This window comes from Henckelia pumila, chromosome 3 (assembly GCF_033568475.1).
Source record: "Henckelia pumila isolate YLH828 chromosome 3, ASM3356847v2, whole genome shotgun sequence".
Classification (NCBI taxonomy): domain Eukaryota; kingdom Viridiplantae; phylum Streptophyta; class Magnoliopsida; order Lamiales; family Gesneriaceae; genus Henckelia; species Henckelia pumila.
This window is the reverse complement of record NC_133122.1, coordinates 55,983,506-56,055,594: the sequence shown is the minus strand read 5'-3', so window position 1 is coordinate 56,055,594 and position 72,089 is coordinate 55,983,506. Positions and strand designations below refer to the sequence as shown.

The 72,089-nt window shown below is 36.2% G+C and overlaps 2 protein-coding genes, 1 non-coding gene and 1 pseudogene across 5 annotated transcripts; 1 reads left to right on the top strand and 3 right to left on the bottom strand.

Annotated features, from left to right (window-relative positions):
- The first annotated feature begins 34,045 nt into the window (after positions 1–34,045).
- Positions 34,046–37,448, top strand: LOC140887331 (polyadenylate-binding protein RBP47B'-like). 3 transcript variants are annotated; one of them, XR_012151792.1, is made up of 9 exons: positions 34,046–34,277; positions 34,893–35,379; positions 35,659–35,732; positions 35,799–35,929; positions 36,146–36,242; positions 36,370–36,528; positions 36,623–36,719; positions 36,917–37,017; positions 37,121–37,157. XR_012151792.1 is itself a non-coding variant. In XM_073294513.1 (8 exons), exons 1-8 carry the CDS (start codon positions 34,149–34,151, stop codon positions 37,203–37,205), a joined length of 1,263 nt encoding a protein of 420 aa, XP_073150614.1. In that variant the 5' UTR covers positions 34,046–34,148; the 3' UTR covers positions 37,206–37,448. The 3 variants fall into 3 exon arrangements, 2 of the variants coding, with proteins under 2 accessions (XP_073150614.1, XP_073150615.1); XM_073294513.1 differs by lacking the exon at positions 36,623–36,719 and having other exon boundaries at positions 37,121–37,448; XM_073294514.1 differs by lacking the exon at positions 37,121–37,157 and having other exon boundaries at positions 36,637–36,719; positions 36,917–37,015.
- A 44-nt stretch (positions 37,449–37,492) lies between these two features.
- LOC140887330 (origin of replication complex subunit 1-like) lies at positions 37,493–42,330 on the bottom strand (annotated as a pseudogene).
- Positions 40,879–40,956, bottom strand: LOC140893671 (small nucleolar RNA snoR28). The gene has a single exon (XR_012153263.1). It is a non-coding gene; the product is annotated as a small nucleolar RNA snoR28 (small nucleolar RNA).
- A 10,683-nt stretch (positions 42,331–53,013) lies between the features above and the next one.
- Positions 53,014–56,734, bottom strand: LOC140888752 (uncharacterized). Its single transcript, XM_073296451.1, has 4 exons — positions 55,970–56,734; positions 54,820–55,854; positions 54,078–54,739; positions 53,014–53,539 (listed from the first exon to the last, which is right to left on the bottom strand). Exons 1-4 carry the CDS (start codon positions 56,732–56,734, stop codon positions 53,014–53,016), a joined length of 2,988 nt encoding a protein of 995 aa, XP_073152552.1.
- Positions 56,735–72,089: the final 15,355 nt, after the last annotated feature.

Here is a 72,089-nt window from a genome sequence, read left to right as displayed (position 1 = left end):
AATATATTTCCAAATCAGTAGCATTAAAAAACATATAAAAAGTTATTCTTCGACGACCAAATCACATAGAAAAAGCATGAAACAGAGTAGGCAATCCAGATGCACATAGATGCAAAACGACACAAATAACACGTAGCTCCCATTGATCAGAATTAACATAGCCAGCCAGATGGTTTGCTTAATATACATATCATTGATAAAATAAAATTAGAAATTCATGTACGAAATACCAAAACCCATGTTTGATTTTGTGTACTGGGACAAAAATAGTATAAATATGTCTAATACTCTAATTGTCTATAAAGAGAAAACAGAGATAAGGTAATATTACAAAAATGAAACCTGAATGATAATAATACAAGATAAAATTGTTACCAAAAAATCTGCTTATATTAACTAAATAGTATAATAGGCGTCTTGACTAATAGGCATCGTCTAGCTTCTTATCCACCCTAACTTGACTAATAGTTGGTAACAATCAATAACATAGAACTACAAAAATGGTGTTAAATCTTTTAAATCTTACTACTTAAATAGAAAGGTGATGCATCCATTCGAGCTTTATTTTCGCCATTTCCATTCGAAACGACCTCTGCCTTCAACCTTTTACCATCTCCTTCATTCTGCACACCCACGCAATGAAAATAATGGGCTAATTTCATTTCAACAATTGAAGCAAGTATATCACATTACCCTGGAAGTTGCAGCTACATACATAATTAAAAATTATATATTACAATATACATCACAAATATAAATTAATATTTAATTTGTGAACTCAGAAATATTAATTATATATCGACCAAAACGTTGATTTGAACAAAAGTTTGGATTCAAGCACATTTTCCAAACTACCGAGTTGAAAATGGAGAAGCTCTGCATTTATTTCAATAATCAATTCATTATTTTTTTATGCTCAATATAACGGCCAAGTAAATTGATTTGCTCTGGTAATGATAACTTGAACTCAGAAAAGCTTAAATTTCACTACCAAACATATAAATAAAATAATGGTACCAAATTGTCTCCCTCGCTGTTACTGGTGGACTGTAAACACCCACTGAAAATCCTAAAGAACTTGTCGCAAATCCTTTTAAGTTTATTTTTTCAATCGTGACAGGCAACTACAACAGCTACAAGAAGTCAATATTTTCTCGGTATTCACCTGTAGTGTCGTTCGATGAGAGCGTAGCAGCAGATGCGAGGTGGGCTTCCCGACGGCTCGAGTGAGAATAGCAGTTGCGAGGTGGGTTTGTGTTTGATCTTGTCCTTCACCGCCTTCTTCCTCCTGCCACCTTCCCCGTCGTCCTCAGAAGACTGCCATACGTTATATTTTAAAGATGAAATCAGTACGGAGCTACAGGAGAAAAAATACTGAAAGAGAGAAGAAGGAGAGAAAGGGATCGGATGGAGCTACAGGAGCTGCCGAAGCTGCCGGATCGGCGGTGTTGGGGAGTGTCGATGTTGGGGAGCGTCGGAGTTGAAAGGAGAGAAAGGGATCGGATAGAGAAGAAATCGAGAAGGGGGAGAAGTAATCGAGAAGCTAGGGGTCTGATTTGGGGATTTGGGTAATATTATTTTTTTATGTTTTATTTTAAATAAAAATAATATATTTTCTACAACACTTTTTAAAAAGTGTTGTGCTATATGGAGAAAAAAACGCTAATAGAAAACACTTTTAAAAGCGTTGTCTTTGACCCCAAAAAAACGCTGAATGACAACGCTTTTTAAAAAAAGCGTTGTCTTTGATTAATTAAAAACATATAACCACAACACTTTTCACTAAAAACGTTGTCTTTTAAAAAAATAACATTTTTCACTAAAAGCGTTGTCTTTTAAGTGTTGTGATTGTGCATTTTTCTTGTAGTGGATATTGGGTTGTTAAATATTTATTTAATAAAATTTGATTATGAATTTTAAATTCCTCAATTTTGATTGTGAATATAAATTTTGAATTTTTAAATCATTTGATTAAGCTATCACTTTTAAATGAATGATAATTTTTCTTGTAGTGGATATTGGGTTGTTAAATATTTATTTAATAAAATTTGATTATGGATTTTAAATTCCTCAATTTTGATTGTGAATATAAATTTTGAATTTTTTAAATCATTTGATTAAGCTATCACTTTTAAATGAATGATAGAATATTTTATCATATGATATTATCTTACATGTGGGAACATGAATTTAATGTAAATTGATATTTGTGATAGATCGAATGTTACTATTGAAGATAAAAGATCTACTTGATGCATACAGGTATTTGAAAAGGTACGTTCGATTTTTCAATTTAAATTATTTTATTATAATATCTTATTTATAGTATTTTACTCAAGGAAAGACAATTATGAAAGTCGTCTGATTAATGTGGTACATTCTTTTAAGTGAATGTGACAGTGTCAATGAACACAGTTGATACATTGTAGTTTAATTCTTCAAGGAAGAATATGTCATCTCGTATGAAGTGAGATATGAATTATAAATTCGGCACAAAATATTGAGATATACGTCATAATCAAGTATTGTACTAAATGTACATCAGTATCTCGTATCACTATTGTACCTGAAGTACGTAAAGAGATTTTATTCATATCTATCAAGAAAGATATAAAAGTTTGTGGAGATCATTGATGTCTACCCAAATTATATGTTTCATCGTATGTTGATATGAATGTATGAAATATCTTGAAGATCGTTTGATTGACGATGAAAAAAATGATATGATTTGCTTGATATTATAAAATAGTGATATAAAATATTGACGTATATGGATTTTTGAATCTAATAGATATTGATTTGGTTTAAATAGTATATTACAAATCAATATTTCTTGAAGAGCTAAAGAGCTTCAGAAGTATCATTGATACAAATACTTTCGGAGTTTGGCATAATGGATTGAATTGAGCATTCAAATTATATAAATAGTTGAAAAACTATTGATAGTGCACAAAGATGTTAATGAATAAGCCAAAAAATCCTGGATCGATAAATATGGATGTTTTTGAATCAAAGATCCAGAAGATTTTATGAATTGTTATTGTCTTATCAAATTTGATATCACTATCATTAGCTCAAATTGGTAGAGAATCCCCATATTATCTGGAATGAATAAATAACATGGGCCCACGAAACACAACATGATGTTTGTGAAAATATGTTTTGAGAAAAATTTCCAGAATATGTAATCAATACAAGCTTGATCAAAAGAGGATATGCTTATCAATTTTATGATTATAAATATGTTGGTTTAGTTGATTTATTTTGCCTCCAATCAACTACTAAACCATGAGAATAAATGCGTCATAGTTGGGGATATCTGAAATATATTATTTCAAATGATTAAGTATTGAAAGTTAATGTTTGTGCAAGAAATGCACTACATAAATCTCTTGAAGAGATTGTAAATATGTTGGAAATAAATTGGATCTTATGATCAATTATTTTGAGCAATGAGATTTTATGACGCGAAATTCTCATTTGTTATTCTTGTAAAACAATGTTTCCAACATTGAGGGGGAGAAATTAGAAGCTACAAGAATATTTTTGAGATCGATCCCAATGAAATATAAAGTGAACATGATGTTCAAAATTTAAATCTCAAAATACATTATTTGATCTTGTGTATAAGATCATTTATACTATTTAGCTTCATTTATGTTCAAGTTGAACAAAGTATATAAATTGTCTTTAGTGACGAAGACCCCCTTTAAAGAAAATGAATGAATATCTCAACGTGAAAAGAATAACAGAGGCTGGTCATTCTAAAAGAATCGATATCCTGCAGTACCATCTCTTATACTATTTGCAAGTAAATGAAAAAGAACGCTAGAAGCGTGAATGATCAATTATTTCAATGAATTCATGTTGAATTATGTTATTCCTGAAGAATAACAAGTATATTAAAAGATAAGATTTCACAAATTATTTGGGATCGAAATGATATAATCATTCGTGTGTTTTGCTATTATGCAAAATGATGATTGTTTTGAACTACAATTTGTTGAAATTTTCAATAACAATTATATGTGGCAATATGATCAAATTTTAGCAAAGTTTCTCAAAATATTTCAAGAGGATTATGAGAAAATATTTGCACTTATCATTAATGCACTGATTTGACGGTGATATATTTAAAAACATCCTTGAAGGATTTGATGTTCAAAATACTGTTTTTTCAAATTTGAAAAAGAATAAAAGATATTTGGTTTTGAAATACCATATCTATGGTAAAATCAGCATCTGAATCAATTTTTGGCAAATAAGTGCACAAGATTGGAATAAGACGAGTTAATAATTTCAAGTGATCCTTGCAAGAGGGGGAACAATCAAAGTTGTACTCTGTTTTCCTTGTTTATGATTTTTTCCACGTGGTTTTTCATAACAAGGTTTTTAATGAGGCAATTAACAAATATCAAGAGATGTCGTACTCTTTTTTCTTCATTAGGATTTTGTCCCATTGGGTTTTTTCTGATAAGGTTTTAACGAGGCGCATCCATTTTCGGGAAGATATCCAAAGAAATTACTGTCAAGATTTTAACGAGGCAGCACTTGAGTCCCGAAGAAGTTCTCAGACATACATCTTGCCAAATGGAGATTTTGAAGAATCAGTTGTTTGTGCAAATAATCATCTAAGGGGGAGTGTTATAAATATATTATTATTGTAGATGATTATCTTATTAAAGATATGTGATCAAGATAAATATGTAAAAATAATATTTGTACAGATTTGTATCTTGTAATATTTTCCTATAAATAGCGGTGATTGAGTTCAATGAATTTGCACATGAGTATTGACTCATATGATTCTCTCTTCTCTCATGAATTTTCTCTACTCATCTTTCTATTTTTATTATGATTTATAACACACATATATATATATATAATTAATTAATTAAGGGGGTAAGTTTGTCCCATTTCTCCTTCCTCGATTAATGGTCATGTTCAAATCTATCTTGTTGGATGAAATTAAGGGAAAAAAAAATTTTTGGTTTAGTAACTGTAACCCTTTTGGGTTTTGGTCCATTAACTTTTTCGATGTGGGTTTTGGTACGCTAACTTTGCATTTTCAGTGTTTTTTGGTCCAACTGCATACGTGTCATCTTTTGATTGGTCCACATCATCATGTTGGACCAATTAGAAGTTGACACGTATGCAGTTAGACCAAAAAACACTGAAAATGCAAAGTTAGTGTACCAAAACCCACATCGAAAAAGTTAATAGACCAAAACCAAAACTTAGACAAGTTAATGGACCAAAAAAATTATTTTTCCTGAAATTAAATGTCAAATTTTTATAATTGTTAACGGATAGTTTATATTCGTAGTCAATTACTTTGCACTTTTTTTTTCTTTCAATTTTAGTCACTTATCGTTACATTGTTGATGTTGTGTGTGAGAAAATAAAATGTCACCAAAAATTGCAGACGTGAATAACGAGATATTTGTATTGATGCCAATTATTGCAGTATGTTTGTTGTCATTCAAAACCTCGTAACTTTTTTTTTTTTTTAAAAATAAAACTTGTAATTTTATTTCATACTTGAAGATCCGAAATTACAAGTTTAATCATCCAACTAGGAAAATCTCCAACCATCCAAGAAAAAAATGTAGGAGAGAAAACAACAAATTTAGATAAAGAGTGAGCCACTTAATTAGCCGACCTTCTAACATGAAAAATTGATGTGATTCCAATCTCGGCCATAAGCAAATTAATTTTTGTAGCACAGAGACCCACATAACTAAGATTATCTTTAGGCATCGTGACTGCTTGCACTGCCAAAAGAAAATCTGAAGCTACCATCACATTTGATAAATCCATTTCGCGCACCACTTCCAGTCCTGCTTTGATCGATAAAAGTTCTCCCATAACCACAGAACTTGGTTTCATTATAATATTCTTATCAAACGTCACCACTGGTTGTCCCTCTTGATGTCGTACAATTCCACCAATACCACATCTATTATTATCCTCATCAAAACTCACATCAAGATCTAGTCGGAGCTTCCCTGAGGGTGGCAAAGACCACAACCGAGGAGAAGATATGCTAAAAACCTCGTAACTTTATTTTGATACGAAGTATTTATTTTGGTGTGTCATTTTATTCCGGTTTGAGAAAAATAAAAATGAATCGGATTTCATATAACTCATATGCACACAGTAAGTGTATATTTGTTTAATTATAATAATAATAAAAACATGTGTTCCGCATGTAAGATTACTTATTTTATGACTAAATTATTTTATAATTAAATTAAATATGATACTGATAATGAAATATATAGTGACATGTGTTTTATAGATACTATAAAATATATCATGTATTTCTAATATTCGTCTACAATTTATATAATTCAAGAACAAGTTATATTGACTTGAGAGTCTATATATAACTTAGAAACATGAACATTTCATAAGCTAAAAAATCAGATACTTTAGAAAAATATTTAGCACCTTGGGTACAAAAGAATATATAGATGGAGTATATAATTATAATAATTAATATTTGGATATAATAAAATATGAAATTAGTATTCATAATTAATTAAAAATCACATAATAACTAAAATTTCTAAGCCACTAATGTGTTTGTCAATTTTTTTCTTTGTCTTTTATTCGGATTTTTCAAACTCTTATTTAATATATATAATATTTTTTTAATAAGTTATTGAATTAATAGGGAAAATTGCTTTTTTGGTCATGTAAGTTTGTCACTTTGCGATTTTGGTCCTCTATGTTTTCAGATTTCAGTTTTAGTCCGTTATCTTTATTTTTTTGGCAATTTTAGTCATTTTTCCGACGTGGCACTGATGTGGCAGCATTGCAGTACTGATGTGGAGCTGACGTGTATAGTGTCACGTAAGCATTTTCGAAGAAAAATGACTGAAATTGCCAAAAATCAAAACATTCAGGACTAAAACTGAAATATTAAAACATAAAAGACCGAAATTGCAAAGTGACAAATATATAGGATCGAAATTGTAGTTTTTCCGAATTAATATGATTCATTTAACGTAGAAATATAGTGTTGTATGTACGGGGCAATTGAAATGTAGCTAGATACAGAAATAACATCTTTATTTTCTTTGTATTTTCCCCAACAACATAGATTGATTTTGAATTTAGAGTGAAATTAAAGTTGTTCAGATGACATAATTGATCTGGTCTGAATGTCTGAACTAATTCGGTAGACTGAATTGATTTGGCAGTGAAGATTGATTCGAGAAGACCAGACTAGTCAAAACTTGGTATAATAAAATTATTAATCTGATAAGAGATTTCTTAAGATTTTAGACTTATTTAGATCAAATATATAAGACCGATTATGTCATAAGTTGAATATGTTATTGGTTTTGTGACTTTTGTCCATCGATCCAACTGGTCTGCTTCGAACTTTCTCGATTAATATGTTTTTAATAAATATGATAATCACCAAAATTAAGATATTACTTATCAAATATGTTGATTTATTAATTTATCACTCAATTTATTTGCACTAATAATCTTCAAAATTACATCGAATTAAATTTTCATGACAAATGTTATATTTTTGTTTTATTTCAACAAAAATTTTAAAAATAAAGATCAATTAATCCAATATTGTATTAGTAATATGTAGGAGTGCAAACGAACCGAATCGAGCCGAATAATGGTAAAATTTTAAGGCTCGAAATCGGCTCGATAAGAGTATATTCGAGTTCGAGCTCGATTCGAAGCTCGATAATTTCAAATATTTCGGCTCGAACTCGGCTCGAAATGAAGTTCGAGTTCGGCTCGAAACATTCGAAAATATTCGTGAACTATTGCTATGATATAATGGTTCGAAAAGCTCGAAATGTTCGAAAAAGGTTCGAAATGTATATATATTTATTATATAATTATATTCTATTAATTAAATATTAAGGCTCGCGAACTATTCGCGAACTATCGAACAGAATAATTTTGGCTCGAGTTCGGCTCGAAAAAAAGTTCGAACATGTTCAAATTCGGCTCGAGTTCGATAAGCTCGAATACGAATCAAATATTTATCGAGCGGGCTCATAAAGCTCACGAACATGCTCGGTTTATTTGCACCAAAAATAATAATATATTTGTTAATACTGATTTTTTTAATAACATATTGCATTCAACACAAACAAAATTATAATGCAAAAATTTGTGGGATAAATGATAATACTTGTAATAATAATAATAATAATAATAATAATAATAATAATAATAATAATAATAATAATAATAATAATAATAATAATAATAATAATAATAATAATAATAATAGTAGTAGCAGTAATAATAAATTTTTATGCATTGCTTGCATGACGAATTTTTAATACACTATTTAACCGAAACATGTAGTTTGCTTACAACAAAAAAAAAAAATTCTGATAAAGGTTAGATGATGATGATGATGATGATGATGATGATGATGATGATAATAATAATAATAGATTTAGTAATAATATTATTATTTATTATTATAATTGTAATAGTATATTAATAATTAAATTTTCAGATGTTTCTTATATAAACTAACGATAATAATATATTCGATACCATTTTTAATTAAAAGAATACTACATTCACAAGAGATAAAATAATAATACAAAATTTTTTGGGATAATACTTATTAAATAGAATAAACTAAGATAATAATAACAACAATAAATTTTATCGTACACAAATAAAATATGTAAACAAAAACAACATCACTAACAATAATAACACAATAAAATTGATAATGATGACAATTTAATATATAATACGTAGCTTCAAAATATATATATAATACTTAAATAATTATTCATATTTTTAAACTAAAAAATTTAAACCAATAAAAATATTAATAGAAAATAATTTTAATTAACATTAATTTACCAATACTAAAATCATAAAAATTTAAAACTTACACGGTTCAATCATATGATTAATAATTCAAAAAATTAAATGCTAACTTAAATTTTTATATTAATACATACCTGGAAGAAAGTTAACATCGAAAATTTATCCAGAAATTGAAAATGTGATTTCTCTTCGTGCCTTCAAGTGGAAATACAAAAAAAAAAAATCGTAAAAAAGGTTTGTGAAAATATAAAACAAAAGAGCACACATCGAATTTTTTTTACCCGGATGTTCAACTTTTGAATGCATGAGATTCACCAACGTGGAAACAAGATCAACAAAAAAAATTTCAGAAATTGAAAATGTGAGTTATTATTAAAAAAAAGTTTTGCTGTCACGCCACTGTGCTTTTTATTGTCATGAGTACCCAATCAGCATAAAACATAGATGTATATATGTTTTTAGAATCACGCCTGTTGGTAGGGCGTGATTACATTAAATCACGCCTTCTCTCCCGGCGTGATACATTAGAAAAATAATCTTTTCTATTTTATCGTACATACGGAACAATTTAGAGATTGTACAATAAACCGTTAAAAAAACCGTTGGTCATTATTTGACATTACATAATCGTTTTCGCTCAAAATGCGGCACCTTTTGGAACAGCTACAATGCGCATTTGAAGATTTACAACCTCATTCAACAGATTTAGCGGTTCATTATCAAGAATATATAGATTTTGATTTTCCAATTGATCTGAAACGAGAGTTGATGTAATGTTCATGTCTCTGGACACTAACAAATGACATATACCAGTAGTTCATACATTTGAATAATTTTTTTTTTCAGAATCATTTGAATAATTTTGTTTGAAAATGTTGAGAGAGGGTGAAATTTTTTTGTTCAGATATTAGGCATATATTTGATTGGTTTCGGAAAATAAAAAAATTTAATAAGATTTTGGAAAGCATAAGTAAAGATAAGAAGTAATAAAGGTGCAGGAACATGCAATAAGTCCTCTCGATCTTATGTCATTGTGGCTAGCTATTGCTAGGGGTGTTATCTAGTCGAGCCGAGCTTGAGTAGCACATTACTCGAGCTCGAGCTCATATTCTACTACTCGAGCTCGAGCTCGATCGAGTAGTGAAATATGAGCTCGAGCTCGAGCTCGGTTGTAGTTCGAGTACTCGAGCTCGAGCTTTTATATTATATATATATATAAATTAAAAATATATTAATAAATAAATAAATATAATATTATATTATATATATTATAAAATAAATAAATATATAAATATAATAAATATAATAAAATTAATTAAATATTATAAATAAATATATAAATATTATAAATAAATAAATTAATATATAAATATAATATAATATTATATATATTATATTTATATTTATATATATTTATATTATTTTTTAATATATATATATATAAGTGGCTTATCGAGTAGCTCGCGAGCTACTCGATCACATAGTTTCAAAGCTCGACTCAAGCTCGATTGTATGCTCGAGCTACTCGAGCTCGAGTCGAGCTTTGACCGAGCTACTCGCGAGTTGTTCACGAGTAGCTCGGCTCGTTTACACCCTAACTATTGCTATCAAACAATAGAAATTGACATCAAATCCAACTCCTTGGAAAAATTTCTCATAAATTAAATGAGTTTCTCATTGTGAATTTCAACTTCCCATGCAACTACAAATTAAATCCATTTACCTTCATTAATCCATGCGTAATGGTTCAAGTCGTCAACCAATGCCAAGGCCTTTGTTCTATTAAAAGTAGAAAGGAAAATTTTTGCCCAATCTATGTCCAAAATCAAGAACACAAGTGTAGCCATTTTCAACTTGGAATCGACATTTTTTAACCTCAAATTTCCTTGCAAATCGAAGATGGTGGGGATCGAGATAGAGTTGAGCTGATAATTTGTACGTGCGCCACTTTAAAAACGTAAGACAAAATTTTGAATATTTACAGTTTTACCCATAAAAGTTGTTATATACGCAATTGTTGCATTATAATTTTCAATTCTCCCCTCCTCTTGTTAAATCGAAAATATTGTAAATTGTAATTTGTTTCGTTTTCTTGCAATCAAAATTTAATGTCAAGTATTACCCATTTCACGTTTGAAATATGAGTTAATTGGTAAAAACTCCCCATTCCATGTGTTTTGTTAAGAATTAGTCCCCGTCAGATATTTTTTTGTACTGCACTCCCTGATTCAAAAAAAGTTTGTATGTTCTCCCCGGGCCCACAAGTTATTTTCTAATTGAAAAATAGATATAAAAAATTAAAAATCAGGTACAAATATATGAAATTTCAGTAATAAGTATTTCAGATTTGGTATAAAAACAAGTTTTCTTGATACAAATATTTTGTTTTATATTTCATCTCTCTAAAACTGAAAATATAAATCGTGATTTTTGTACTCTATTTGACGCAATTGATGCCATAAATAAATAAATCAATACGTAAATCAAATATTTTTGTACTCAAATTTCTAAAATTAGTGCGCATAAATTTTTAATTTTTGCGATTCTCAAAATATTGATGTTTGTACTGATTCATAATGAACATCTGCGTTAATATAAATATTTTTTACATAAACATGTATGTATTATAAGCTTTTATTATTAAGAAAGTTGTTTCAATATTATACTCAAAATTTTAATTTTTGTACCAGATCCTGAAATTGATAATACTCAAATATCATATTTTGTACCATATATTTATCATTTTGTACCGATTTTCATCCATGAAAATAAATGTAGGACCAGAGAGTTGAAACTCTATATATATATATATATATATATCAGGACGAAAAGTGAAAAAAAATAAAATAAAATAAAATTTATTGACGGGAGTAAAAGTGGAAATAAGTGGATTTTATAGAGCTATATTTGAAATTTTTCCCGAGAAAGCAAAACAAATCCAAAACCCTCGACCTGCAAAGCGGAGCATCATAATTGGGGTTGGTTAAAAAAAAGGGACTCTCTCGGGTATTATTTAAAAAATAAGGATCTTGACTTTTTTTTTTTTAAGAAAAAAAGAGTTGGCTGCCCGTACACTTTTTTCAAAACAAATGAATAAACCAAAAAAAAATTTGGGTCGACTAACCAAAACAGCAAAGTTGGTCGACCCAAACTTGAAAAAATGCTTGGTCGACCCAAGCATTCATTGTGCTTGGGTCGACCAAGCACAATCATATGCTTGGGTCAACCCAAGCATTTGCTTGGTCGAAACATATGCTTGGGTCAACCCATATTCTTGGGTCGACCATAAACCTTGGGTTGACCCAAGCATATAAGGTTTATGGTTGACCCAAGCATATGCTAGCATGGGTTGACCCAAGTATTTTCTTGGGTCGACCATAAACCCAAGCATATGCTTGGTCGACCCAAGTCAAGTTAGTTGGATTGACCAAGCTTGTGCTTCGTAAAAGCTTGGGTCGACCCAAGCTTTTGCTGGTTCGACTAGGCACAATTGATGCTTGGGTTGACCCAAGTTTGAGTTTTATGAAATTAGCGGATTCATATGTTAATACATGTATAATTATATAACATACTTGTGATGTTAGTGGATTCATATGTTAAAATATTTACGATTATAGAACATACTTGTTAAATTATTGGATTCATATGTTAAAACATATATCATTGTAGAACATAATCGTGAAATTAACGAATTCTTACGTTAAAACATATATCATTATAGAATATATTTGTGAAATTAGCGGATTCATGTGTTAAAACACGTACGGTTATATCACATACTTGTTAAATTAATGGATTCATATGTTAAAATATGTAAGATTATATAATATAGTTGTGAAATAATTGGATTCATATATTATGTATCATTATAGAACATACTTGTGATATTAGCAGATTCATATGTTAAAATATGTACGATTATATAACATATTTGTGAAATTAACCGAATCATATGTTAAAATATATACGATTCTATGTCAACATACTTGTGACATTAGCGGTTTCATATGTTAAAATATGTATGATTATAGAACATACTCGTGGAATTTTGAAATATGTACAATTATCAATGAACATCGGACAAAATGGTGTAATTATATGAGCAAAATTATTTAATTATTGGTCAAACTTATATAATTATCGACAGTCTTTTTATATATCGAGTCAAGTATCAATCCGCGGATTATAGGTCAACATACTTGTGAAATTATCGGATTCATATGCTATGACATGTATGATTATAGATCAACATACTTGTGAAATAAGTGGATCCATATGTTAAAACATGTACAATCATATAACATACTTGTGAAATTAGTTGATTCATATGTTAAAACATGTACAATTATAGAACATACTCATGACGTTAGTAGATACATTGTTTAAACATGTACAATTATCAATGAACATTGGATAAAATTATGTAATTATGAGTCAAAATTATATAATTATCGGTCAAACTTATATAATTATCGAGTAGTTTTATGATCTAAGAGACGGTCTAATAAATATATATCAATGAGGTAGATCAATTATATTCATTTATATATGTATTAAAAATTTCTATGATCTAACATGGTCCATCAAAAAATTTATGCGATCTACCAAAAAAGTTCGTATGTCCTCATCCAAAGCTTTTCAATAGTAGGTTAGATCCAAGCACATGCTTGCTTGGGTCTGACCATGTGCTTGGGCCGACTCAAACACATGCTTGGGTCTGACCAAGCTTGGTCAACAATTAGCCGTAATCGTCAATCATATAACATGATCGTGAAATTAGTTGATTGATATGTTACAATATGTATAATCATATAACATAATCGTGAAATCAGTCAATTAATATTTTACATGTATAATAATATAACATAATCGTAAAATTGATCGATTAATATGCTACAATATTTATAATCATACAACATAATCTTGAAAAATAATGGATATATATGTTATACTAACTAATGTTATAGTTTGTGAAATAAATGGATTCATATATTAAATCATGTATGATTATATAATATACTTGTGACATTAGCGGATTCATATGTTAAAAAATGTTAAAAATACAGATAAATGTGTTATAAACAAAAATGTATTATTGAATTGATAAATGTATTATAAAATGTGGATACTAATGTTATAATTTGCACGATTATATATCAAACCTTAAATTCATAAATTTGAAAGAAACTAAATATGAAAAAAATGTTCAGTAATTATCAAGCATATCACAGGCTAAAAAAATATAAACTCGGTTACAAGTCTATCATATGTTAAATATATACTATTATAGAACATACTTGTCAAATTATGGATTCATATTTTAAAATCTGTACGATTATAGAATATATTTGTGAAATTAATGGATTTATATTGTAAAATATATACGATTATATGTAAACATGCTTGTGATATTAACGAATTTATATGTTAAAACAAGTACGATTTTAAAACATATATGTGAAATTCGCGAATTAATATGTAACAGTCGAAATTATTTAATTTTAATCCGAGAATATTTAATTTGAGAATATTTAGAGTTTTGATTTAAATTCTAATTAATATTCTTAAATTATTTAGGATTGAAATTGAATGAAATGAAAAATTGAGGACCAAATTGCAACTATTGAAGACTTGAGGGGCCAAAGTGCAAATATTGGAAAATTGTTTGGACACTTGTGATTCTGATAAGAAATCACGTGTAGGACATCAAATTTCATCAGAAAACTTAGAGAAAGAACCGAAAAAGAGGAAGAGAAGAGAACTCAAGTTCATTCTTCATCTTGCAATTGCCGTATCTTTTGTTCCGTGTATCCGATTTTGATTCTGAAAGGTGTTCTGGACTCCTTGCAACGAGACCTTTGAATTGATGTAAGTTTTCTTTTGATTCTTCATGGTTTGAGAATTCGAAAATGGTAGAGATCAGATTTATGTATGAATTGGTGTTCTTGAGATTACATGTTTTGTATATTCAAAGGCGGATTGAAGATTGAATGCCGTTTGAAATTAATGTTACTTTTCAGCAAGTGTTCGAAAATTATGCCATCTGATTTTTTGGTTTATTGATGGTATTCTTGATGGTATATATATTGTTATGAAGTTGTGTTGAATGATTGAGTTGATAGGATTGATTTTCGGTTGCCAAGTTTATACCGTTACGCCGTCGGATTGTGAATTGAGGCTGTTTTGATATCTTGTATTGAGCTGTTATTTTGGTGAGTCCTAGCTGATGTTTGTAAGCTTTCTAAACTCCATTTCAGATTGTGTTTGAATACCATCGAGCTCGAGAACGTCACCTTCGAACTGATAGAGATTGAAGCAAGGTTTGAAGTTATTCTACAATGGAGTTTGAATGGTTTTAAGTGCAGATTTTGAGACAAGGCTTGTGGTTGTTTATTGTACAGATTTGGACAGCTAAAATACACCATAAACCTCACAATCGAAAGGTAAAAGTGGACTACTTTTTGAATGAGATTAAAACTTGAGATGGTTTGTATCGAGTTCCCTAAATCACATACTTAATTGATTCTTTGCTCTTATGTGAATTATTGACTGTGTCTATGATGTTGTTGAATGAATATATGATGTTTTATATTGCATTCATCTTGTGAGACCTATCCTTTGATTTTTGAAATGAACGGAGTCGTTCGATTAGACGATTTGAGGAACTATATATGTATGGTCTGGGTGGTTGTATTAGCATAGCGTCTGAATTACATGTATGGTGGCTTCAAAGTCTAGGGAAGCAGATAAGTAGCCTCACCTCGATTGGGAGTGTCGGTGGTTTAGTTACAATATCTTCTTCTCGGGATCTCAACCGATGAAATGATAGAATTCTTTAGCGAACCCTGTTTTAAATCATGCATTGTATTTTATTTTATATCATGAGTTTGATATATATAATTTGATATGCATGTTAGTTGCTTTTACTGGGAAATATGTTTCTCACCGGAGTTATCCGGCTGTTGTCGTGTTTGTATGTGTGCATGGCAACATGTGGTCCAGGAACAGGTCAAAGACGAGCTTGATGAATCGAGACGTGAGAGATTAGAGTGATGATCCGGTATAGATGTGAAGTTGCTGTCATTTTATGTTAAGAACAAGAATTGGAGTTGTTAGTTTTTAGACTTGAACTTGTATTTAGAGTGTATGATAATTTAGCTTGTATAACACTTGATCTTGATGTGTTTACTCTAGTAATGATATGTTGAAGTTCTTGATATAGTCTTGCTAATGACTCATCTACCTTGTTTGATGATAATTCTTGGTCTTAGAAAGGTTGGAACAAATCTAGATAGCTTGGACAGCAGCTGTGTGTGTGCAGCATTTTTTTTTTGGCCGTTTGGCCTGCGCACGGGCAAGCCCTTGCTCGCGCGCGCGCAGGCCAATCCTAAGGGGGCTCTGCCCCATTGAGCTGTGCATGCGCGAGGGGCGAACCCCACGCGCGCGCAGGCCATTTAATTAAAAAAAAATTCCTTTTTTTGGTTTAGGCTTTTGATACTTAGCCTTGACTATTGAATGTTGTTGTATTAATTGAGATTAAGAACTGGGTCGTCACAATAGGTGGTATCAGAGCGAGAAAATTCTGGACTAGGATAGATAGTGAGTGGAGTAGATCGAGTCTTCTTCCTTGCTTACTTATTTTATTATGCTATGATTTATTACATGCTTGAATTACATGTTGTAAATGCTAGCATGTTTTACTTTCAAGTATTTGATTATATGATTTTGTAATTTTATTTGAAAGTATGGTTTACGATTGTTAAAGACGCATGCTTACTAGAATATCTAAAACGATTGGAGGCATGTGTTCTGTTGTTTTTGACATGCTTACCGGACTATCTTAATTGATTGGAAGCATGTTTGATATCTGTATATTGATTCTTTATTTAAGATTGAATCAGAACCGAGTCTTGATCGGAGGTAAGATGATCAGAGGAGGACTGAGATATATTTGGTATCCTAACCATTTTGATAATCAGATATGTCTCGACGACCAGGACGACCACCTCTTAGACCACAAGTTCCTACTCCTCTGCCAGAACAGATAGTTGTAGCACCGAAAGTGCCACCAACTACAGAAATTTCTAGCAATGAACAAGGAATTACCTCTAGAGACATGATAGATATGACCGCCACTCCGATGGAAACATTACTGAAAAGATTCCAATCCTATAAGCCGCCAACACTAAAAGGTACTGAGAATGCGGTTGAGTGTGAAGGTTGGCTTGATGATATGGAGATGTTATTTGATTCACTTGATTATGGTGATGAATGAAGAGTCAGACTGATAGGGCACCAGTTGCATGAGGTTGCAAAGAGTTGGTGGTTCACAACAAAGAAAGCTCTGGAGCGTAGAGGAACTGTACTCACCTAAAACATCTTCAAAATTGAATTCTACCAACGCTTCTTTCTGGTGTCTTACCGCAAAGACAAGGGTGCTGAATTTGCTAATATGAAGCAGGGAAATTTAAACATTGAAGAATATGTTGCAAAATTTTCTACCTTGCTACGTTTTGCTCCACATGTTGCTGAGAGTGACGAGGCAATGGCTGATCAGTTCATTAATGGACTGAATCCAGACGTATTTACTTTGGTAAATACAAGGCGCCCGAATACTTTTGCTGAGGCCTTGAATAATTCCAAAGGAGCGGAAGCTGGTTTGATACAATAGCGAGGAGCTTCGTATGCCGCTCAGCCTCAGAGACAGCCACAACCTCCAGTTCAGGCTCCACAACAATCGTCTCGATTTGAAAGTGGTGGTAGTAGCAGTGGTAAGAAAGGATATTTGCAAGCACGAGGGAAACATTTTAAAAAGTCAGGGAGCAGTTCTTCGAGTTCCAGTGGCTCAAAACCGAAGTCAGGAGTGTTTTGTAACAGTTGTGGTGGAGGTCATCCGGCTGATCAGTGCCGAGGTGTATCTGGGAGGTGCCATATATGCCATCAGACTGGCCATTTTGCGAGGGTGTGTCCTCAAAGAGGTTTTGGACAGTCACGAGGTACAGAGTCATCACGATCAGTGGCTCAACCTACGAGACAAGCCTCCTCTGTCCATTCCTTCCAACAATCACAACCACAGCAACACACAAGGCCAGAAGGGAGTCAGACAGGTAGTCAGCCTTCGAGACAACAGGCTCATGTCTTTGCACTAACGGAAGAACAGGCACAGGGAGCACCAGATGATGTGATTGCAGGTAACTGTTCTCTTTATGGTTATCCTGCCTATGTATTGATAGATACAAGTGCATCTTATACGTTTATCTCTGAACGATTTGCATTATTACATGCTTTGCCTGCTGAATCATTACCTGTTGTAGTATCTGTCTCTTCACCTTTGGGGAGAGGTCTTATATCCATGCAGATAGTTAAGAATTGTTTGCTACAGTTTGATGGTAATGGGATAGAGATAGACTGTATTGTGCTTGTTTTGTCTGATTTTGATTGCATTATCGGGATTGATATGCTAACCAAGTACAGAGCTAACGTAGACTGTTTACAGAAAGTGGTGAGGTTCAGACCCGAGATGGCTGGAGAATGGAAATTCTATGGTAAGGGTTCTCGTGCTAAGATTCCTCTGATTTCGGTATTATCTATGACTCGACTTTTGCAGAAAGGAACAGAGGGATTTATTGTCTATACAGTTGATGTTTTGAAAACTAGCCCGAACCTGGCTGACTTGTCAGTGGTTAGTGAATTTGCGGACGTTTTCCTGATTAAATTCCGGGATTACCTCCGTATCGTGAGATAGATTTCAGCATTAAACTGATGCCAAGTACTGTACCGATTTCAAAAGCACCTTATCGAATGTCACCAGTGGAATTGAAAGAATTGAAAGAACAATTGGAAGATTTACTGGACAAGGGATACATTCGACCCAGTGTTTCTCCTTGGGGTGCTCCAGTATTATTTGTTAGAAAGAAAGACGGTTCCATGAGACTTTGTATCGACTACCGGCAACTGAACAAGGCAACGGTAAAGAACAAATATCATTTGCCTCGTATTGATGATTTGTTTGATCAGTTGCAGGGTTTTGCTGTTTATTCCAAGATCGATCTGAGATCTGGATACCATCAGCTGAGAGTTAGATATTCTGATATTCCGAAAACTGCTTTCAGAACCAGGTATGGCCACTATGAGTTTATAGTTATGCCGTTTGGTTTGACGAATGCTCCAACTGTGTTTATGGCTTTGATTAACCGTGTTTTTCAGAAATATCTTGATGACTTCGTGATAATATTTATTGATGATATTTTGATATATTCGAAGAATCTGATTGATCATTCTGAGCATTTGTGAACTGTGTTAAAGACTTTGAGAGCCGAGAAATTGTATGCTAAACTGTCGAAATGTGAGTTTTGGCTGAAACAGGTTGTTTTTCTTGGACATATTATACCCGGAGATGGTATATCTGTTGATCCAAGTAAAGTCGAGGCAGTGATCAATTGGTCTAGACCCACATCTGTTCCTGAGATACGTAGTTTTATGGGTTTGGCTGGGTATTATCGCCGTTTTATTAAAGATTTTTCTAGCATTGCAAAGCCGATTACTCAGTTAACTCGGAAGAATGCTCCATTTATCTGGTCTGAAGCTTGTGAATCCAGTTTTCTTGAATTTAAGAAACGACTGACCAGTGCACCAGTCTTGACGATTCCTTCAGGAACTGGTGGTTTTACTGTTTATTGTGATGCATCTCATCGAGGCTTGGGATGTGTATTGATGCAGAGAGGGCATGTGATTGCTTATGCCTCGAGACAGTTGAAGCCTCACGAGACCAGATATCCGATTCATGATCTTGAATTGGCCGCCATTGTATTTGCTTTGAAGATTTGGCGACATTATCTGTACGGGGAACAGTTTGAGATTTATTCTGATCACAAGAGTCTAAAATATTTGTTTTCACAGTCAGAATTGAATATGAGACAGCGCAGATGGCTTGATTTGCTTAAAGATTTTGATTGTGTGATTAAATACTACCCAGAAAAATCTAATGCAGCTGCTGATGCTCTGAGTCGAAAGGTATGTTCCTTGTCTTTATCGACGATTTGTGTATCAAATTTGATTGAAGAATGTTGTCTTTCTGGATTAGTATTTGACACGAATTGTCAGCCTCTTCGACTTAATCACATTCAAGTTGAACCAGCGTTATTGTTGCGAATTAAAGATGCTCAGAAACTTGATCAAAATGTGCAGAATTTGATTGAAAAAGTCCGATCAGGGCATGTATCTGAATACCAGGTTCGAGATGATCTTTTATATGTTAACAATCGCCTTGTAGTGCCTGATAATTCTGATGTGCGACAACAACTACTGAAAGAGGCGCATTGTAGCCGTTATAGCATTCATCCTGGTGGGAGGAAGATGTACAATGATCTCAAGGCTCAATATTGGTGGAAACAAATAAAGGCAGATATCACTGATTTTGTGTCTCGGTGTCTTAATTGTCAACAAGTGAAGGCTGAAAGAAAGAAACCGTTTATTGCAGAGTTTATCAGTGCCTGAATGGAAATGAGATCATATTTCCATGGACTTCGTGATGAAGTTACCTCGATCTTCCAGAGGTTGCGATGCTATCTGGGTGATTATCGATAGATTGACGAAATCAGCGTGTTTTATTCCTTATCGCATGACATATAGACACGACCAGATGGCAGAGATTTATGTCCGAGAAGTTGTCAGGTTGCATGGAGTGCCAAAGTCTATTATATCAGATCGTGATCCTCGATTTACATCACACTTCTGGCACAGCTTACAGAATGCTTTAGGTACTCAGCTACACTTGAGCACAGCTTATCATCCACAGACAGACGGACAGTCTGAGCGTACCATTCAGACTTTGGAGGATATGTTGAGAGCTGTAGTGCTTGATTTTGACACGAGTTAGCAAGATTCACTACCACTTTGTGAATTCTCGTACAACAAAAGCTATCAATCGAGTATTGAAATGGCTCCGTTTGAAGCTTTATATGGAAGAAAATGTCGATCTCCTCTTTACTGGGATGATATTTCAGAGATACCTGATATTGGACCTGACATGATTCGGGATATGACTGAACAAGTGAAAGTTATTCAGAAAAGAATGAAGACAGCTCAGGACAGACAAGCGAAGTATGCCAATATTCGACGTCGAACTTTGTCTTTTGAACAGGGGGATAGGGTGTTTCTAAAGATTTCTCCGTTCAGAGGCACTGTACGATTTGGCAAACGAGGGAAGTTGTCTCCACGTTATATTGGTCCGTATGAAATTCTTGAGAAAATAGGCAATCTTGCCTAACGATTAGCTCTTCCTCCATCCTTATCTGGAATACATGATGTCTTTCATGTATCAATGCTTCGGAAATATCTAGCTGATGAATCTTATGTGCTTCAATCTGATGAGGCTGAACTCGATGAAACCTTGAGTTATTTTGAAAATCCAATTCAAATTCTTGATCGTAAAGAGAAGCAACTTCGAACGAAGACTATTCCGCTTGTGAAGGTTCAATGGAGTCGTCATGGTATTGAAGAAGCAACCTGGGAGACGGAATCGGACATGAGACAACGATTTCCTGAGATGTTTCAATGATGTGAGTTATCCTTTAGTCTTTCTGTTATATGATATATCTTATGTGCTGTTAGTACTTGAGATTTCGAGGACGAAATCGTGTCTTAGTGGGAGAGAATTGTAACGCCCGAAATTATTTAATTTTAATTCAAGAATATTTAATTTGGAAATATTTAGAGTTTTGATTTAAATTCTAATATTCTTAAATTATTTAGGATTGAAATTGAATGAAATGAAAAATTGAGGACCAAATTGCAATTATTGAAGACTTGAGGGGCCAAAGTGCAAATATTGGAAAATTGTTTGGACACTTGTGATTATGATAAGAAATCACGTGTAGGACATCAAATTTCATCAGAAAACTTAGAGAAAGAACCGAGAAAGAGGAAGAGAAGAGAACTCAAGTTCATTCTTCATCTTGCAATTGCCGTATCTTTTGTTTCGGGTATCCGATTTTGATTCTGAAAGGTGTTCTGGACTCCTTGCAACGAAACCTTTGAATTGATGTAAGTTTTATTTTGATTCTTCATGGTTTGAGAATTCGAAAATGGTAGAGATCAGATTTGTGTATGAATTGGTGTTCTTGAGATTACATGTTTTGTATATTCAAAGGCGGATTGAAGATTGAATGCCGTTTGAAATTAATGTTACTTTTCAGCAAGTGTTCGAAAATTATGCCATCTGATTTGCTGGTTTATTGATGGTATTCTTGCTGGTATATATATTGTTATGAAGTTGTGTTGAATGATTGAGTTGATAGGATTGATTTTCGGTTGCCGAGTTTATACCGTTACGCCGCCGGATTGTGAATTGAGGCTGTTTTGCTATCTTGTATTGAGCTGTTATTTTGGTGAGTCCTAGCTGATGTTTGTAAGCTTTCTAAACTTCATTTCAGATTGTGTTTGAATACCATCGAGCTCGAGAACGTCACCTTCGAACCGATAGAGATTGAAGCAAGGTTTGAAGTTATTCTACAATGGAGTTTGAATGGTTTTAAGTGCAGATTTTGAGAGAAGGCTTGTGGTTGTTTATTGTACAGATTTGGACAACTAAAAGACACCATAAACCTCACAATCGAAAGGTAAAAGTGGACTACTTTTTGAATGGGATTAAAACTCGAGATGGTTTGTATCGAGTTCCCTAAATCACATACTTAATTGATTCTTTGCTCTTATGTGAATTATTGACTCTGTCTATGATGTTGTTGAATGAATATATGATGTTTTATATTGCATTCATCTTGTGAGACCTATCCTTTGATTTTTGAAATGAACGGAGTCGTTCGATTAGACGATTTGAGGAACTATATATGTATGGCCTGGGTGGTTGTATTAGTCTAACGTCTGAATTACATGTATAGTGGCTTCAAAGTATAGGAAAGCAAGATAAGTAGCCCCACATCGATCGGGAGTGTCGGTGGTTTAGTTACGATATCTTCTTCTCGGGATCCCAACCGATGAAATGATAGAATTCTTTAGTGAACCCTGTTTTAAAGCATGCATTGTATTTTATTTTATATCATGAGTTTGATATATATAATTTGATATGCATGTTAGTTGCTTTTACTGGGAAATATGTTTCTCACCGGAGTTATCCGGCTGTTGTCGTGTTTGTATGTGTGCATGGCAACAGATGGTCCAGGAACAGGGCAAAGACGGGCTTGATGAATCGAGACGTGAGAGATTAGAGTGATGATCCGGTATAGATGTGAAGTTGCAGTCATTTTATGTTAAGAACAAGAATTGGAGTTGTTAGTTTTTAGACTAGAACTTGTATTTAGAGTGTATGATAATTTAGCTTGTATAACACTTGATCTTGATGTGTTTACTCTAGTAATGATATGTTGAAGTTCTTGATATAGTCTTGCTAATGACTCCTCTACCTTGTTTGATGATAATTCTTGGTCTTAGAAAGGTTGGAACAAATCTAGATAGCTTGGACAGCAGTTGTGTGTGTGCAGCATTTTTTTTCTGGCTGTTTGGCATGCGCACGGGCGAGCCCTTGCTCGCGCGCGCGCAGACCAAGCCTAAGGGGGCTCTGCCCCATTGAGCTACGCATGCACGAGGGGCGAACCCCGCGCGCGCGCAGGCCATTTAATTAAAAAAAAATTCCTTTGTTTGGTTTAGGCTTTTGATACTTAGCCTTGACTATTGAATGTTGTTGTATTAATTGAGATTAAGAACCGGGTCGTCACATAATACGTTAACATGTACGAATATAAAAAATTCTCGTGAAATTAGTGGATAAATTTTTAATACATGCAAAATTATCAATGAACATTGGACAAAATTGTGTAATTATGAATATTTTTTTAGATGCGCAATGTTTTTTTACAGCGCACGATGCTTCTTTCCGCAGCACGCGGGAAGTTGCAGAAAACAACTTTCCACAGCCCGCTGCGCGCTGCGGAAACTTCTTTCCACAACACAACTTAGGTCAACCCAGAGTAAGCTTGGGTTGACCCAAGTTTGCGCGCAGCGAAAAGTTGTTTTCACAGCACAACTTGGGTCAACCCAGAGTAAGCTTGGGTCGACCCAAGTGTGAATAGCTTGGGTCGACCCTTGGGTTGACCCAAGCATGGGAAAGTTTGGCTAGACCCAATTTGGGTCTATTCAAGATTTTTTTATGGTTGGGTTGACCGAGAAAAAAAATAAATTTTTAACTTTAAAATTTAATAAAATAATTTTTTAATAATCGGGCAAATTATTTTAAAATCCCCAAACCCAAACATTTCTTTCTCTTAACTCCCTACACTCAAATTTCTTTGTTTCAACTCCCTAGTGGTCCCCAAATTTGTCTTATCAAAGTGTTTAGCATTTAATCCTTTGTACGTAGAATTGTTTTACCTATCGAACCAGTTCAGGCCAAGCAGAACTATCGGTTACGCAAGGTTTCCAGCCGATATACTCTGGATTAGGGTCCAACATGCTTCCGTAAGATGAATTAAATTCAAAAACCTCTTTGACCATAGTGTCGTCGGGTCATACCTGCCGAGTTTTATGAAGTGCTCCTCACACTCAAACCACGCAGTCGCAACAGATGGTTTCTGCACAAGCTCCTTCAACGACACCCAGCACAGCCTTAATTCGTTTTCTACCTTAAGACGTATGGTATATGAATTTAATTATAAAATATGAGCATGAAAGAACAAGAGACTTTAGAAAAATTATTCAGACATAATATTATTACATAAATCAACTCCTTTGAAGAGGACAAGACAACTTGTTTAGCTACTCATAGTAGCTTTTTTCTTGAAATACATAAAAAGAAAACTTATTACAATCTTAGAAAGAGAAATATTACAACAATTTATTTGTAAGAAAACTGAAGGGAATGATCGATGTCTTCAGCTTCCTTGAACGCTTGTATTTATAGCTGAGGTTCCACTCGTTTCACCGAAAAACTTCAGGGAATCTTACAGCTGTTTGTCTTGTCCTTCTATGCCATTAATAATGACATCTTTAGCTAATGGATGAATCACCCGTTATCCACCTTGTCCTGTAATGCCATTATTGATGGCATCCTTTGTTGGTGGAGGAGTCACATGTCGTTCTTTTTCTTTTGGCTCTATCCTCCTCACATGTCTTCTTTATTCTTGTCAGGGAATCTTCTGCTTTTGCAGTGGTCTCCTGAAAAAACTCATCTTTGGTGGTCCCTGTCTACCTTTGCTTGTCTCAAAAAAATATTTTCGATCCGTTCAGGGTCTGAATGTTTTTTCCGAACTCTGGCTCCTTCTGATCAGGACATTCTGGGCAAATAACCTTTGACCATCTTCCTATGTGAGCCATGTTACAAAATTTTCGGCGAGTTTCTTTACTCTCCGGCAGCTTGTTGTTCCACAAAAAGTTTCTCTTCTTTTCGAAGAGTTCTTCCGCGAAATCCATAGTTTTTCTTGTCATTGTGTTTAACAGGAACGATCCATTCATAGAATTCTGGTAGAATTTGAATGGAAATTTGACTTTGTCCATCTCGGTGAGACAAACCCAAATACCCCATGCCCTTCTGGTTGAGATTTCATTTTCTCCAAAAATGGATACCAATGGTATTTCTTCAGCTTTAGGATCCTTGATAAATTTATGCCTCGTCATATCAGGTCTCCTTAGCTTGATGAAATGAAAGGGTTCGTGTGATCCTTTTTCTATTGGTTCTGGTGCTGCACTGAAGAAATATAATTCTAGCACATCTTCTCTGGACAAATGATCATTATTTGCCCATGTTTCTTGAACTGCTTCCTGGATCCATTTTGGTAACTGTGATATCTCTGGAAAGTTTGGCGACGTTGTATAAACTGAGGCCAAAGCCCCAAATTCATACCAGAGCTTTACATCCTTAGGATTGACATTGTTTTTTAGCCAAACCCTTGGATATATTCCTGCAACATCAACCCTGCAAGTGTTCGGATTGATTTCACTCCTTGTCTTTAATTTCTCCCACTTCTGTTGATAAACCTGGAATGGAGAAATAATAACTGGATTAGTATCAATCTTAGATTTCTCCTTGTCAGTGCTGGGCCTAATATTGATCTCTTCTTCTTTTATCTCAGAGGCGGAGGGTTGACTTGATGAGTATTTCTCATCAATTGTTGCGTCATCCAATTCATCAAAAGCTGATGATAGATTAGCACTTGTTTCTTGGGTTTTGGAATCCTCAAACTTTTGTTCTACAACCAGTGGCCGTATTTTTTCTTCTTGTAAAACCAATGGTTGTAACATTTCCTGTTTATGAAAAACCAATGGTTTCTCTATAGCCTTAACAATTGGCCCTTGAATAGCAACCCAAAGTTGAGTTTGAGCTTGCATACATCCAGTAATATGATTAGATACTTTGATCCGATCAGCTTGCTGTAACCTGCCAGCCATTTCAGCATTAATGACTAACTGGTTGAACTCGGTTTGAAGCAACCCAAGGTATTCCCTGAGATGCCTCTGCATTTTCATGATGGAATCCACGTCTCTGCCTTCCATCTCTTGTTAAGAAATCTGCAAGAATATTTTCATGAGATTTAATAATAACAATATCAAAAATATAATTTTGACATAATGCTTGCCATCTTAATAACCTAGCTTTCTCAGGTTTGGATTCAATCTTATTTCTTAAGAAAGCTTTACCTGGGTGTTATCAACCTTCAGCGTGAATTTTTTAGCAAGTAAAAATAATGGCCATTTTTCAAAAGCCCTTTTAACTGCATAAAATTTCTTCTCGTTGATATGCCATCTGATGACCTCAGATTCTGAAAAAAGACCGCTACAGTATCTGCATGGTATTTCTCCATCCGGGGTGATCTTGGTAAGGACTGCAGCCCACCATTCGTCACTGGCATCCGTGAATAATACCAGATCATCTTCATCTACGGGTATAGCCATTTTTGGGAGATTCTTACATATCTCCTTTAATTGGTTTACCCCTTTAGTATGGTCATAGGTCCATATAAACCTGGCATCCTTTTTTAACAAAGGACTGGATACCTTTCTGTACATTGCTAGGTTGTTTATGAACCACCCTGCAAAATTAACTACTTTTAGAAAACTCTGGAGTTGTTTTACATCTTTGAGTTTATCTGGAAAATTCTTTACCTTTTCCACAATATGGGGTTGTAGAATTATTCCAGTTTCATCAATCTCAATACCAAGGAATTCAATTTTCCTTGTTGCTATGACTGCTTTCTTTTCAGATAAAACCAGTCCTTCTTGTTTACAAATTTTAGAAAAAATCTCTAAGTGTTTAACATGTTCGTCTATGTTTTTTGATGCTATAAGAATATCATCAATATAAACAAACATAAAGTTGAAATAATCTTTAAAAATATTATCCATCTTTTTTTCAAATATTTGGGGTGCATTGGCCAATCCCATAGGCATAACTTCCCAAATATAGTGTCCTTGTGAAGTAAAGAAGGCGGTGAATTTCTTACTGTATTCTTCCATTCGAATCTGGTAAAATTCAAACTTACAATCAAATTTTGAGAACACTCTAGCATTTCGTACACAGCTAATTAGGTGTTCTCTACTAGGTATGAAGTACCCATCAAACTCCAGGATTTTATTAATACCTTGATAGTTAATAACTAACCTGGGTTTCCCTCTTTTTATTTCACCATGATTTCTTACCAGAAAACCTGGGCTGCTATATGGTGAAACTCCTTCTTTGATTAGACCAAGGTCCAAATATTCCTTGATAATCATTCTTATATCCCTTTGATCTGTTATGTTCATCGGGATAGACTTATATCTGACGAATTCATACTTTTTGCCTTCCTTTAGAGTAAGGCTGGCTTTGAGTTGATTTCTATCCCACCATGCCAAAGGATGCACATTATAACTTTCTTTGAGCCTCTTTTTGACATCTTCAAGGGATACCTTATTTTCTAACTCTATATCTTTGTGATTTAGAGTTACCTTAAGAAGCTTCATATCCTCAGTTTGGAGTTTTTGTTCTGTTGTTATTTTCAACATGGTTTCTCCAAACCTTCTTGGATCTTTCATTTTTGGGTGAAAAAATTGTCCTTTATCACCACGCTGGCTGCAAAATATTATCGGCAATTGTCGATAAAAAGCAACCTTGAGTCTTTGAACGATAATTTTATTATCACAAATTGTAGTGAACATAAGTCTTCTTGGCTCATTGTCTTGTGTGTACTTCTTAAACATTTGTAAGAAGTTATTTCCTAACAGGATATCAGCTCCTGTATCATGGAAATAGACTGGTGGTGTCTTTACCTTGTATCAAGGTGTTTGACCTGCTCCTCCCACAAGGATTTCTGCTTGTTTTATTCCTTTGCAAAGAATTAAAATTCTTCGAGAGAAATCTCGTCCAGCAATTTTTGGCAAGTCCTCTTCACATTCTTCAGGAAAGACTCCTTTTTTTGCAGTACAAATTCCTGCTCCCGAGTCAATATAAGCTGCAAAGTATTTAGCCTTATATTGTTCGTATAACATCCCAATTGGAATATAGATGGAGAAAGGACTTGTTGTCATTTTACTTAAAGGGATTACTAAATGGTCCTGCCATTTTTAATAAACTGCATTGTAACTCAGTAATCCGATTAAGACTATTTAGCCTTAATACTTCTAAGGCCTCAGTAGGTAGAGTATTGTAACTCTTTTCTACTTCTTCAATGCGTCCTAGTAAATCATGCTCATGATTTACTAATCTCAAAAGTTGCTTCTTTCTCTGTTTGTGAACAGAGTTCTCGAATTTGATTAAGGGATTGTCCCTTATCCGATTCTCTTGGTTTTTCATCTTGTAGAATTCTTATTGAATCCTCCAAGTCTTTTCTTTTGCCATGAACTCTATTCCCTTTTCAAGGCGTTTCCATGGTTTATGATCCTCCAGGAACTTTAGACCAAGAATGAGCTGATCCACTTCTTTTCCTGGAATTTCCCAGATTTGAACTTCCAATTCTCCAATATTTATCACTCCTTGGTAAGTTCCTTTTTCCTGTTGTTCCAAATAGTAAATCGAGTTACAAGGGAACTGGTTCCGATGACTTGTAATTTCGAATACTATTTTCACTTCTTTCCATCTTTTTGGAGATCTAAGTTTTCCTATTATAGAAAACTCTTTTTCTTCTGGTGGAATTTCTTGAATAGGAGATTTGTCTCATCTTCTACTTGTCATTCGGTTTCCTTGAAAAGATAACCTTCAGGGTTCTATTTTAAGGTCTCTATATAGAACTGGCATGTCTTGAATTTGGATGTCTGTTTTCTGAATTAAAGGAAACTCGATTCTTTCCGGGTATATTGCTTGAGCAACTTTCCCAAAGATCTCTGGAATTTCAATGAACTCATTTCTAATAAATAATTCAGAATGATGAGTATTAGAAAGAGCATATGAAATTTGATATGTAATAGAATATGGTCTATTACCTTCCTTCATTAGTCTTTTTTCCTTGAAGTTTTGATGCAACGTCAAGGCTCGACTAAAGTCCCTGTCAGCTAAATTGTAGGCTATTCTTGGATAAATAACTCCTACAATTTTTCCTACACAAAGATTTCCTGATATAGTACCCAGTACAGCATCTTGAATATTCCTCATTCTTTTATCACATACTACGATATCTATGGGTGAATCTATTTCTTCCTTAAAAGTTGCCTTAATCATTATTTGGATTGCTCCAATATGAATTCAAGACATCGTCCTTGCTACCTCACTTTTCAGCTTTTGCAATTCCTCTCTTATTTCTTCAAAAGGAATTAGCTGCATCTCTATTTGATTACTTGTTAACTTCATAGGGATTACCATTTTCCTTCTGGATACTTTGTAAATCAAATGATGTCTTCTTTATCTAAGTCCTAGGTTGCCTAAGACTCTTTCTACTTGTCCTGCCGAAAATCCTTGGTACTTCTGTAACGTTGGATTTTCTCTCATAATCCTTTGGACCATATTATGAGATATAGTTGTTTGACTAAAGAACCCAGCCAAACTCTCATTTGTTTCATGTCGAAACACCTCTTCTTTATTCTGATTCTGATTCTGATTCATCACCAGATTCTTCTTGGCTAAACAATATCTCTTCTTCGTATATGCTTTCATCTGAGGGGATATCCTCAAATTGATATACTTGGACTAGATCTTGAAAGAAGACCGCATCATCCATATCCGGCGTTGCTTCAAAGAGTTTAACTACTTTTTTCTCGTTTTCTGGACAGTTTGTAGATATATGTCCTCTAGCTCCACATGTCCAGCAGCTGCAATCTTTGAAACTTTTACTTGCTCTTGTATGAGTTCTTCTGAAAGTTCTTCTAGATGGTGTTCTTCTCCTGCTTTGTGATGAGCATGTTGTGTTGGAAAACGGTGTTCAGATCAATTAAAAATTGATACCCGGTGCAGCGGAAGTTTAAAATTTTATTTTATTATATGGAACGATTCCATATATGGGTATCAAAACTTTTACGATTAAATTTGTTCAAGTAAAAATAAAATCACAATTAAATTTTTACCTCGTCAAGCAAAGGCTTGATCGTGGACTCCAACAGAATTTAATCTGCTCTTCTTGTAAATCCCGGGAACCGATGACAGTCACGATCTAACTCCGGAATTAGGTCAACGAATGAAAAACAGAAACCCTCTGATTGACTGCACTAGAAATCAATCAGAAGTTTTACGTAGAGAATAAACAGATATGATCTGTTAATTCGATTTGTAATTTTTCACAAAAATCACAAGCCGAATTTTCTCCAAAAGGGACAGAGGATTTCGAAAATCCCCTTGAATAATATAGGCTGAAGTTCGAAAATTGCAAGACTGAAAATCTCATGGAATTTTCGAACACTGCAGTATATTTATAGATAATTTCTAGACTAGATTAAGTTATAACTGTATTTGGACTCTAACTCCTTATGGCCCACAATCCATAACTTAAGCACAACAAGCCAAGCCCGTTGTTCTAAAAATTAATATAAAATTCATCATGACTCCGATTGATAAACTAATTTCACCAATATGCACAAAAACCATTTCTGCATCTTTTAGAGTCAAGATAATTTTTCTGAATCCGAATTCAGTGATTTTCAAAAATGTCCATCCCTATGTCATTTTAGGAAATCTCACTCCCTTTAGTTAAGAAGTCCAACTTCTCTTTCATTAAATTTAACTCTTTAAATTTAACTATCTCTACGGGGTTTTAGTAATCCATTACTTGTATAACCCTCAATGGTTCAGGAATACAGCTAGCCGTGGGCTCACAACTCCTTGTGACTCAGAACAACAATTTCCGACTTACCCATCGAATCATGGTAAGAGCGCCTAGCAACATCGCCCCATGATTCCCTAGGTATTACTGATAGTGCCTGCAAGAACCAGTAGATTTTGGTTAGCGTACAGTACGGTCCCTTCAACCAAATATCCCGATCGAATCAACAACCATTGGTGCATCGAGAGTCGTTCGAGATTCGATAACTATGCATAACATCTTGGAGATCTATTAGTGACATCGCATGTGTTACTAGGAACACCAAGTAACCTAAAACACATCATGTACTCTGGCCAGAGATTCGTCACACTAATATCTCCTCAGATCGCATAGGATATCCACACTCGCAAGTATGTGGTGAATCCTTGACAACAAATCATCGACTCCTATATGTGTCATAACTGTACCCAATCCCGACACCTGATGACCCCAATAGAGTCGGTAAACGAGTTAAAGTACAGTACTAGCATATAGAGTCTCAATGATTTTCAAGTAATAAGGACTAATGGTGTACAACCAAAACCGCGGACTTTATCCACTCGATAAGTGATAACCACTTGGAAATTCCGAATAGGGTAGTTCGATCATTCATCATATGAATATCCATTTGCATGCTTTGAACATCTTTATGTTCCATACCAATGAAACGTGGTACTCGGCATCGCAAATGCTAGTCTCAATCTCGAGCGATCCTTATCCTTATTTGCGGACGGCTCAATTGACTAGGAACTGTTTAGAATATACAGTGACTATAAGATGTGTTTCATGATAGTCATCCCCATGTGCTACCATATCTTACATACACTATAGTATATTCAAGGTCTTTATCAAAACAACAATAGTATATCATAATATAACAATATGAAGAAAGATAAAGCCAATGCCATTATAAAAGTGTAAATTATATTAAACAAAAGATTGTTTTACATAGAGTCATAAAAGCCCTTAGCCACAAGTTGGCTAACCGGGCACCCACTCTTTCATGTTGTTGGGGATGTTCTTGTAGGTCCACTTCTTCTACCCGATCTATAGGATCTGGTCTTTTGTTTGGACCAAAATGTTCTTGGTTTCCAAGAACTTTTCATTCTTTTATTATAGGGATTATTCCTGAATTTCTTCCTTTTAAATCCATGTGATCTGTTTCCAATGATCGTTGGAAGATCATTTTCTTTACAACATAAAGGTGTACGTTTATCTATACCCCTTATTTTCTTGTAGTTCTTTTGTAATGCTGCCATGTGGCACCATTCTGCCAATTTTCCTTTCAAAAAGGAGGCACGTCTTGCCAATGTATCAAGATTACCTGGAACGTATTCTTTAATCAGCATTTCTCTCCAGGGACTTGGCATTTTTGCAAAAAATAGCTGAATAGCTACATTTTCCTCGACTCCCGAATTCCATCTGTATTTAGTGAATAACATAATGTATTCATCAACTAAACAGATATCATGTAACTCGAGGCTATACAGAGCTTGAGTATATTTTCTCTTTTTCTCTGTATCTTGATTATTGAAATAGTCTACCCCTATGAATTGTGCTTTAAATAGGATGACCATTCTTCCTCCAATCTCGCTGAGGGATTCTCCTGCTAAGATTGATTCCTTAGTTTCTGGCATAGTCATCTCCCATGCGATCTTAACAGATCCCATTAGACTCATTTCTAGAAGTTTAATGAATCCTTCTTTATTGAGATCTAATGTCCCTGCTGCTATTCTCATAGCTGACGTCCAATCATCTATAAGATCTTCTCTATTTTTGAAGTCCAAAACATCAAGGTTTAACATAACCCCATAAGGATGTATCGGGTCTAAAACAGTCTTTCCATAAGGAGTTTGATGTAGTGGTATCTTACTCCTTCTTGATCTGGTTCCTGCTGGATGTGAATTTTCTCCAACATGAAACTCACTATGTGGTTCTTCTGTTTTAACCACATATCTTGGGGGGATTCCCTATGGGTTGTTCACCCTCGGGGGAATTCATTTTTAGATCTACTACCTTGAGATTCGCAAAAAAATCCGCAAGATCTTGTAGATCCTCGAGATTTAATCTTTCTAAAGTAGTCATCAGATAGTATTTTTCTCTGATACTGCTTTTATAAGATTAATCATTATTTCATTATCAGTTAAAGGTTTTTGAACCATTTTGGTTTTATCTTTTTGATGTAACAAAGGTTCGGTACCAAACGAGAGTGGTAACCTTCCTACTGTATTTACTTTTCTAGAACCAGAAGTTTGTTCTAGATTTGTGATTTTAGTTTGAAGATCCTTTAAAGTTACAAGAATTTCTTCTTGTTTCTTAAGGATTCTTTCAATTTGCCGAGGTATTTCATACAGCTGATTGCTGTAATATTGTACCGTCTTTTGAATTTCTCTAAGATCTCCGGAGAGTTTAGAGGAATCTGGGGTAATCTCTAAAAATTGAGAGTTAGAAATCATCTTTCTTTATCTCTTAAAAATTGAGAGCATAAATCACAACCTGCCGTAAGTAATTTATTGTGAACAGATTAACTTGTTTATAGGATTTCATATAAATAAAATCCTCTTGATTCAAACCTTCGTTTGAAATCATTTTTTGTAAAAATCTTCTCCTCAATAAAGAAAAATATGAATTAACGAATAATATAAAGTGTAAATAATAAACCTAAGGCTTTGATACCAATTTTGCGGATAATTCAAGTACCATAAGTGAGCACAAACATTGCATAAATGAAGTACATAAATGCATAAATTGGGTACAAGAATTAAACATTAGATTTGACCAAGTTTGGTGGTCCTAGAGAGTTTTAAGAAAAAAATTTTATTATAAAAATTTATAAAAAAATTAAGTTTGAGTTTAGAAATTTATTCACAATTCACTCAAAATCTAACTCAAAATCTAACCAAAGGTATATATGTAAATTAAATATTGAATCCTTTTTATTAAATAAATTAGTTTTCAATCCCTTTTTCCTAATTCTCCCTCATAAATCATAATCGTGAAGACGAAGAAGAAAAAGAAAAAGAAGAATCCTAATTCTCCCTCATAAATCATAATCGTGAAGAAGAAGAAGAAGAAGAAGAAGAAGAAGAAGAAGAAGAAATGAGCGTGCAAACGGTACCGTATCACCAACCAGCCACACTGGAAGAAGTCCGCACCCTTTGGATTGGGGATTTGCCTTATTGGGCCGACGAATCCTATCTACGCGGCTGGTTTGTCCACACCAGCGAGGTACCTACATTTATAAGCACATATATGCTGATTTACAGACGGAATAAGTGGCAATTTTCCAACTTTTTCTTTAAGTGTTTGAACCCTTGTGTGGCTGCTTATATTCTGGAATTTTGTGCCTGGGTAGAACTGATGATATGCATTTCCCTCAATTCGCTTTTTGTTTTTACGGTAGTGTTTGGTAGAGCTTCTGGAAACCAATTCTCAGCTTTTCCTTAACAAAACTTTGAAAATTTAGAAAATTTTGTTTAAGGAAAGCAGATAAGTGCTTCCTCTCCTAAACACCACCTACGTCCTAAGGACAGTAAGAAACAGACCATTGTTTGCGTGTAGTTGTGTGTAGTGAACGTTTTCTTTCTGTTTTGTTAAGCAGGTAGGGTTTTATCACTGCGAAATTAGTTGTTTGAATGTATGTTCGATCGATCAAGTGGTTCAACTTGGTTACCTTGTGTACATTCTACTAGCTGTAAGTCTGTGCGTTCTTGATGGTTTTTCCAATATGCTTTCAGTTAATTTTTGTGGATATTCATATGATGATTGGAGGAAGTTATCTGGTGATATATTTGTTGTTTTTAGTTTACTAGAGATTAATGAGTTTGTTGTCATTCCATGCAGGTCCTTTCAATAAAAGTAATTCGAAACAAAATCACAGGTCAGCCCGAGGGTTATGGTTTCGTTGAATTTACATCTCATCAAGTGGCGGAAAGGGTTCTGCAATCTTTTCATGGGACCCAGATTCCCGGGACTGAGCTAACTTTTAGATTGAATTGGGCATCATTTGGTGTGGGAGAAAAGCGTATTGATGGAGGCCCTGAACACTCTATTTTTGTTGGGGATTTAGCACCAGATGTTACAGACTATCTGCTGCAGGAGACTTTCCGAGTTAGTTATCCATCAGTTAGAGGAGCCAAGGTCGTGACAGATCCAAACACCGGCCGTTCTAAGGGATACGGTTTTGTTAAGTTCGCTGATGAAGTAGAGAGGAATCGAGCCATGGTTGAGATGAATGGTATCTATTGCTCAACTAGGCCTATGCGAATTAGTGCAGCAACTCCCAAGAAAACAACTGCTGCTGTTCCGCAGCAGTATGTTGCAGCCAAAGGTGAACTTTCTTTTCTATGCATTATGAATTGACCTACAAGTTTTTGACACTGTTAATTTTTTTTTAATGATTTATGGTTACTTATTTTATTCGACTCTTTTGCGAGCACCTTCATTATGCAATAGAATTTTGCTTTCAATGACCTCGAACTAAACTTGTATAGGAGTATGATTGCTTCTCAACGCTGCATCAGCAACCAATTAATTGGTTTTCTTTCTTCGATGGTTTGCTACTTCGACTTCCTAGATCTTGAAATTTTGTTTTGTTTTTTTCTGGCAGCGATATATCCAGCACCAATGTACTCCGCACCAGTTCAGACACATCCAGTGGACAACGATATCAATAACACTACCGTAAGTTAAATATTATACAGTGGAATGTAGATATATTTTGTCTCTTAATATTCTTATTAATTGCAGGTTTTTGTTGGTAATTTGGACCATAATGTATCAGAAGAAGAACTGAGGCAAATATTTTTGCAATTTGGGGAAATTGTCTATGTCAAAATACCAGCATCCAAAGGTTGTGGTTTCGTGCAGTTCACAGCGAGGTGAGTTTTGGCTTATAAAGCTATTATCTGCATGTATTCACCTCTAGTTATGGCAGGGGTATATTCATGTCTCAAAAATTTACTTTTGCGGCAGTTTTGTCTTTCTGTCTTTGCATGAATACAGCCATGTTCTCAGTGTGGATGAGGTTAACTTCTCAATTGTTGACTTTTTTTTTCAAATTACAAGTTATTTCAGCATCTTGTTTCATTGCATAGGACATCTGCGGAAGAATCAATCCAGAGCATGCAAGGTGCTGTGATTGGTCAACAAGTCGTCCGTCTTTCCTGGGGAAGGAGTCCAACAGCAAAACAGGTATCTCGAACCTTGTGTTGGTGATTGCTAATATGTGCCTACTGATGTAGATACTAAAAATAAATTGAGAAAACAAGGCAAAAACCTTGTTAGCAATACCTGTAACAATTGTTGTCATATGCTGTAGGATGTTACTGGTGTCTGGGGTCAATCTGCAGATCCAAATCAGTGGAGTGCTTATTATGCTTATGGACAAGGATATGATCCATATGCTTTGGGAGCCACACAGGATCCTTCAGCCTATTCATATGGTGCATATGCTGGATATGTACAGTATCCTCAACAGGTATATTTCTCTCTTTTCTGTCACTCCTTTAATGCTTAGCTTATTATATATGTCTTTGCCATTGAGATGGTTCCCTATCATAATAAAATAACAGTCTTTCCTGTATAGAAGTTCTATATATCTGTACGCCACAGTAGCATTACAATGCAAGCGGATTAGAAGTTGAGGTGTGGTAGGAAAACTTTTTTAAGGTAACAATGTTTTTGCATGACCTAATTTAATTCTGAAGTTTTTCTAGCAATTCCAGTTTGTCTTTATTTATTTTCTCTGGATAACTTTCAAGAATCACCGAAAAGTGAAGAATATTATTATTCCTGTTCTCTTGCATTGGATATATCATTCAGTTTACCTTTTGTGTTGTTTTGACCCCCGCTCAATGCTCTAATAGTTGGAAGGGTCTCAAGACATGGCAGTTTTATCTGGTGCCGTTCCACCCACCGAACATAGAGAGGAGATTTACGATCCCTTGGCTACACCAAATGTTGACAAGTAATGTTTCCCCCATACTTTGCATTTTTTTCTTGAGTTCAACAGGATGTTGTTCGATGGTACTGGGTGGTTGATTTGGCTTAATGTCATCAACTTGTCATAGGTTAAATGCTGCTTACCTTGCTGTTCATGGAAGTGCCATTTTGGGAAGGCCAATGTGGCAGAGGACCTTCTCGCCATTACCATAAGCATAGAATTCGTTGGATAAAAAGATATGGCACTTGTTTTTGTTCGTCTGCAGAAATCCTAGGTGAAATTAGGATCCAGATTTCCGATCTCGGTGAACTATCGAAATCAAGTGTATGGGTGTTACGGAAACATTTTTGCCAACAGGGAGGAAATGGGCACACACGATTGTCATTTACTTGAAAGCCAGGTGCAAATCTTCAATGTGCTCTGTTGTTTAGGGATGTCTGCTCTGTAATGAAATCGAAATATGGAACTTTTAATGAATATTTTTTTCGACTTTCATATATAATTCGTCTAACCTTATATGCCCTTCAAAACACGGAAACATGCATCTTCCAACATTATCTCCGAGAAGTAAAAGTTCAAAACGGTTCTCATCCCACATGTGAAGTTCATATGCTAAGTCCTTTAAAGGGAAATGAAACGCCAATAAATATTGGATTGGATCTCCTATTAATCGTATACTATTGGAGATACTTGGCCAACCAAGGCAAGTCCTTGCTGTCTTTGAGCGCAAAAGTGACATCATCACTGCCATATTATATCAAGGAAGCAGTGAGTGGTGATACAAAAATCAATGCATTTCATAAGCTTATGTATGTATTTACTTATGTACCAAAATACAAACTCTTATTCTTAAGTTGAACTCACCTAGGATAGTTGAGTTGCAATTTCTGCAATTTGTGCTTTGCACCAGATTCACACAACAGTATTCTGCACTCACCAAGCTTGCATCTGATCATTTGACATCAATTCAGATAATCAATTGGTCATCATCCTTGTTATTTGTGAGCAATTCAATAGCACAAAAAATGTACTGAATGGACTATTAAGATCCAGCATCAGCCATTGTGGCAGCGTGTGAAAAAGGCCTTTAAATGTCGACAGACAGCAAGACAAGTAGAAGAACGAACCCGACTTTCAGGAGAGTGTCGTATCCTGGAAACAGTTATCCGTTGTTTGAGCAGAAACACGAGACTGTCACGGCCAACTGTGCGGATGAAAAAGAGACTTTCAACATACACACGGACAAAAAGTGAACAAGAAATTTGAGTAATTGACGTTGACTGAAGTAATGAAGAATAAAGCATAAATGATCTGAAAGTAATGAGACCCGAGTGATAACTGTCATCAGGATCTGAAGATCAATTACGATATTCAAAAATAACTAAAGCATCAATAATAAGCTTTCTGAGCTAGTCGAGAGCACATTACACAAACAATATCAGCTACAGGCATACTGCTTATTCGTATACATGAATTAGTAAGGTAGATAGATAGCTCAAGAAAATAACCTTTTCAAAGGTTGTTTCACCCATCCCTGTTTTATAGAGTTCATGTACCATAGCAGCCAAAAAGATTTTACTCAATTTAGAACAACTTCTTATCACCTGACGGCAACAAAACAAAATTAGTACAATAATCGGGATATGCCAAGGCAGAAGAATGATCCTTTTAAGTACAAATTTGTTCGTTCGGTGGTTAGTCAAGGATATCGTCATTGTAAAAGAGGATTCTCTCACTCACTTGAATATGAGGAGCCTGGAACATCTCTTTTATGGCTGCTTCGACATCTTGCATACCTACATTAACTTTCCACGAAAAACAAGCCAGACGGGATATTTTTTAGTGTTTCATCTTTATGAAACAAAATAAATGTTGTAGTCAACTCTATATCATGGAAAATGATGAATTGGCAATGCCATCTGAATACTACTAAATATCCAGTATGCATTGCAGCAACACTGCAATTTGGAAGTACTAAGAAGAACGGAAGAATTAGTAAAAGGGATTGCATCTCTAAACCAAAAAATTTGCAGAGATATTTTTTAGTACTAATTCAGTAGTTATATGATGTTACAGGATGTGAGAACGAATAGAACCAGAGGATATGTTGCCTAAAACCTTAGTGCCTTACATGCAGTGTTTGAGTTGGAAAGTGGCAAGCTTTTAGCACGATAATCAGCAATTTCTGCAGCTCTCCGACAAATCTCCAATGCACGACGAGCATCTCCAGAAACAGCTGCCAACTGAAATTAAAAATAATCATACAAGTATATCACCTCACTGCTCACATTAGCCATGCAGCAGACTGAAAAGCAACAGATAAAATGGTTGATAGACTGATAGTTGCACCTACCTTTCTTGAAGCAAATTCAATTGCATGTTCTTCAAAAGCATCAATTCCTTTTAAACGGCCGGATATTATTTCCTGAAGCTGCTGGTTGTTATATGGACCAAAGCAAAGCCTTTGTATGCCCATTCGACTAGAGATACGAGGAAGTAACTTCTCTGGAAGATCCATAGTGTTTGCTATCCCTGAATTAATAGGATAACAAAAATAATCAAACACCTGGTCATCAATTAAAACTTCATTTGTTTGGCGACAACAAGAATTTTGTACCTATCACAATCAATTTGGAATTTGGCTTGGTAGGCCAATCAAGAATATTGTATAGAACCTGTGAGGTAAAATTTGCAGATTTAAACATTATTTTCATAAGGAATCGTTTTAGAAGAAAACGAAGAAGCTTTTGACCATAAAAGGCACAGCCTACCGATTGATTTCTGGTTACTAGAAGATCAAGCTCATCTATGAGAAGAACACAAGGTTTTGAATCTTCCTTCTGACATTTGTTTTCACCTGAAAAGCGTTCAGTCAAGAAATTGAGGGCCTTTTTCCAACCAACTTTATGCCCACTAAGTCCCTCATATATTACCTGAAAATAATTGCATTAAAATGACTTGTGGAGAAACATGGATAAATTTAGAAACTACTAAAAACAAAAAATCGGGCGTTCTTACACTATATACACTTTCAGGTGAAGTCAATTTGAGACCATTAATCTCCACAAAGCAGTAAGGCCTAATGTTTCCTGCATCAACCTCAGACCTTATATTCCTCATCACAGCAAGTATGCTCATTGTCTGAAGTTTGCAGACAAAAGATAAGCCAGATTGACTTCACAACAAAAGTGCAAAGATGAATATATGTGGGTTTAACCGATGTCTGAGTTGTAGTATCATCCATATATTTTACCTTGCCGGTTCCAGGAACACCATGAATATAGAGGCATTTTCCCAGGCACTGCTCATCACATATGCCCTCTTTAATAAATGTCGTTATCTCTTCCATTTCCCTGCATAGAGAACATGATGTAAGATAATTACTTTTACAGATTTAGCAACCTTATCTTAACAATACATACTTGTCCCTACAAGGGAGAGACTTGGGCAATGTTGCAAGTAAAAGCGTTGCTTTTTGCCCTTTCAAGATCAGTCTGCTTGCGACACCGAACATGTTCTGGTATTGTCTTTGTCCCTATCTTTTGCAGTCCAAATATCCGTCCTTTTTGTGAGTTCTGCAATATAATTGCAAATTACAATCTTGTATTTCCTGCTAAACTCTTGTTAAAACTCAGGTGTCAACAAAGCTAAAATCACTATACCGCAGCTAAAGGATGAGCGGGAGCTGGTCCAGACGATAAACAGTGTCTGTTATCATTGTCATATTCCATGTCTTCTTCGGTGTCAGAATCATCACAAGAATTCCAATCATCATCACTATCAACTCCTCCACCATCCTGCCAGAAGGATGAAAGTATATTAATTCCCAGAAATGCAAGTCTTTTTGGTCAGAAGCCATCTATTACTTACATCTTCATTGCTGTCAATTTCAGCAATGCGCTTGAAACTATGCCAGTGAATGTTGTACTCGTATTCACACAAAAACACATCATCCCCCTCATTGTCGGCCTTGGAAAATTCTTTTGGATTCATAACAAAGCATTGTCTTATGATAGATTCCATCTACAAAACATTGTTGCGTAAAGAAAATGAGACAGCTATCTCTTTCAGAAATTAGAATCTCGGAAATGAATATCCACATCCTCAGTAGCACTCAAAGATGTGTATACATATACCAAGAACCCAATAGGTTCATAACCTCCCAGAGTTCATACATATGATACACATGCTTCCAGAATCAAATCAACAGATAATGTGGAATGTAAGTTCAAATACGTAGGTGTAGGTCCTCAAGAAGAGCATCTGTAAGCTCTAACCGAGTCAAATGAATCTTAAGACATAAAATCAAAAAAGAATATATCACCTCAACTTCAGCAAAATCATTAGTCAAATAGAGCTCCCTCCTCAAATTATGTGGTTGTCTTCCCGCAGATGTCTCTTCTGGAATAATATACCACCGTGCCCGGAACCAATAATTACCGTCCACATCTTTCCACAAACTACTCAACCCCCAAAGATCACAAATGAATACAATTAGCAAGTAAATTTTCATATTTTACAGTTGATCAAAAAATAAACCAATGGTACGTACCTTTCAATATGAGCAGCCCACAAATCGCTGGAAATTAACTTTTCCCTTGCAGTCGTAGCTCTCTTCTTCCCCTTAGGCGGCTCTGGGAAATCTACCATTTTCCCTGATCTTCTCGCCTCGCAATAATTACAATTCCAACTTCCCTCTGGAACCTCCTTCAATGGAGGTTTCAAGCACCTCAAGTGATACCCATTCAAGCACTCGTCACATTCAATCATAATCCTCTTACCAGCAGGCTTGAAACAAACCCTACATTCCTCCACCACCGGATCCTCATCATCGGAGGCTGCGTCTTCTCTCCTCTTCACATAAACATCGTCCCCTGCTGAAAACTCGCCTCCATCGTAAACAACCTTTTTATAGTACACCCTTTTGTTTGTTCTTCCACTCCCATTACTGGCATTTTTGTCTAGATTCCTTGAGGCCCTTGTTTTCTCAAGACCCTCATTTTGTTCGTTTTCGATTTTTCTTTTTCTCTTGGATTCAGTGAGTTGTGGCGATGCGGGGGCTAATGAAATGGTGGTGGGTGAGTTAAGGTGGGAATTCTGGCGATTCTTCGGAGTCGTGGCGGCGGAATGTGGGAACTTTTTCTGGAGTTGCGGAGGTGAGGCGATGGGAGCGACGGAGAGCTGTGGTGGTTGAGATTTGTGGAGTTGGTGGAGAAATGGAGTGCTTTAGATTGGGGGTTTTGTTCGAAGAAGACCTTGATTTCTTAGTTACTGGTGTCTCTGCCATTTTCCGGCCACTGGATCGGAAACAGAAGGCGGCGGAAAAGGGAGGAGTGTGAAAATATTTATATGCGTATCATTTGATTTGGCGGAAAAATGCTTGTTATCGTTATCTGAACTGATTAATATTAACTACAAAAATTTTATTATCTTTTGATTCCATTGATTTTAATCCAAATACATTACATAGTGGCATATATACGTGGTGTCAGGGGCGGACCCAGATATTTTGGTCAAGAGGGGCACAATTACAGACGGAGCTATGTGTTGTTTCGCCGGGATGGTCGCTTGGGCGATCTAGTTTTTTTTTTATTTTTTATACATTAAATTTAGTCAACTTTGTCAATATCCTCGTGAATAATTTTAAAAATAAAAAGATAAAAGTTCAACATATAAAAAAATATAGAGCTTAGAATTTTTTAGTTTGGATAGAGATAAAAATCTAACTACGTTATTGCATACAATTCATAAAACAATTATGAATGTGCATTTTATATCAACTAAAAGACGACCAAAAAAGTTAAAACATTATCATCAATGCATAATAATTCATTATACAATTATTTGATGAGTTGTTAAACATATTTTCTTTAGAATATAATACATCAATTTTATTTAAAATCAACATGTATCATATTTTATTTTATTAAAAAATTAATATAAGTATACACTAATAATTTTTTAAAAAATTTGAGGGGGGAGCCATGCCCCCTGGACCATATATGGGTCCGCCCCTGCGTGGTGGTCAAAAAATAATTGCGAACTTGACTTTACAATAACAAAAATAAGACTACAAATACTATAGTAGCAGATGTTCACTCACTTTCATTTTTGCACTCCCGTAGTTATCTATTTCTATCTTCTACTATAAAAGGGTGAATGGAAGGCAAAGTTTTTTATTGTGTATTGTCATAATTACCCAAATTTTGTTCATTGGAGCGTTGAATGCAAGGGTATTTTTGAGAACTGCATGAAAATTATAAGGACATTTGAGGAAGCACAATAATTTCTCTCTCTCCCTACATAGATTAATGGGTTAATAATTGAGTTTGTATTTATTGTTAATAATTGAGTTTGTTTTTATTGCATCTTATTTTTATTGGGTTCTAATTGACTTTAAATATCTGATTTTTTTATTGAGTGTAATTTTTTGGGTTTTTTTAATTGAGTCTAAATATTGAGTTTGTTTGTTTTATTGCGTCTTATTTTTATTAGGTTTTTAATTGACTCTTAATATCTGAGTTTTTTTAGTGAGTTTTTTTGGGTTTTAATTGGGTCAGTTCTTGTGGATTATGTTTTAAGTTAATCATTTTTATTTTTATTTTTAATATTAATATTTATGGGTAATAATGATATTTTATCTACTATAAAAGGGTGAATGGAGGACAAAGTTTTTTATTGTGTATTGTCATAATTACCCAAATTTTGTTCATTGGAGTGTTGAATGAAAGGGTATTTTTGAGAAATGCATGAAAATTATAAGGACATTTGAGGAAGCACAATAATTTCTCTCTCTCCCTACATAGATTAATGTGTTAATAATTGAGTTTGTATATATTGTTAATAATTGAGTTTGTTTTTATTGCATCTTATTTTTATTGGATTTTAATTGACTTTAAATATCTGATTTTTTTAGTGAGTGTAATTTTTTGGGTTTTTTTAATTGAGTCTAAATATTGAGTTTGTTTGTTTTATTGCGTCTTATTTTTATTGGGTTTTTAATTGACTCTTAATATCTGAGTTTTTTTAGTGAGTTTTTTTGGGTTTTAATTGGGTCAGTTCTTGTGGATTATGTTTTAAGTGAATCATTTTTATTTTTATTTTTAATATTAATATTTATGGGTAATAATGATATTTTATCTTGAAAAATATAGAATTATGATATAAATTAAGATGAAAAAATTGTTATGATTATAATAATATAATAGTAAGATACTAATAAAAATGATGAATTAATCATATTGAAATAGATAATGAATTACATAAGGATTGTAATAAATATAGCAATAGAAGAATTCACATGCATACTTTTTGTAATATGACAATAAAATAACTGATCATTTAAAATATTTAAGCAATATTTACAATTTTACAAAATTTGTGTTTAATATAATATATAGATATATAACATCACCATAAATTTTATGAAGAATAAGTTTCATAATGTGATAATCTGTTAATAAAAACATGCTATATTAGAAAGAAAATAAAAAATAATATAAATTTTTTTGAACTCTTTAAACACAACATTTTAATTTATTTTTAAAATATCATATTGCATTTGTAAAGTTAATCATATACTATAGCAATATAAGTGAAATCAAAAAATACATATAGTTTCTTTGTTATTACAAATAAATTGTGTATATTCACCTCTTATTTAATTATAAAAATTCACTTTCAATGAATTGATTTGAATTTTTTTTTTTTATCAATTTAAGAATACAAAATTTAAAACACATTTTTTTAAAAAAAATCTAATAAAAAATAAAATTTGGTTACGACATACTTATAAAAATATTTGAAAATAATGATACGTCATAATTCAATAGATATATGATCATAAAAATAAATTAGAGAAATAAAATTTTATTGAAATCTAATTCTTAGGAAAATCTAAAAAATAATTAACATAAAAATGATTCAGATGTTGGAAAATAAAAATATGCATGAATTCTTTAAAATTATTAAAGATAATATATATTTATTTTATTATGACTATAAAAGTGTTAATAGAATGACTAAATTTTTCATTATGGATTTTTTATTTTGCCTTTAGATTGTATACTCATTCGATTAATTGTATTGATATTAGATTTTCTACACAGTGTTTTAAAACAGTAAGATACTAATAAAAATGATGAATTAATCATATTGAAATAGATAATGAATTACATAAGGATTGTAACAAATATAGCAATAGAAGAATTCACATACTTTTTGTACTATGACAATATAATAACTGATCATTTAAAATATTTAATCAATATTTACACTTCTACAAAATTTTTGTTTAATATAATATATAGATATATAACATCACCATAAATTTTATGAAAGAATAAGTTTCATAATGTGATAATATGTTAATAAAAATATGCTATATTAGAAAGAAAATAAAAAATATTATAAAATTTTTTGAACTCTTTAGACACAACATTTTAATTGGTTTTTAAAATATCATATTGCATTTGTAAAGTTAATCATATACTATAGCAATATAAGTGTGTTAGGATCGGTTGAAAGTCTAGAGGGGGGGTGAATATACTTTCAAGCAGTTTTAACTAAGTAAAATGGAACTCGATCGATTTAAGAATGAGTTCAAGGCTTATCTTAGTGTCGAATGTAGTTTGGCAAACAGAATGTGTGCGGAAAGATGTCAAGCTACAGATTTAAAACACTTAGTGTAAATCAGTTTAGGAGTAGGTATGAAGTATGAGGATGAATGGTAAACTGAAATGACACAAGAAATTGTTTATGGATGTTCGGAGATTTCAAACACTCCTACGTCACCTCTTCTTCCACCTCGGAAGGATTCACTAGAAGACTTTGATTTATACAAGCAATTTGCACAAACTCAATCCGATTTAGGACTTAAACACTGCCTAAACAAGAACTCCTAGTATATCACCTTGGTTTCAGTCCTAAACTGATTTTACAGTAGAATAAATACAACTCGAAATCTTTTAGCACAAAGATCGACCCTTCAATGGTCAGAATGATGCTTTTGATTGTTTGTGCTTTCGAGTTTCTTGATCAAGTCTTGAGCGTAAGATGCTTCTTTGAAATTTTAGCAATAGCAGAGATATCAGCCCCTTTGAACTTTGATCAAGATCCCTATTTATAAGCTTTGGTTTGCAACGGTCATAATTTCAAAGTGTTCTTCAGATAGGATTCAAATTATTCCCATTGGATTTGTCACTATCATCAACGATCTCTGACGCCGACATTCCCTTAGTATCGCGGCACTACATTCTGCAGATTTGTCAGAGTACGGACGATCTTATCCGAAAGTACTGTGAATTTATTTGCGCAATTAGTTGGGCAATGGTACACTGATAGATTCAGTTTAGTAGGGTAAACTGCTTTGAATCTCTGAGATAATCAGTTGAGTAAGGATGAACTGATGAATTCAGTTTAGCAAGGTAAACTGCTTTGTATCTCTGAGATAATCAGTTGAGTAAGGATGGATTGATGAATTCAGTTTAGCAAGGTAAACTGAATTGTGTTCCTTTAGCGTGAATGATAGATTCAGTTTAGTCGAGGTATCTGTAGGTCATCATGACGTCATCAACCTCTGTATATCAGTTTGGTTTTCTGTAGATGCTTAAGTAGTTTGGCTTTGTTTTGTAAATACCAAAACTAAATTTTCCAACAATTTCCCCCTTTTTGGTGTTTATCAAAACATTTCAGTTTGTCATATCATAAGCTGATATTCATTGTCATCATCATAAACTGATATATATTTGTTTATCATCAAAAACTGATTTTCACTGTCATGCAAAGTTAATCAAGGTCGTAAGAACTCTTTCCCCCTTTTTGATAAACTGAGAAATACTAGAGTAGATAAGATAATGTTCTTGATGTGAGAGAAAAAGAACTATCGCCGATCGGAAGATGATCTGTGAAATGCTGAACTACGAGCTGGTGGATGAGCCGCTGAATTAAAGCGTTGTAGAGCCTGAGATTCATGTTGAGCTCGCAAGATATTTTGAGATAAGTCAGCTAACGAGTTCAGTTGCCGAGAGATCCCTTGAAAATTGGACTGAACTGAATTGTGAAGTGTTTGAACAAAGCCATTCAAGTTGTCAACTTTTGTCTCCAAAGACTGATGAGATTTTTGCAGATGAGACAATGAGCTAGTTAATTGATTTGAATCTGCTAGGAGCTTATCCAGTAGTGCAAGCTTTTCCTGAAGTTTTCCAAACTCAGCATTCATCGATTGTCTCAAAAAAAAGATGTTGTTGTCTGTAGTTTGTTGATTTTCTTTAAGACTGGTGACAGTCTTGGACATGGCATAAACTGAGTTCTCAATTTGAGAAAGAGTTTGATACCAATCATCTTCAGTTGTGGATGTTGGAGATGGAAGTCCTTTGTCAGAGAATAAGAGATGTTCTTTGGAAAAATCTTGCTTCTGTCCTTTAGGAGGAGATGAAGGAGTAATTGTGAGCATTTCAACCTTTCATTTACCCTTGTCCAGATGAGTTGATGACTCAGGAGCTGTTTGAACAATCATTGCTAGAGTTTGAGGTAAAGTCTCTGTCTCAACAGCTTTGGCAGGAGAAGATGAATCATTGATAATTTGTTCATTTGGGGAAGATTCATTCATCGGTACTTGCAACTCCTTGTCCTCAAGATGAACTGGTGGAACCAAAGAATCATAAGTTGAAGTGAGTGCTTCCTCCGCAACAGACTCTGTTTGAATAGGTGTGTCATTAAGTTGAGATGGATTGTCCAAAGTTTGATTGACTTCTTTAGGTTCTGTCATAACTGATTCGACGGGGTTTGATAACTCATCTACTTGAGACAGGTGTGGTTCTGAGATTTCCATCTGAGTTAAAGTGAATGACTCGTCTGTTTGATCATGAATTGGAGAAGATTGTGTGTCCATGATGATTTGTTGAGGTTCTTCAAGTTCTTTTTGAAGAAACACGGGAGATACAAATTTTTCTGTAGTTGGCGCTGATAACATTGAGTTATTCTCTGTCTCAATGTAAGAGACAACTTCATCAACATGCATAAGTTGAAGCTCAGGTAGAGTTTTGTCAATATCTGAAGAGTGTAATTGCTGCTCAATGGTTGTATCCGGAGCAACTGAAGTTTCTTTTTGAAGTTCATCAAACGCCTGATCAATAGACTGGTTGGAGGATTCAGTTGAAGTATGACTTTTCTTGTTCTTCTTGTGTCTGGGTTTGGATGAGGAATGAGTTTTGTGTTTCTTCCATTCAAATTCTTCTGGAATCTCCAAATTTTGATCAGTCTCCCAGAATTTGACTTTTGTTTGGATTTGGATGAGATTAGTTTGCAGTTGAGTGAATATGGCTCTGTCTTCATAAGAAGTTCTAGCACATGGATCATAATTGCTTTGAAATTCACCAACAATTTCTCCTAGCTTCTTTATCCGTAAGAGATCATAGAAGTACTTTTTTCTCATCAAAGCGTCTTGAATATTGGCAGTCTTGACTACTTTTAGCACAATCTCTTCAGTTTAGACAAACTTAGATAGCTCAGCTTTCTTGGTGAAGTGCCTGGCTAATGTAGAAGTCCTGTATTGATGCCAAGTATCAAAGATTTCAGCAGTGCGTTTTTCAGCATATTCAATTACTTCATTCATGGTCAATTCAATTTGTAGTTGAATGGCATTGGATGGTCTGTCAGGGTTTGAAGATGATGCTAATTGTGAACTTCCTGCAACCAAGTCCAAGCCTGAGTGAGTGTATTCAACAATGTTTTTCGAGGATAGACCACCGATTGGTGTTGCTGGAGGCAGAGCTATAATTGGTGAGATAAACTGCAAGGTAACTTTCTGAGTTTTAACAATGGTGCTCAAATCTTCGGGTGTTGGGATTTCTAGAGATGTTTGAAGGCACTGATGTGGTTCAATCATCATAGGTTGTTTTCCTTTTGGATCAGTTTTGGTTGTGAACTCCTTAGCTGTTTTATCAATGAGGTGAGTATCTTCAGTTGAGATCAAACTAGCTGGTTTAGGAACCAAGGAAATGATCAATTTAGATGGGGAAGTTACAGCCTTTGTTTGTAACGTTCTTGTTCGCTTGGTTTGAGGCAGTTTAACCACTTCTTCACTGTCAGTTTCATCACTGTCATAAATGAAAAGATTTCTTTTCTTTTTGATAGACTTCTTCGTTGGTGTTTTCTGTACTTTTGCAATCATTGAGTCAATTGAAAGCTTGCGAGATATTCATGATTCAGAATTCTAAACTTGTGCAGTTGGGAGGAAGTTTGAAGAGTAATTCCCAGGGCTTCAAGAAGTTGACTGGCTTGAAGAATATAACCAGAAGATTGCTTTGTAGGTGTCATCATTTGAACAAAGATATTGAAGAGAATGTTACTCCAATTGATCTTTACACCTTTCATGATAGCCGTCATTACTTTAAACTTTCCAACAGTTAGCCTAGCAAAGGACCCTCCTTTGGCTAAAATACTTTTGGCAACAATATCAACTAACATTTGATATTCAGGTTTAAGGTCTCTTTTGAGTCCAGATAGAGAAATTGGTTGACTTGATCCCGAAAACAGACTTTGCATCTCAGTGATATCAGTAGTTGAGATAATGTTGAAATCAGTGTTACCTGACGTAGGTAAACTGAAAGTGCTGGCAAAGAATCCTTCGTTGATCTGAACCGTATGTCCTCCGAGAGATATCAATAAAATTCCATCATCGCCGAGATTACATTTATGATATAGAGATAGGAGATCATTTTGATAGATATTCAAGTTTTTGATATCCAGGAATTTGCGAAGTTCAGATTGTTCCAAAGCAGTGCAGACCTTGGATATTTCTGGTTTGCCCATTCCGTTTAGTGAGTCAAAATCAACTGCAAGAGCATTGAGAATGTAAACTGCAGATGAAGTAGCCATCGAGAGTTTTTCTTGTGAATCAATAGAGTAATCGGAAGAGAAGTTAGTCGGAAGTTTAGGGTTCTTTGAAAAACTTAGTTATTGTAAAATAAAACAGGAGACTTGGTCAATACGATACAGGAATGACTTGGCTTTCAGAGGAATTTAAAATTCAAATCTAATAGTATAGTAAGGCGGGAGATAGTACACGTATTTCCCTCTAAACACGCTACAGATAAACCTATAAAAAAAGTGAAGCTGTTATATGATAGCTAAAAAAAATGAGTGACAATATTCCCTTGTTTGGTTTTGGTCAAAGTCCGTATGTGGCATGTGAAGCATGTCGTGACAAATATTTTGAAGCTGAGAAGAGGAAGATTGAAGAACGTGTTTTTGAAAAAGTAATGAAGGTCTGGCTAAAAATTGAAGAGCTCCATATGTATCATCATGCTCAATTTCCTCCGAGAAAATTTGAAGATGCTAAGGAGATAGCTCAAAGGGCAATGTACTACATGATAGCACTGGATACTTTTACACCCAGAGATATTTTTAAGGATAAAAATATTCTCTATATGATGCTTAGTAAAGAGTACATCACATTGGTTCGCATTGCAACTGATGAGCTAACTGATCCTACTGTTGTTCCTCTTCGAGCATGGGTGACAAGCTGGAGTTATGAAGTTTTTCTCAAGATGAGGGAGATAAAAAGTGTGTGATTGTAATCTTTTTGATTCTGAAGTTTTAATAAAATAGTTAATTTAACTAGACTGAATTTGTTCATTCACTGATTGTTCCTAAACTGATATGGTGTATAAACTGATTTTTCCTAAACTGATATTGTGTAATATAGTTAACCAAGTGAAGGTAAACTGAACCACTAAAGGGCACGAGAAACTATGTTATCAGGTAATGATTACATGCAATCAGTATTTCAGAGATTTTCTTGTCATAAATAGTGCCTTATTTCGTGAAAGTTTATATGTAAGAGAATTTTTATATTCTGAATATAATAAATGCGAGAGACTCTTCGATATTCGGACTATCAGTCTATATAAGACAGAAAAATAGTGAAGTTCAAATAAACATAAATTTAAGCAAAAGAAATGGATAGTTGGAGGGTTGCTCATGAGAGTTTTGTCGAGGAGAAAGTTGCTCGTCTTCAAGCAAAACTGATTCGGATGCAGTTTAGAGGTCCCGATGCACTTGATCCAGAGGAGGTGCGACGTCTGGAGAAATACAAACAAGTGCTTGGAATCAACAATACTGCGTATGTCCTTGGTCGTGAGGGCATACAACTCCTGCTCTTGAAGAAGGAGTTAAGGGTGGTAACCCTTCTCCATGGCCTGGAAGAAGTGGAAGATGGACCTTTGGAGGAGCATCTTCGCCTTCTGAAAATGGCTGTGGAGATAGAAATAGATATTGTAAAAGGAGTTTATTAATAAAGTACATTTTTATTTTGAATGTGTTGTTTATAATTTATTTTGTTTGATGTGAGTCTATATTATAACCTGCAAAAGAAATTCCCCCTTAAAATATGCGTAAAAAAGAATTATCAATAATTAAAATAACACCAGAGAGTTAGTTTAAAGACCCTGCGGAGAATTCAGTTTAGATCATACTAAACTGTGTAGACAAGTTGCAATGGATAAACTAATTTTAATCTAAATTAATAAGTCCTAAAATATTTCGAAAGAAAGAAAACTTATACTCTGGGAGAGGTTTTGTGAAGATGTCTGTTGTCTGTTGCTCTATGAAAATGTACTCCAGTCGAATGTTCTTCTTGAGTGTATGATCTCGGATAAAATGATGCCTAACTTCGATATGCTTCGTTCTCGAGTGAAGAATGGGGTTGTAAGTAATTGCAATTGTGCTGATGTTATCACAGAAGATTGGGGAGTCATGTTCTTCAATTCCATAATCTCTCAACTGTTGTTGAATCCAGAGCAGTTGAGCACAGCAACTTCCTGCGGCTAAGTATTCAGCTTCTGTTGTAGATGTAGCAATGGATTTCTGTTTCTTGCTAAACCATGAAATCAGTCTATCCCCAAGGAATTGACATGATCCACTAGTACTTTTTCTATCCAGTTTACATCCAGCATAATCAGCATCTGAGTATCCAACTAGATTGAAGGAGTTGTGCTTAGCATACCATAGGCCAACATTTTGAGTTCCCTTTAGATACCTCAGTATCCTTTTTCCAGCTATGAAGTGGGATTGCTTAGGATTTGATTGAAATCTTGCACATAAACATACTGCAAAAACAATGTCAGGTCTATTGGCTGTTATATAAAGAAATGACCCTATTAGACCTCGATACATTGTAGCATCAACTGATATTCCCCCTTCGTCTTTGTCAAGTTTGATTGATTCACCCATGGGAGTTGTTGCAACCGTGCAGTTTTCCATACCAAACTTTTTGATTAATTCTTTGGTATACTTAGTTTGGCTTATGAATGTTCCATTGTCCATTTGTCGAACTTGTAATCCAAGAAAGAAATTCAGTTCACCCATCATGCTCATCTCGAATTTTTCCTGCATTAGCTTTGAGAATCTAGTGCATAATTTGGGGTTAGTTGACCCAAAGATGATATCATCAACATATATTTGAACTAATAGAGTGTGATCGCGTTTCGTAAATTTGAACAATTTTTTGTCAATTGTGCCTATAGTAAATTCGTGTTCAAGAAGAAATTTGGTTAGAGTGTCATACCAAGCTCTAGGAGCCTGTTTCAGTCCATAAAGAGCTTTATTTAAATGATACACATGATCTGAGAATTGATGATTTGTGAATCCTGGTGGTTGTTCAACAAATACTTCTTCTTGGAGTTTTCCATTCAAGAAAGCACTTTTAATGTCCATTTGATAAATTTTGAAGTTCTTGAATGAAGCATACGCAAGAAATATTCTTATTGCTTCCAGTCTAGCTACTGGTGCATAAGTTTCGTCATTGTCAATTCCTTCTTCTTGTCTGTATCCTTGAGCTACTAATCTTGCCTTATTTCTAACCACAGTTCCTTCTTCATTGATCTTGTTTCTAAAGACCCATCGAGTGCCAATGACTGATTGATGTGTTGGTCTTGGAACGAGATCCCAGACTGCATTTTTAGTAAACTGATTTAGCTCTTCTTGCATTGCATCTATCCAACAACTGTCAGCCAATGCTTATTCAATTTTCTTTGGCTCTTCTTGAGATATAAAGGCTGCGTGAAGAAGTTCTTTAATCATTTGTCCTCGAGTCCTTAGAGGTGCTAAAGGATTACCAATAACAGAATTGAGTGGATGCTTTTTGGACCATTTCAGTCTAGTATTAGACTGATTTCCACTGATCACTTGTGCTTCTGGATCTTGACTAGTTACGTTATTTTGGTCAAGCTCTGTGGTCTTATGGTGTTGTTCTTCAATATCCTCAACTATGTGAGTTTGATGAGTATCAACTGATTGATCAATGTTAAGATCCTCAACTACTGGATCAACTAGTTCCGGTTCAGGAGATTGAAGAGTTTTTGTGGGTGTTGAAGCTTCGTCTTCACTTTCGTCCTGATTATCGTTGTCCAATTGTATTTCTTGAAATAGATCTGAGAGTTGATGAGTATTAGTTGCAACATCAATAGTAAGATCTTCATCAAAAATAACATGGATTGATTCTTCAACATTTAGAGTTCTTTTGTTGAAGACTCTGTAAGCTTTACTGATTGAGGAATATCCCAGAAAAATACCCTCATCTGACTTTGCATCAAATGCAGTCAGATGATTTTTTACCATTGTTGTGGATGAAACATTTACTCCCGAAGATCTTAAAGTATGATACATTTGGTTGTCTACCATTCCAGATCTCATATGGGGTTTTAAAAAATTTCTTGCATATCATTGATCTGTTCTGAGTGTAGCAAGCAGTGTTCACAGCTTCTGCCCAAAATTTTTGAGAAATCTTGGAGTCAACTAATATGGTTCTCGTGGCTTCTTTAAGAGTACGATTTCTCCTTTCTGCAACACCATTTTGTTGTGGTGTTCTAGCTGTTGAGAATTCATGTTTGATTCCATAATGCTCTAAAAATGAAGATAAAGTTTGATTGACAAATTCAGTTCCTCTGTCACTCCTGATTCTGTCAATATTACTTGATTTTTTGTTAAATATTTTTATGAGTTGAGAAGCAGTTTGGTCTTTTGATTTCAAGAAAATGACCCAGGTAAAACGTGAGTAATCATCAATGATGACAAGTGTATACCTCATTCCCCCTAAGCTTGTTACTGGGATTGGACCAAATAAGTCCATATGTAACAGTTCCAAGCATCGGGAAGATGAGTTATAACCCTTGTTTTTAAAGGATGACCTAACTTGCTTCCCATATTGACAAGCTGAGCAAACTTTGTCTTTTGAAAAATCAATTTTAGGCAGTCCTGTTACTAGCTTGAGCTTACTCAGACTGGAAATTGATTTGAAGTTAAGATGATTCAGTCGCTTGTGCCAAATCCAGTTGCGCTTAGAATTGGAAGCTACGAGGCAAAATGGTTTGCTAGACTGAATATTCCAGCATACTTTATAAGTGTTTCCATATCGATTTCCTGTCAAAATAATGTTACCAGAGGCATCCTTAATAATGCAGTTTAACTTTTCAAATTCAACAGAGTGCCCGTAGTCACATATTTGACTAATGCTGAGTAAGTTATATTTGAGAGTTTCAACCAATACGACATCTTGAATGATAATGTTGTCGTGGATAATCTTACCCTTATCCACGATCTTACCCTTTGAGTTGTTACCAAAGGTGATAATGGGACCATTGAATTCAACAAGCTCAGATAATAGTTTATCATTTCCAGTCATGTGTCTCGAGCATCCACTGTCTAGGTACCATGATTCTTCTTCTTTTTTCTTGATACCTATTTCCTGCATTCACAAGGTTGAATAACTTTTGGTACCCATATCTATTTGGGTCCATGAGGGATTAATCCTTTAGGAACCCAAACCTGGAATACTTTAACTAGTTTGCCAGTTTCTGTGTTCCTATAGGTACGTACTAAGTTAGATGCTCTAGATAGTGGAGTGTAATGTGCTTGTGAAACTATATGTTGTTTGCCTTTTCCAATATCCTTGATATTTCTATATTGTTTTTTAACTGGATGTTGATTATGGTATTGATTTCTATTTCCTCTCATGATATTAGGTTGATATGCATTAGTCTGTTTAGGACTTTTAGCAATCTCTGCCTTAGTTTCATGAGGATTGAAGCCGATACCAAATCTTCTTATGTTCATCTGCTCTATTTGTTGCCAAGTCATCAGAATAGGTTTTTCATCTTCATGTTCTCTAACTGCTCGTACAAAGTTTATGTATTTACCTTTGCACATATTCAGTTTGGGTAGAGTACTTGATTCACTAGTTTCCACTGTCTTACCAAAACCAAGACCAGTTTTGTCATGGAGTGGTCTTTGTGAATCATTCATTTCTGTCAACAGGCTCGAATATTTATTCCATGATCTTATTATTTCATCCATGTTATGTTTTTCTGTTGTAAGATTCTTGATATCGATCTTGAGCTGTTCATTCTTCGTTCGGAGCACAACAATCTCTGTTTCAAGACAGCTTATCTCAACTGATTGTTCAAAGGAGAGTTCAGTTGAGTTGTCTTGCAGATCCTTTTGCTTGGCTCTGACTTCATCGAATGCTAAGGACAGTTGATGATATTCATTTGCCATATCATGAAGAGCTTTTATTAGTTCTTCTCTGATAAATTTCTCAGAACCAAAATCAAATACCTGTTCATTGGTGAATGGAAATTCATGATCGTTTGCCATAAGACATTTGACTTCTTCTTCATCATCACTTGAGCTAGAAGAGCCATTTGATCCCTTTGAATCACTGTCTGTTTCTGCCCACTTGGTTTTGCTATCCTTTGCAACCAATGCTTCATGCTTCTGTCTTGAGATATATCTATCATTCCTTGAACTTTTTCTTTTGTCAAAGTTCTTTGGTTTGGGGCAATCGGCAATGAAATTAATGTCCTGTTTTTCCACAGTTGAAACAGCTTCTTGGTTCTTCAACTGAATCTTTCTTTTGGAGATTTATTCTGTGTGATCCTTCTTGGTTTCTTCTGATGAACTTGCCAAACTTCTTTACAAACAAGGACATGGCATCACTACTCAGTTGTTCTGCTGACTTTTCTGATTTGGCCGATGACTCAATTTTTACTGCAGTCAAGGCCTTGGTCAATTTTGAGGTAGACTGATCTTCCTCTTGAGTCTGTAACTCGAATTCATATGCTTTTAGATCTGCAAACAGGTCATGCAATTCTAATTTTTTCAGGTCTTTCGATTCTCTCATGGCCATTGTCTTCACATCCCATTCTTTAGGAAGACCTCGAATTACTTTGAGAATGACTTCCCTGTTGGGATATGTTTTGCCCAATCTGTTGAGCTCAATAACAATGTTGCTTACTCTTTCATCAAACTCTGTCATTGATTCTCCTGGTCTCATTTTGATGTTAAATTTTTTAGTAGCTACAGATAGCTTGTTTTCATTTGTTTGTTCATTTCCTTCACAAAGTTGGATCAACTTTTCCCAAATCTCTTTTCCAGTCTTGCATGTCTTGATTTTGCTAAAGGTATTCTTGTCAAGAGTTTTATAAAAGATATCCTTAGCTACATTGTCCAGATTTGCCTTTTTTTTTTCTTCAGCAGTCCATTCAATTCTAGGTTTCTCAATGTATTGTGGACCACCTCCAGAGAGGGCTATAGCAGTATTGACTTTTGTGATCTCAAGAGGTCCGTCAGTGATAACAAACCACATGTCATCTTCTAGTGCTGATAGATGTGCTTGCATGCGAATTTTCCAGTCATCAAAATCTTCCTTTGAGAACATAGGAATTTTTCTGAATGAAGTCATTTTGTTTAAGTGTTTTAAGAATAAGATAATAACCGCTCTGATACCACTTGTTAGGATAGGTTGAAAGTCTAGAGTGGTGGGGGGTGAATATACTTTCAAGCAGTTTTAACTAAGTAAAATGGAACTCGATCGATTTAAGAATGAGTTCAAGGCTTATATTAGTGTCGAATGTAGTTTGGCAAACAGAATGTGTGCGGAAAGATGTCAAGCTACAGATTTAAAACACTTAGTGTAAATCAGTTTAGGAGTAGGTATGAAGTATGAGGATGAATGGTAAACTGAAATGACACAAGAAATTGTTTATGAATGTTCGGAGATTTCAAACACTCCTACGTCACCGCTTCTTCCACCTCGAAAGAGTTCACTAGAAGACTTTGATTTATACAAGCAATTTGCACAAACCCAATCCGATTTAGGATTTAAACACTGCCTAAACAAGAACTCCTAGTATATCACATTAGTTTCAGTCCTAGACTGATTTTACAGTAGAATAAATACAACTTGAAATCTTTTAGCACAAAGATCGACCCTTCAATGGTCAGAATGATGCTTTTGAGTATTTGTGCTTTCGAGTTTCTTGATCAAGTCTTGAGCGTAAGATGCTTCTTTGAAATTTTAGCTATAGCAGAGATATCAGTGTTGGAACACGCGTTCTCTGATCACACGGATGTGATACCCGAAGCAGCGGAAGTTTAAAAAAATTTTATTTTTCGATATGGAACGATTCCATATCGTGGGTATCAAATCCTAACGATTAAAATTGTTGCAAGTAAAATAATAAACACAGTTAAATATTTTACCTCTTCAAGCTAAGGCTTGATTATGGACTCCAACAGAATTTAATCTGCTCTTCTTGTAAATCCCGGGAACCGATGACTTACTCGATCAATCTCCGGAATTAGGTCCACGAACAGAAAACTTAAACCCTCTGATTGATTGCACTAGAAATCAATCAGATGTTTATCGATGAGATTAAACATATTTGATCTGTCAATTCAGAATGTAATTTTTCAGAAAAATCAGAGACTGAATTATCTCAAAAAGGATTAGAGGATTTTTGAAAAATCCCCTTGAAAATATATGTGTGTAATTCGAAAATTGCAATAGGAATTGTGTATAATTTTCGAACACTACACATGTATTTATAGATAATTTCTAGACTAGATTAAGTTATAATTGTATTAGGACTCTAACTTCTTAGGGCCCACAATCCATAACTTAAGCCCAACAAGCCAAGCCTGTTATTATAGAAATTAATATAAAATTCATCGTGACTCCGATTGATAAACTGATTTTACCAATTTGCACAAAAACCATTTTTGCATCTTTTGAAGTCAAGATAATTTTTCTGAATCCGAATTCAGTGATTTCCAAAAATGCCCATCCCTATGTCATTTTAGGAAATTCTACTCCTTTTAGTTAATAAGTCCAACTTCTCTTTCATTAAATTTAACTCTTTAAATTTAACTATCTCAACGGGGTTTAGTAATCCATTACTTGTGTGACCCTCAATGGTTCATTAATACAGCTAGTCGTGGGCTCACAACTCCTTGTGACTCGGAACAACAATTTCCAACTTACCCATCGAATCATGGTAAGAGCGCCTAGCAACATCGCCCCATGATTCCCTAGGTATCACTGATAGTGCCAGCAAGAACCAGTAGATTTTGGTTAGCGTACAGTACGGTCCCTTCATCCATATATCCTGATCGAATCAACAACCATTGGTGTATCGAGAGTCGTTCGAGATTCGATAACTATGCATTACATCTTGGAGATCAAATAGTGATATCGCATGTGTTACTCGGAAAACCGAGTAACCTAAAACACATCATGTACTCTGGCCAATAGAGTCGGTAAATGAGTCAAAATACAGTACTAGCATATAGATTCTCAATGATGTTTCAAGTAATAAGGACTAATGGTGTACAACCAAAACCGCGGACTTTATCCACTCGATAAGTGATAACCACTTGGAAAGTCCGGATAGGTTAGTTCAATCATTCATCATATGAATATCCATTTGCATGCTTTGAACATCTCTATGTTCCATACCAATGAAACGTGGTACTAGGCATCACAAATACTAGTCTCAATCTCGAGCGATCCTTATCCTTATTAGCGGACGGCTCAATTGACTAGGAACTGTTTAGAATATACAGTGACTATAAGATGTGTTTCATAATAGTGATGTCTCTTTATTCACTATCTCATCTTACTTACACTATAGTATATTCAAGGTCTTTATCAAAACAACAATAGTATATCACAATATAACAATATGAAGAAAGACAAAGAAAATGCCATTAATGAATGTAAATTATATTAAACAAAGATTGTTTATATATAGAGTCATAAAAACCCTTAGCCAAAAGTTGGCTAACCGGGCACCCACTCTTTCAATCTCCCACTTGCCCTAAAGCCAACTAGTCATACTACGTAATCCCATTGCTTCGCGATGTTTGTCAAACAATGGTCCTGGCTAGGGCTTAGTAAGTGGATCAGCGATATTGTCTGTAGAGGCCACTCTCTCGACAATGATGTCTCCTCTTTCCACAATCTTCCGGATGATGTGGTATTTCCTCAGTACGTGTTTGGATCTTTGATGAAACCTTGGTTCCTTTGCCTAAGAAACGACACCAGTGTTGTCGCAGTACACCGGAACTGGACCAACAGCTTCAGGAATTATGCCCAACTCTTGGACGAAATTCCTCATCCAAACGGCCTCTTTAGCAGCAGCTGATGCTGCAATGTATTCTGCCTCAGTGGTGGAATCCGCTGTGGTGTCCTGCTTGGAACTCTTCCAAGAGACAGCACCGCCATTGAGCATGAATACAAATCCAAAGGTTGAATTCGAGTCATCCACGCCGCTCTGGAAGCTAGAGTCGGTATAGCGTGTTGGAGAACGCGGCGATCAGATCAATTTGGATTGATACCCAGTGCAGCGGAAGTTTAAAAAATTTTATATGGAACGATTCCATAATAGGTATCAACCTTACGATTAAATTGTGTGTGTGTGTAAAAATTAAATAACGATTATAAAATTTTTACCTTTAATCTCGAATCGAGATTTTGGACACCAACAGATTGCTCTGCTCTTGTTGTATATCCCTGGAACTGATGGACGAACTGTTCTTCAATCAGGTCCACGAACGGATATTTAATCCCTCTGATAGATTGCACTAGAAAATCTATCAGAAGTTTCTACGAAGAGATTAACGAATTTGATCCGTTAAACCAGACTGCAAATTCAAAATTCACAAGCTGGGTTTTTCGAGCAGAGAGGGGAGAGGGGGGCGGCGGCCACTAGGTTTCAAAACCCTAGTTAATTTCGAAAATTATGCATGTTCTCTATTATTTCTGTACTGCAATTACTTATTTATAATGTAGGCCACTAACAGCTTAGGGCCCATTAGTCATAAGTTCAAGCCCGACAAGCAAAGCTCGCATGTTCAGAAATTAATATAAAATTCATCGTGACTCCGATTGATAAACCGATTTCACCAATGTGCACAGAAACCATTTCTGCACCTTTTAAAGTCAAGATAAATTTTTCTGAATCCGAATTCAGTGATTTCCAAAAATGCCCATCCCTATGTCATTTTAGGAAATCTTACTCCTCTACTCATAATTAAGAAGTCCAACTTCTTTGTTCATTAAATTTAACTCTTTAAATTTAACTATCTCAACGGGGATTAAAAATCCATTACTCTGTGTGACCCTCAATGGTTCAGGATACAGCTAGCCGTGGCTCACAACTCCTTGTGACTCGGAACAACAATTTCCGACTTGCCCATCGAATCATGGTAAGAGCGCCTAGCAACATCGCCCCATGATTCCCTAGGTATCACTGATAGTGCCTACAAGAACCAATAGATTTTGGTTAGCGTACAGTACGGTCCCTTCATCCATATATCCCGATCGAATCAACAACCATTGGTATATCGAGAGTCGTTCGAGATTCGATAACTATGCAATACATCTTGAAGATCAAATAGTGACATCGCATGTGCTACTAAGAAACCATTTCTTAAATCACATCATGTACTCTGGCCAGAGATTCGTCACACTAATATCTCCTCAGATCGCATAGGATATCCACACTCGCAAGTATGTGGTGAATCCTTGACAACAAAGCATCGACTCCTATATGTGTTGTAACTGTACCCAATCCCGACACCTGATGACCCCAATAGAGTCGGTAAACGAGTCAAAGCACAGTACTAGCATATAGAGTCTCAATGATGTTTCAAGTAGTAAGGACTAATGGTGTACAACCAAAACCGCGGACTTTATCCACTCGATAAGTGATAACCACTTGGAAAGTCCGGATAGGGTAGTTCGATCATTCATCATATGAATATCCATTTGCATGCTTCGAACATCTCTATGTTCCTTACCAATGAAACGTGGTACTCTGCATCGCAAATGCTAGTCTCAAACTCGAGCGATCCTTATCCTTATTATCGGACGGCTCAATCGACTAGGAACAGTTTAGAATATACAGTGACTATAAGATGTGTTTCATGATAGACATCCCATGTTCTACCACATCTTACATACACTATAGTATATTCAAGGTCTTTATCAAAACAACAATAGTATATCACAATATAACAATATGAAGAAAGATAAAGTCATTGCCATTAATAAAAGTGTAAATTATATTAAACAAAAGATTGTTTATACAAAGAGTCATCAAAGCCCTTAGCCACAAGTTGGCTCACCGGGCACCCTCTCTTTCAATCTCCCACTTGCCCTAAAGCCAACTAGTCATACTACGTAGACCCATTGCTTCACGATGTTTGTCAAATAATGGTCCTGACAAGGGCTTAGTAAGTGGATCAGCGATATTGTCTGCAGAGGCCACTCTTTCGACAGTGATGTCTCCTCTTTCCACAATCTCCCGGATGATGTGGTATTTCCTCAGTACGTGTTTGGATCTTTGATGAGACCTTGGTTCCTTTGCCTGAGCAACGGCACCCGTGTTGTCACAGTACACCGGGACTGGACCAACAACTTCAGGAATGACGCCCAACTCTTGGACGAAATTTCTCATCCAAACGGCCTCTTTAGCAGCAGCTGATGCTGCAATGTATTCTGCTTCAGTGGTGGAATCCGCTGTGGTGTCCTGCTTGGAACTCTTCCAAGAGACAGCACCGCCATTGAGCATGAACACAAATCCAGAGGTTGACTTCGAGTCATCCACGTCACTTTGGAAGCTAGAGTCGGTATAGCCTTCCAATTTTAGTTCTCTTCCTCCATATACCATGAACATATTCTTAGTCCTTCGTAAGTACTTAAGAATGTCCTTCACGGCTTTCCAATTCATTTGACCGGGATTAGCTTGATATCTGCTCGTGACACTCAGAGCAAATGCTACATCCGGTCTGTAGATATCATCCCATACATGATACTACCTATGGCTGACGCATATGGTACATGTGTCATTTGCGTCTTGGGACACATAGACTTGGATAGAGAAACTCCATGACACATGGGTAGATGTCCTCTCTTGGACCCATCCATTGAAAACCGTTTCAATATGGTGTCGATGTAGGTTGATTGAGTGAGTCCTATCATTCTCTTAGATCTATCTCTATAGATCTGTATCCCTAGAATATAGGATGCCTCACCCAAATCCTTCATCGAGAATCTACCTGATAACCATATCTTTGTTGACTGCAACATCCCTACATCATTCCCAATGAGTAGGATGTCATCAACATAAAGTACTAAGAATGTCACAGCATCCTTAACTACTTTCTTGTACACGCATGGTTCCTCCGGATTCTTGATGAAACCAAAATCTTTTATTGTTTCATCAAATTTCTGGTTCCAACTTCTTGATGCTTATTTTAGACCATAAATTGATCTCTGAAGCTTGCATACCTTATGCTCGCTTCCCATGGATGTGTACCCCTCAGGCTGCTTCATATAGATTTCTTCCTTAATGTCTCCATTAAGAAAAGCAGTCTTCACATCCATTTGCCATATCTCATAGTCATACCATGCAGCTATGGCAATAAGGATTCTTATGGACTTGAACATTGCAACTGGTGAAAAGGTTTCATCATAGTCAACTCCTTATCTTTGAGTATAACTTTTTGCCACCAATCGCGCCTTGTAGGTCAATACCTTACCATTAGGCCCAAGCTTTCTCTTGTAGATCCATTTACATCCTATTGGAACAATTCCATCGAGAGGATCTACTAAAGACCAAACTTGGTTTGTATGCATCGAATCTATTTCCGACTGCATAGCTTCAAGCCATAAATTTGAATCCGCATCAGAAATTGCTTCCTTGAAGTTTCTTGGATCACATCCAACATCGGGTTCATCTTGATCCCCTTCAAGAAGAAGAACATATCGAATAGGAGGTCTAGAAGTCCTCTCGGATCTTCTAGGTACAGGCGTGTCTATCAATGGTTCCTGAGGTGTAGGATCGTTATTTTGTATTTCGGGTTCTTCTCGAATTTCTTCGAGTTCCATCATCTCGCCTTTCTTATCCAATAAGAACTCCTTCTCCAAGAAGGTGGCATTCATTGAAACAAACACCTTTGTTTCAGCAGGATAATAGAAATAATATCCGATTGAATTCTTCGGATACCCTACAAAATAACATAAGCTGGATCGACTATCCAACTTATCTCCCACTGTCCGCTTCACGTAAGCAGGACATCCCCAAATCCTCAAGTACGAATACTTAGGAGCTTTGCCATTCCATAACTCGTATGTGTTTTGTCCCACTGCTTTAGTGTGGACGTTGTTCAACAACAATACCGCCGTTTCAAGCGCATAGCCCCAAAACGAAGGTGGAAGCTCAGTGAAGCTCATCATGGACCGAACCATGTCCAACAAAGTTCGATTACGACGCTCCGATACACCATTAAGCTGTGGTGTCATAGGAGGAGTTCACTGAGAGAGAATCCCATTCTCTTTTAGATAGTCCAAAAACTCGGTACTTAAGTATTCTCCACCTCGATCCGATCGAAGTGTTTTAATACTTTTACCTAGCTTGTTTTCTACTTCAGCCTTGAATTCTTTGAACTTTTCAAATGCTTCAGACTTATACTTCATTAAATATAAATACCCATACCTAGAATAATCATCAGTAAAGGTAATGAAGTAGGTATGGCCATATTGAGTACCAACTCTAAATGGACCACAAACATCTGTATGGATCAAATCCAACAGATTTTGACTACGCTCAGGTTTCCCCTTAAAAGGAGATTTAGTCATTTTTCCTTTCAGGCAGGATTCACAAGTAGGTAGAGAGTTAATATCAGACATATCAAACATGCCCTCTCCCACTAGCTTGTTCATCCTCCTTGAGGAAATATGACCTAGCCTAGCATGCCAAAGGTTTGCCGGGTTTTAGCTATCGATTTTCCTTTTGTTTGTTGTTGCCGGTTTATCAACATAATTTATTGGAACGTCTTTTAGTTTTAAGTTGTATAGATCGTTTTCAAGTTGTCCATTTCCAATTAAACATTCATTCTTGTAAATATTGCAAATCCCATTCACAAAATTGCAAGAATAACCATCTCTATCAAGCATAGAAACAGAAATAATGTTTTTAATCAAATCCGGAACAAATAAAACATCTCTTAAAAGTAACTTAAAACCGTTCTGCAAAATTAAATAAACATCTCCCACGGCTTTAGCTTCAACTCTGGAACCATTTCCGAGCCTCAGCTGGGTCTCACCCATTCTAAACCTGCGACTTCTTGTCATCACCTGCAAATCATTGCAAATGTGAGATCCACATCCGGTATCCAATACCCAAGAAGTAGTATTAAGTGAAACATTTATTTCAATATAGAACATACCCTTCGCAGTTCGCAACTGCTCTAGATATTCCTTGCAGTTACGCTTCCAATGACCGGGCTTCTTGCAGTAATGGCAAACATCCTTGGATTTTTCCATGTTTGAAGCCTTTGTCTTGTACTTCTTCTCGGGTTCGATTTTCTTGGGTGGGGCAGAACGTTTCTTACCCTTTGTACTTGGCCCCTTCTTAGCAGAAGAAGAGGAGCCCACCAAGAAAGCCGGTTTATCCTTCTTTAATGTGGATTCATATGTCACAAGCATATTGACCATCTCTTCAAGGGAGGCCTCTATCTTGTTCATATTGAAATTCACCACAAATCCGTCAAACAAAGAAGGAAGAGACAGAAGTAGTAAGTCCACGTTGAGTTCATGCTCCAACACCAAATCAAGGGTTACCAACTTCTGTATGAGCCAAATCACTCGTACCCCATGATCACGGACCAAAGTCCCTTCACGCATGCGACACGTCATTAGCTCCTTTACAGTAGCGAACCTTTCAGCCCTCGATTGAGCCCCAAAAAGTTCCTTGAGTTGTACGTGAATGTCAGCAGCATTCACGGTGTCCTCAAATCGCCTCTGGAGTTCATCAGACATCGAGGCTTGCATATAGCATTTGGTCTTGATATCATGGTCCCACCATGTATCAAGTTTGGCTAACTCTTTCGGACTTACGTCAGCTGGTGCTTCCTTCGGAGGAGATTTTTCTAACACGTAGAGCATCTTCTCCGAAGTCAAGACAATCTTCAACTTACGGAACCATTCCGTATAGTTTGCGCCAGTCAACTTATTTTGTTCGAGGATCGAGAAAAGTGGATTGCGCGAATTCATCTTATGAAATACTGAAAAGAAACAGACAAATATCAGTGATTGTTTAAACAATTTACTAAGACATAAAATAGGCGAAATTTATTTTATGAATCTCACTCCCACTATTTTAACGATTTCACTACCCTCTAGTGAAAACGGAAAACTGTTTTCCTTAGTGAGAACATGGAGTCCAATTGACAAACTATGATCCCGAATAATATCAGCCAACCATAATTTTCAAAAGGTAGAGCCCAATTGCTTCCAAAGCAACCTCCATGTTTTTACCTCATGTCCAATAAGGGCCCAATAATATGACGCCGTTTATTGTGACATGTCAAGATGACCCATCAATATTAAGTTGTGATGGACGGTCGCCATGTGGATCCCCCAATAATATGAGCCGATCCCATGGGAGTTCCATCCAACTTACAACATGTGTCGATCCAATGTACAGCTTTTCGACGAACGGGCCCCCCCAATAATATGAGCCGGACCGTATCTGTAGTGACCCTTACCCGGATCACCTACTAAACAGAACTTAGGCATGCAATTAACTTAATAAAACAGATATCAGAATAAAACTGCGGAAACCAATAACATTATACAATCCCAAGTAAAGGAATCTGTAATTATCCAAAATATACAACCAAATCGAATAGCTGTATAAACCCAAAACAACAGTAATAAAGCCTAGACGAAGCTCCAGCTGGCCAACCACTGACTAGCCCCTCCTGGATCCACCCTCCTCGTCCAATCGCAAACCTGCCCCATGGAATAGGGTGTCCAGAAAATACAGAGTACGAGACGTGAGCATACAACGCTCAGTGCGAGAGTATGAGTATACATGCATGCAAAGTGAACTCCCTATAGACTCGAGGTCAAGGATCAGATAACAGAGACAGACCGGGCCCTGGTATGTAGCACGCTGTGCCGTCGCTTCAGGAGGTGGCTCCCATACCGAGATAATCGTGGATACGCCGGACCCAAATCGATGGAAGTCCATCCACTAACAGGATAGGGTACAACCCTACTACAGACATCTCGAAGGAGATACAGCAAGATGCAAATGAATGCAGCATAATATCATGGCATATAAATCATGCAGTCACATAATACATGCATACTCAGTCAGGATATCTCGAACAGTACTTTCGTACCTCAAAACAGTGCAAGCTCTACCAACTCTAGGTCCACGCCTATAGTCTGCTCTACACTGCCAAATGATACTACTATCATTAAAGTGCTCTAAAAGCCTTAACTAAGCTATTGCATACTCCTAAATATTTATAGGGAGCAAAAGCTATACCTTCGTCCGTCGTTAGCCCTTTGATGTCGATGCCTCCAGAACTTGGGCACAACTCCGCTACGACTATCGAACGTCTAGACGACTCCCGGTTCAAGCCTAGGAAGGCTAGAACAACTCGAATATGACTAGAAATAGAGAGGAAATCCGGAATTGGCAAAGAGAAATGAAGCCTCGGCCTTCTATTTATAGACAACGATCGGAACTTCCGATCTCTGATCGGAACGTCCGAACCTCGATCGGAACGTCCGATCCTGCCATCGGAGCTTCCGAAGATCCTGATCTGCCACGTGTCAAAATATCATTTGTTGACTTCGGATAGGGGTGATCGGAACGTCCGATCCTGATCGGAGCATCCGATCCAGCCACACGTCATGGATGACGTAATATCATCGGTGCCTCCGATCCTCATCGGAGCTTCCGATCCCGATCGGAGCTTCCGATCGTCCCTTCGGAGCTTCCGATCCGTTCGATACCCAATTCAATTAATTAGCATTAATCCTTTAATTACTCAATTAGGGTACGGGCTACTACATTCTCCCCCACTTAAGATATTTCGTCCTCGAAATCAGATCTTAAGTACCGAATGCAAATACAGAAATCAGAAACATTCTTTATTCAATCAAACGTTTACAGAGTTTGCAACTGAATACAACTTAAAGAATGAAATCAAAACAACTCAGGATGGTCTTTACGCATCCTGTCCTCAAGCTCCCAAGTAGCTTCCTCAGTGCCTCGGCGCTGCCACTGAACTAAAACCAAAGGAATGACTTTGTTCCGTAAAACCTTATCCTTAAAATCAAGGATGCGAAGAGGTTTCTCAACATAAGTAAAATCCTTGTCTACCTGAACCTCAGATCGCTGCAGAATATGAGATTCATCCGCCATATATCGTCGCAGCAGAGATACGTGGAACACGTCGTGAATGCTGGATAGATGCGGTGGCAATGCTAGTCGATAAGCCAAATCGCCAATACCCTCCAAGATCTCAAACGGACCGATAAATCTGGGAGACAACTTGCCCTTAAGGCCAAATCTGAGAATCTTGCGGAAAGGTGACACTCTCAGAAACACTTTCTCCCCGACCTCGAACTGCAAAGGCCTACGCTTGATATTAGCATAACTGGCCTGACGATCCTGGGCAGTCTTAATCCGTTTCTTGATCTGATCAACAATGTCTATCGCCTGCTGGATAAACTCCGGTCCTTCAGCATGTCTCTCCCCCACTTCTTCCCAGAAGAGTGGAGTACGACAACGTCGCCCATACAACGCTTCAAAAGGTGCCATCCCAATACTAGTGTGATAGCTGTTGTTGTAAGCGAACTCGATCAACGGCAAATGATCCTGCCAGGCTGAACCAAAATCCAAGACGCACGCTCTAAGCATATCCTCTAACGTACGGATAGTGCGCTCTGACTGACCATCAGTCTCTGGATGATAGGCTGTACTCAAACTGAGAGTAGTACCCATCGCACGCTGAATACTCCCCCAGAATCTAGAAGTAAACCTGGGGTCCCGATCGCTGACAATGCTCACAGGCACTCCATGAAGTCGGACGATCTCCTGAATGTACATCCGTGCCATGCGATCCACAGAGTACTCTCGGCTATAGGCAATGAAATGCGCTGACTTGGTGAGTCGGTCCACCACAACCCAGATAGCATCACAGTTCCTCGGGGATACCGGCAAATGGGTCACAAAGTCCATAGTGATAAACTCTCATTTCCATTCAGGAATAGGCAGACTGTGAAGCAATCCTCCAGGTCGTCGGTGCTCTGCCTTGACCTGTTGACACACCAAACATCTCGAAACAAACTGATAAACACTACGTTTCATTCCCTTCCACCAGAAATGAGTACGTAGATCCTTGTACATCTTGTTGCTCCCAGGATGAATACTCAACTTAGTGCGATGTGCCTGAGACAAAATCTCCTCTCGCAACTCTTCATCCTGTGGAATCACAAGCCTACCAGACAAACACAGAAAGCCATCTGACTGATAATGAAATCCAGACGAGCTACCCTCGTTAGCTAGACGAGCTAAACGCTGGGTCTTTGAATCAGACATCTGAGCATCTCGGATCCGCGAATACAAGGCTGGCTCAGATAATATCGCAAACATCTGGATACTCTGCATACCTTTCTTATGCTTGAAGGTATAACCTGAAGTACAACAGTCACTGATCGCACTAGACATCGAACAAGTCTGAAGTGCGGATAGTCGCACCTTGCGACTCAAAGCATCAGCGGTGAGATTAGCAGCTCCCGGATGGTACTTAATCTCGCAATCATAGTCCTTAAGCAAGTCCATCCAACGTCTCTGTCTCATGTTCAATTCTGCCTGAGTGAACAAATACTTGAGACTCTTATGGTCGATGAAGATCTCAAACTTCTCGCCATACAGATAATGACGCCAGATCTTCAAAGCGAACACAATGGCTGCCAATTCCAAATCATGGACTGGGTAATTGTCCTCGTGAAGCTTCAGCTGTCTAGAAGCGTATGCGATCACATGCCCATTCTGAGTCAGGACACAACCTAACCCCTGAAGACACGGTTCATCAAATCCATGAATATAGCCGGAGCATTGGTCAAACCAAACGGCATCACTAGGAACTCGTAATGCCCATAGCGAGTACGGAATGCAGTCTTGGCTACGTCCTGATCACGGACTCTCAACTGATGATACCCAGATCTCAAGTCAATCTTGGAGTAAATTGACGTGCCCTGCAGCTGGTCAAACAAGTCATCAACACGAGGCAACGGATACTTGTTCTTCACAGTCACTCGATTCAGCTGCCGATAGTCAATGCACAGCCGCATCGACCCATCCTTCTTCTTCACGAAGAGAACAGGAGCTCCCCAAGGAGATACACTAGGACGAATGTACCCCTTGTCCAAAAGATCCTGTAGCTGATTCTTCAACTCACGCATCTCTGACGGAGCCAGACGATACGGTGCTCTAGAAATAGGCGAAGTACCCGGCATCAACTCTATGCCAAACTCGACTTCCCTAGCAGGAGGAAAACCCGGAATCTCATCAGGAAACACATCTGGAAATTCATCCACAACAGGAATGCTCTCTATCCCAATACTCTCAGCGGACAAATCAATTGCATAGATAAGGTAGCCTTCCCCGCCAGACTCTAGAGCTCGACAGGCTCTCAAAGCTGATACCAAAGGCATCGGGGGTCGCGCTCCCTCACCATAGAAAAACCAACTCTCACTCCCTTCCGGATGAAAGCGTACTAATCTCTGATAGCAGTCCACTGAAGCTCGATAGGTAGTCAGCACATCTATTCCCAGAATGCAATCAAAGTCGTCCATCGCCAGGACCATGAGATTCGCCAACAGAACGTTCCCTTCAAACTCTAAAGGGCAACCCATCACTAGACGCTTAGCCAAAGCAGATTGGCCCGTCGGAGTAGAAACAGACATCACTACGTCTAGTGCAATGCATGGTAATTTATGCCTCTTAACAAAACGTGCAGAAATGAAGGAATGAGATGCACCAGTGTCAATAAGTACAAGAGCAGGTATACTATAAAGCAGAAATGTACCTGCGATGACTTTCTCATTCTCCTCCACAGCCTGATCATGTCTCAGGGCAAACACCTGGCCAGAAGCTCGTGGCCTCAAATGAGAACTCCCAGCAGACTGTCCCTGCGACCTCTGCTGAACGGTGGCCTGAGAACCCGATCCTGAACCAGATCCAGAACCGCCTCCCCCAGACTGTGGACAATCCCTCCGGATATGACCAGTCTCTCCACAACGGAAACAAGCTCCAGAAGCTCTATGGCACTTGTCGGATGGATGGTTCTTCCCACAGTGATCACACTTGTCCTTCTTACCGAAACAGACAACACCTCCAGAACCAGAGGAAGAAGAGGATCCAGACTTCTTGAAAGTTTGGGCATGGGGACCCAAAGAACTAGTAGGCCTCGACTGAGGGAAAGACCTGTTCCGCCGAATGCTGTCCTCCGCTTGGTGACAACGGCTCACCAAACCCTCGTAGGACATGTCGTCACCAACCGCCACACGGTCATGGATCTCAGGGTTAAGGCCCTGAAGGAACAGATTATACTTCATCTCTGAGCTATCAGCAATCTCGGGGCAATAGGATAGCAGATCAAAGAACCTCTGCTGATACTCATCGATAGACATGGTTCCCTGTCGTAGACTCAGTAGCTCGCCTGCCTTCGACTGTCGGAGTGCAGGAGGAAAATACCGCTTTTGGAAAGCTGTGCGAAACTCGGCCCAGGTGGCCACTCCTCTCGCCGCAACAAAAGGTGCAGAAGTAAACCTCCACCACCTGCGCGCACGCCCATCCAGAAGATAGCCAAGGGTCTCCACCTTCTGCTCATCAGTGCATTGGAAAGTCTGAAAAGTCGTTTCCATGCGGTCTAACCAGTTCTCCGCATCCTCCGGAGACTCACCTCCAACTAAGGGCTTAGGACCCATAGCTAAGAATCGACGCACAGTGAAACGCTCGTCGTCATGGTGACGATGACGCCGTTCTCGACGAGGCTCCCGATCGGCATCACCCCAACGCCCACCAACACTGCCATGAGAACTCTGGTCGTCACGATTTGACATCTACAAAAATACCTCAAGATGAGACTAAATCCCAAGAAATCTTTTGCATGCTCTGATACCATAAATGTAGTGACCCTTACCCGGATCACCTACTAAACAGAACTTAGGCATGCAATTAACTTAATAAAATAGATATCAGAATAAAACTGCGGAAACCAATAACATTATACAATCCCAAGTAAAGGAATCTGTAATTATCCAAAATATACAACCAAATCGAATAGCTGTATAAACCCAAAACAACAGTAATAAAGCCTAGACGAAGCTCCAGCTGGCCAACCACTGACTAGCCCCTCCTGGATCCACCCTCCTCGTCCAATCGCAAACCTGCCCCATGGAATAGGGTGTCCAGAAAATACAGAGTACGAGACGTGAGCATACAACGCTCAGTGCGAGAGTATGAGTATACATGCATGCAAAGTGAACTCCCTATAGACTCGAGGTCAAGGATCAGATAACAGAGACAGACCGGGCCCTGGTATGTAGCACGCTGTGCCGTCGCTTCAGGAGGTGGCTCCCATACCGAGATAATCGTGGATATGCCGGACCCAAATCGATGGAAGTCCATCCACTAACAGGATAGGGTACAACCCTACTACAGACATCTCGAAGGAGATACAGCAAGATGCAAATGAATGCAGCATAATATCATGACATATAAATCATGCAGTCACATAATACATGCATACTCAGTCAGGATATCTCGAACAGTACTTTCGTACCTCAAAACAGTGCAAGCTCTACCAACTCTAGGTCCACGCCTATAGTCTGCTCTACACTGCCAAATGATACTACTATCATTAAAGTGCTCTAAAAGCCT

Excerpts from the sequence above, each read along its gene's own strand:
- LOC140887331 (XM_073294513.1), top strand. The coding sequence starts at position 34,149 with ATGAGCGTGCAAACGGTACCGTATCACCAACCAGCCACACTGGAAGAA. Across the intron at positions 36,243-36,369 it reads GGAGTCCAACAGCAAAACAG|GATGTTACTGGTGTCTGGGG; the intron begins GTATCTCGAACC and ends CATATGCTGTAG. Across the intron at positions 37,018-37,120 it reads GCTACACCAAATGTTGACAA|GTTAAATGCTGCTTACCTTG; the intron begins GTAATGTTTCCC and ends AACTTGTCATAG.
- LOC140888752 (XM_073296451.1), bottom strand. The coding sequence starts at position 56,734 with ATGACTTCATTCAGAAAAATTCCTATGTTCTCAAAGGAAGATTTTGAT. Across the intron at positions 55,855-55,969 it reads GTGATGCCATGTCCTTGTTT|GACATTAATTTCATTGCCGA; the intron begins GTAAAGAAGTTT and ends GTGGAAAAACAG. Across the intron at positions 54,740-54,819 it reads AACTAGTTAAAGTATTCCAG|GAAATAGGTATCAAGAAAAA; the intron begins GTTTGGGTTCCT and ends TTGTGAATGCAG.